This window comes from Nicotiana tomentosiformis, chromosome 6, assembly GCF_000390325.3.
Source record: "Nicotiana tomentosiformis chromosome 6, ASM39032v3, whole genome shotgun sequence".
Lineage (NCBI taxonomy): Eukaryota > Viridiplantae > Streptophyta > Magnoliopsida > Solanales > Solanaceae > Nicotiana > Nicotiana tomentosiformis.
The window spans coordinates 66,997,628-67,069,716 of record NC_090817.1 but is presented as its reverse complement, the minus strand read 5'-3'; the positions used below and the strand labels follow the sequence as shown (position 1 = coordinate 67,069,716).

The window sequence follows — 72,089 nt, the reverse complement described above, 5'->3', positions numbered from 1 at the left end:
ACTTGGTCAACCTGTCGACGATGACCCAAACTGCATCAAACTTCCGCAAGGTCCGCAGCAACCCAACTACAAAGTCCATAGTAATGCGTTCCTATTTCCACTCTGGTATAGTCATCTACTTAAGTAGGCCATCTGTCCTCTAGTGCTCATATTTAACTTGCTGGAAATTTAGGCACCTAGCTACATATTCCACTATGTCCTTTTTCATCCGCTGCCAACAATAATGCTGCCTCACGTCATGATACATCTTTGTAGCACCTGGATGAGTAGAATACCGAGAACTCTGTGCCTCCTCTAGAATCTTTTTCCTCAGTCGATCCACATTAGGAACACATAAATGATTCTGGAGTCACAGAATACCATACGTGCCAATAGTAACGTCCTTGGAACCACCCGTAGTAGTGTTTCTCGAAGAACCAATAAGTGTGGATCATCAAACTGGCAAACCTTGATATGCTCAAAAAGTGAAGACTGGGCCACAACACATGAAAGAACTCGGCTGGGCTCTGAAATATCCAGCCTCACAAGTCTGTTAGCGAGGGACTAAAAAAGCTAATGGCCTCTCCTCTGCTAAAATGAAAGACAAACTACACATACTGTTCGTCTTTCTACTCAAGTGTTACAACCCAAATTCGCATACCATAGATCACGTCGTAAGTTAGTCGATGTAAATCCAAGAAGAGATTATCTTTGAGATGATAAGAAGTTAATCCTATTGGTCTTAAACGATACAAGGGTGTATAAGAGTGGTTAACAAATATTAGAAGTTAAACGAATCAAGGATGTTGTAACCCGTATTTTCGGGTAACACTAGAGGTGATTTACTATCCCAAGAGGTCTTGTTTTAATGTATTTGAATCATATAATATCCGCATCATAAGTCTTGAAGTCAAGCGAGTTATGAAACAAAAGTTGATAAAAGTTGTCACAACTTAGGTTTATAATTTTACTTAAACTTTAGGTCAAATGTTACTGCATTTTTCTCCCAATGTGCTGGGAATTATGGGGTGATCTACCTATAAAATTGAAGATCTATGAGTCTAGTTTCCAACGCATTAAACCGTTCGTTGATACGATCTCGGAATAGAGAGATATTCGCGTTTTCGCGAGAGTGCGCCAAGCTGCTCTCTATGGGGCCCACAAAGGCGGTTTAAGGCATATGGACATATATAAGATACCTCAACCCCGTTTTAAGTCATTATTTTTCAGTATATTCAGACCTTATAACCCTAAAAACAGTCTCTCAAGGTTCTCTCATGATCCAAGACCCAAACAAAGGGCAAACAACACAAATCAAATGTCGGGAATCCCGTGGCGCTAGTAAGTTTCTTGTTCTTCTTGTTGTTGCTGATTTTTGTGTTGTTCCAGCTCGTGTGGGAGGTTGTTTTAAGTGTTTTATGTCCTGTAAATACACCTTCAAGTTTTTAATATCAACCCTAGGTGATTTCAAGTCTTCTAAAGTAATTCTAGTGCCGAAAAACCCGAATTAATTGCTAGTTTCGCTTCCTTGTTCTTGTGGCAGAATTGAAGGGATATTTCGTGGAAAATTAAGGTCAAATTGGAGTTGTTCTTTCTGTTTAAAGGTAAGGAACCTCTTACTCTATATATATTTAAGATTATCCAAGTTGCAGCTAAGTCGTTGAAGCTAGAACTTGTGAAATATATATCGAAAAGCTTGGTAGTAATGTTGTTGGTTGGTGGACTATTTTGGAGGCTCAATATGATTATTAATGATGTTGTTTGGGCTGTTTGGTGATTGTATTGACTTGTGGGAAGTCATATAAATAGGGGAGGTGCTGTCCGTTTCATCGTAAAATAGGTTGTGGTCGATACATAATAGTTACGACGCTTAAACGATAATGATAGTGTCATTTGTCTTATTGTAGACTAAGGAGTCATGATATTTGCATAGCTTGAGGTTGGGCAGTATATACAAGGTATGTGAGGCTATCCCCTTCATTCTTTTGCACGACTCCAATTGTACATAATGTAATGAACGAGCTCCCAAAGATACTCTACTCTTAGAAGCTAGCAGTACTTACATTGCTGCCCTTCTTATGAAACGATTGATATTGATGTTACTTCTCTTATTCTTATATTATCAATGTTGTTGGTAGTTCCTGATTCTTATAAGATTCTTGATGAAGAGTTAATCCTAATAACGTGTACGAAGGATACCGACCTTACGTCACTCCGAAAGGTTCAAAATGTGATTCCAATGAGTCCAGCATGCATCATATATATGTATCTATTTTACTCTACCGAGCCACGCTATAGTTGGCCGGGTATGGCACCTATTGTGCAACCACTGATCAGTTGGGTTTTACCGAGCTCCACGTGGCCGGGTACGATTCTACCGAGCCCTATGATGGCCGGGTACGTTTTACCGAGCCTATTATGGCCGGGTACGATATGATGATGGTGATGCCCACAAAGGCGTATCTTTTAAAAGTTTATGTATATATATGTATGTATCATGTATTTCATGTCAGTAGCCCTCAGAGGTACCCAGATGTCACAGGTTGTATATTCTCTATCCATGTTTACATTACTGTTCTTACTTATGCTTTCTTGCCTCACATACTCAGTACTTTATTCGTACTGACGTCCTTTTTATTTGTGGACGCTGCATGTCGTGCTGCAGGTCCTGATAGACAGGTAGACGTAGCTCCCCCACCACAGTAGGCTGTCCAGTTCAGCAGTTATTGGCGAGATCCCTTCTCCGGACTTGCCGTGGTCTTGGTATGCATTTTTGTTATAGACCTTATGGGTATGTCGGGGCCCTGTTCCGGCAATGTTGTAGCACTTATGTTCTTTTAGAGGCTCATAGATAGGTGTCGACTTATGTATGGTTTAGAATGCCTTTTCGGCTGATTTTTGTTGTATAGTCTTTCATGGCATCATGATAGCTCGTACCTTATATATAGTTTCTTGACAGTCTTGTCGTCCCATGTTATGTATGTTCATGAAATTATCTTTCATTGTTGGATGTTCATGATCCATGTCTACTATTTATATTGATCTTGTCGGCCCTTAAAGATAATAAGGAAGGTTAGATAAAATGTACGTTGGTGCTCGGCAAGTATGGCCCGGGTGCTAGTCATGACCCTCCAGTTGGGTCGTGACAAACTTGGTATCAGAGCAAGTCTGTCCTAGGGGTTGTCTATGAGCCGTGTCTAGTAGAGTTTTGATTATGGATGTGTAGCGCGCCACATTTATAATCAGGAGGCTACGTGACATCTAGGGTTGTTACCTTCTTCCTGAATCTAGATCGTGCGTAGAGTTGAGTAGTAAGTGTTCATATCTAATATTCACCTTGTTTTCTTTCAGCGATGCCTTCGACTAGGAAGCAAGTGATTAGTAAACGGCTTGATACAGCTGTGGGAGAGGGTAACATTCAGGTGCCTCCAGCCAGAGCAGGCCAAAGTGAGGCTCAGAGTGAGATGCCGTCTCATACCTCTCTGTCTCCTCCCGAGGATATTAGGAGGCACCCAGTACATCCAGTTCCTCCGTCTGGCACTACAGACCATGATATGCGCAGTGCGGTGCAATTGTTGACTAGCTTGGTAGCTGCTCAGGCTCAGAGGCAGAATACCGGTGCTGCTGATAAACCGGTTAGTGCGAGAGTTCGTGATTTTATTAATCTAGACCCTCCAGTGTTTACCGGATCAGACCCCAAGGAGGACCCACAAATATTTATTGATCAGATTCATCGTACATTGCGGGTTATGCATGCTAGTGATACGGAGGCAGTAGAGTTGGCTTCTTATCGGTTACGGGATTTAGCGGTTTTCTGGTGTGATAGTTGGGAGAGATCTAGGGGTCCGAACGCTCCTCCAGCCGTGTGGAAGGAATTTTCTGAGGCCTTTCTTCGTCACTACTTGCCAGTTGAGATACGACGAGCTAGAGCTGATAAGTTCTTGAACCTTCGACAGGGTAATATGAGTGTACGAGAGTATAGTATACAGTTTGATTCTTTAGCAAGGTATGCTCCCCATATGGTGTCAGAGATGAGTGATAGGGTGCATCTATTCGTGAACGGGTTGGGACCACATCTGATAAATGAGTGCACAACAGCCTCCTTGGTAGAGGGCATGGATATTTCCCGTATTCAGGCTTATGCCCAGACCCTAGAGGATCGTAAGCGCCAGCAAAGGGCAGATAGAGAGCAGGATAGGGGCCAGCATAAGAGGGCAAGATTTGCATGGTATTCTGATGAGTTCAGAGGCAGTATCAGGCCCCAATCTTCGAGGAGTTCGGCGCCACCTGTAGCTAGTGCTCCTCCACAGTTTCAGAGGCCTCGGTATGATCGATTTACCTATTCTGGTTCAGGTCAGAGTTCGAGGGCATCAGGCTCCCAATTTCATAGAGATACTAGTCAGACGAGACCCCCAACACCTCGTTGTGATCAGTGCGGCAAGGCCCACTTTGGACTGTGCCGTCGAGGTTCCGATGCGTGCTATTCTTGCGGACAGCATGGCCATATGATGCGGGATTGTCCTAACAGAGGAGGTGGTGGTATGGCTCAACCGAGTGGATCTGTGTCTGGTTCTTCCTCATCAGTTCGACCTCCAGCACAAGGTTTTCAACAGTCGACAGGTCGTGGTAGAGGTAGAGGTTCAGTGCCGAGTTCGAGTGGTGCTCAAAATCGAACCTATGCTCTAATAGGTCGACAAGATCTCGAGTCATCTCCGGATGTTGTTACAGGTATATTGTCTGTGTTTTCTTATGATGTATATGCGCTAATTGATCCAGGATCTACCTTATCATATGTTACACCCTTTGTGGCTAATAAGTTTGGCATTGAACCTGAATTGATAAGTAAACCACTTGAGGTATCCACTCCGATAGGAGATTCTGTGATTGCTAGAAGGGTTTATAAAGGTTGCACTGTGATGATTTGTAGTCGTCAAACCTCGGCAAATTTATTTGAGTTAGAAATGGTTGATTTCGATGTGATAATGGGAATGGACTGGTTGGCCTCATGCTATGCAAGTGTTGACTGTCATACGAAGATGGTTAGGTTTCAGTTTCCTTGTGAACCCGCCATTGAATGGAAGGGGAACATTGCTACGCCGAAAGGTAGGTTTATTTCCTATCTTAAAGCAAGGAAGATGATCTCAAAAGGTTACATTTATCATCTTGTTCGCGTTAGGGATGCGGAGGCGAAGCCGCCTACTCTACAATTAATCCCCGTGGTTAATGAATTTCCAGATGTTTTCCCAGATGAACTCCCAGGCCTTCCTCCTGAAAGGGAGATTGAGTTTAGCATTGATGCATTGCCTGACACTCAACCGATCTCTATCCCTCCATACAGGATGGCCCCGGCAGAGTTGCGAGAGTTGAAGGCACAGTTGAAGGACTTGCTGGATAAGGGTTTCATTAGGCCTAGCACTTCACCTTGGGGTGCGCCAGTCTTGTTCGTGCGGAAGAAAGATGGGTCGTTAAGGATGTGTATCGATTATCGACAGTTGAATAAGTTTACAATAAAGAACAAGTATCCACTTCCAAGAATTGATGACCTGTTTGACCAACTCCAGGGTGCCAAGTATTTCTCCAAGATTGACTTGCGTTCAGGGTATCATCAGGTGAGGGTTAAGGAGAAGGATATTCCAAAGACGGCCTTCCGGACAAGATATGGGCATTTTGAGTTCTTGGTGATGTCGTTCGGGCTAACAAATGCCCCAGCAGCTTTTATGGATCTCATGAATAGTGTATTCAGGCCCTATCTTGATGTGTTCGTGATCGTATTCATTGATGACATTCTGGTGTATTCTCGTTCGGAGGCGGAACATGCGGGCCACTTGCGGATAGTATTACAGACCCTTCAGGATCATAAGTTATATGCTAAGCTCTCTAAATGTGAATTCTGGCTGAACTCAGTAGCATTCCTTGGCCATGTGATATCTGATGCGGGTATTAGTGTCGACACTCAGAAGATCGATGCAGTGAAGAATTGGCCGAGACCTACAACACCGTCAGAAGTCCGCAGCTTCCTGGGGCTAGCAGGATATTATAGGCGGTTTGTAGAAGGGTTTTCCTCTATATCAGCACCATTGACTAAGTTAACACAGAAAGCTACCAAGTTCCAGTGGTCTGATGCTTGTGAACATAGTTTTCAGGAGCTAAAGAATCGATTGACATCCGCGCTAGTGCTCACTCTCCCAGAAGGAACAGAAGGTTATGTGGTATATTGTGATGCCTCAGGTATAGGTTTGGGGTGCGTATTGATGCAACGTGGGAAGGTGATTGCTTATGCATCAAGACAATTGAAGAAGCATGAAAAGAATTACTCGACTCATGATTTGGAATTGGCTGCAGTAATATATGCTTTGAAGATATGGCGGCACTACTTATACGGCGTCCATGTTGACATCTACACAGATCACAAGAGTTTACAATACATCTTCAAGCAGAAGGAGTTGAATTTGAGGCAGCGTAGGTGGCTTGAATTACTGAAAGACTACGATGTCGAGATATTGTACCATCCCGGTAAAGCTAATGTTGTGGCAGATGCTCTCAGCCGTAAGTCAATGGGAAGCTTAATACATATTGAGGCAGGTAGACAAGGGTTGACCAAAGAGCTTCACCAGCTGGCCAATATGAGAATCAGATTGTTGGACTCTGATGACGGAGGTGTTACTGTACAGAATACAGCAGAATCATCTTTGGTAGCCGAGGTAAAAGCACGGCAATATGAAGATCCTACCTTAGTAAGATTGAGAGAGGGAATTCAGCAGTGTAAGATTACAGCTTTCAAGATCGGAGGAGATGGGACACTGAGATACCAGGGTCGATTATGTGTACCTAGTGTGGCAGGGTTGCGAGAGAAGATTATGATTGAGATTCACCAGTCCCGATATTCTATCCATCCTGGCTCGACAAAGATGTATCATGACGTTAAGGAGCAATATTGGTGGGATAACATGAAGAAGTCTATTGCAGAATTTGTAGCCCAGTGTCCTAATTGTCAACAAGTAAAGATCGAGCATCAGAAACCTAGTGGATTGATTCAGAATATAGAGATTCCGACCTGGAAATGGGAGGTGATTAATATGGACTTCATTATTGGATTACCTCGCTCTTATCATAAGTTTGACTCCATCTGGGTGATAGTTGATCGACTTACAAAATCTGCCCATTTTCTGCCAGTTAAGACAACTTACACGGCTGAAGATTATGCGAAGTTGTATATCAAGGAGATTGTTAGGCTTCATGGTGTGCCGGTATCTATTATATCAGACCGAGGAGCTCAATTTACGGCTAACTTTTGGAGGTCTTTTCAGAAGGGTTTAGGCACACAAGTAAATCTCAGCACTGCATTCCATCCGCAGACTGATGGACAGGCTGAACGTACCATCCAGACGCTTGAAGATATGCTACGAGCATGTGTTCTAGATTTCAAGGGAATTGGGATGACCATCTGGCACTTATAGAATTTGCCTACAATAATAGCTACCATTCCAGTATTAAAATGGCCCCGTATGAGGCACTGTACGGGAGGAGATGTAGATCACCAGTTGGATGGTTCGAAGTCGGTGAGACAGAATTATATGGGCCAGATTTGATTCACCAAGCCATTGAGAAGGTGAAAGTGATACAAGAACGACTGAGGATGGCACAAAGTAGGCAAAAGTCTTATTCCGACGTCCGACGTCGTGATCTGGAATTTGAGGTTGGTGATTGGGTTTTCCTGAAGATCTCGCCGATGAAGGGTGTTATGCGTTTTGGGAAGAAGGGTAAGTTGAGTCCGCGGTATATTGGGCCGTACAAAATTATTCGACGAATTGGACAGGTTGCTTACGAGTTAGAATTGCCATCTGAATTGGAATTTGTCCACCCGGTATTCCATGTATCTATGTTGAGGAAATGTATTGGAGACCCTTCTCGGGTCGTCCCTATCAAAGATGTACAAGTTACAAAGGATCTATCATATGATGAAGTGCCAGTGGCTATATTAGATCGACAAGTCCGCAAGCTGAGAACAAAGGATGTAGCTTCCGTGAAAGTATTATGGAGGAACAAGTATATAGAAGAAATGACATGGGAAGCAGAAAAGGAGATGAAGTCTAAATACCCTTACCTATTCCAGAGTGAAGATAACGAGGATGTCGGGGGAAAGAAGGACGCATTATAAGGTGAAACGACTCTATGAGATAAGCAATAGCTTGTGAATACTCTTTTTTTTAATACAAAATGGTGATATGCAGATAATGTACATATCCATAATGCTTTGTATAGTCTTGTAAGGCCATAGGTTGGGTTTAACTGCTTGCAAGTTTGGCTAGTGTCCATTTTATGGGGGAAACTCAGCCGGAAATCTCCGTCGGAATCCACGATGAGTTAGACACCCCATAAACCCTTACATTCGAGGACGAATGTTCCTAAGGGGGAGAGGGTGTTACAACCCAAATTCGCATACCATAGATCACGTCGTAAGTTAGTCGATGTAAATCCAAGAAGAGATTATCTTTGAGATGATAAGAAGTTAATCCTATTGGTCTTAAACGATACAAGGGTGTATAAGAGTGGTTAACAAATATTAGAAGTTAAACGAATCAAGGATGTTGTAACCCGTATTTTCGGGTAACACTAGAGGTGATTTACTATCCCAAGAGGTCTTGTTTTAATGTATTTGAATCATATAATATCCGCATCATAAGTCTTGAAGTCAAGCGAGTTATGAAACAAAAGTTGATAAAAGTTGTCGCAACTTAGGTTTATAATTTTACTTAAACTTTAGGTCAAATGTTACTGCATTTTTCTCCCAATGTGCTTGGAATTATGGGGTGATCTACCTATAAAATTGAAGATCTATGAGTCTAGTTTCCAACGCATTAAACCGTTCGTTGATACGATCTCGGAATAGAGAGATATTCACGTTTTCGCGAGAGTGCGCCAAGCTGCTCTCTATGGGGCCCACAAAGGCGGTTTAAGGCATATGGACATATATAAGATACCTCAACCCCGTTTTAAGTCATTATTTTTCAGTATATTCAGACCTTATAACCCTAAAAACAGTCTCTCAAGGTTCTCTCATGATCCAAGACCCAAACAAAGGGCAAACAACACAAATCAAATGTCGGGAATCCCGTGGCGCTAGTAAGTTTCTTGTTCTTCTTGTTGTTGCTGATTTTTGTGTTGTTCCAGCTCGTGTGGGAGGTTGTTTTAAGTGTTTTATGTCCTGTAAATACACCTTCAAGTTTTTAATATCAACCCTAGGTGATTTCAAGTCTTCTAAAGTAATTCTAGTGCCGAAAAACCCGAATTAATTGCTAGTTTCGCTTCCTTGTTCTTGTGGCAGAATTGAAGGGATATTTCGTGGAAAATTAAGGTCAAATTGGAGTTGTTCTTTCTGTTTAAAGGTAAGGAACCTCTTACTCTATATATATTTAAGATTATCCAAGTTGCAGCTAAGTCGTTGAAGCTAGAACTTGTGAAATATATATCGAAAAGCTTGGTAGTAATGTTGTTGGTTGGTGGACTATTTTGGAGGCTCAATATAATTATTAATGATGTTGTTTGGGCTGTTTGGTGATTGTATTGACTTGTGGGAAGTCATATAAATAGGGGAGGTGCTGTCCGTTTCATCGTAAAATAGGTTGTGGTCGATACATAATAGTTACGACGCTTAAACGATAATGATAGTGTCATTTGTCTTATTGTAGACTAAGGAGTCGTGATATTTGCATAGCTTGAGGTTGGGCAGTATATACAAGGTATGTGAGGCTATCCCCTTCATTCTTTTGCACGACTCCAATTGTACATAATGTAATGAACGAGCTCCCAAAGATACTCTACTCTTAGAAGCTAGCAGTACTTACATTGCTGCCCTTCTTATGAAACGATTGATATTGATGTTACTTCTCTTATTCTTATATTATCAATGTTGTTGGTAGTTCCTGATTCTTATAAGATTCTTGATGAAGAGTTAATCCTAATAACGTGTACGAAGGATACCGACCTTACGTCACTCCGAAAGGTTCAAAATGTGATTCCAATGAGTCCAGCATGCATCATATATATGTATCTATTTTACTCTACCGAGCCGCGCTATAGTTGGCCGGGTATGGCACCTATTGTGCAACCACTGATCAGTTGGGTTTTACCGAGCTCCACGTGGCCGGGTACGATTCTACCGAGCCCTATGATGGCCGGGTACGTTTTACCGAGCCTATTATGGCCGGGTACGATATGATGATGGTGATGCCCACAAAGGCGTATCTTTTAAAAGTTTATGTATATATATGTATGTATCATGTATTTCATGTCAGTAGCCCTCAGAGGTACCCAGATGTCACAGGTTGTATATTCTCTATCCATGTTTACATTACTGTTCTTACTTATGCTTTCTTGCCTCACATACTCAGTACTTTATTCGTACTGATGTCCTTTTTATTTGTGGACGCTGCATGTCGTGCTGCAGGTCCTGATAGACAGGTAGACGTAGCTCCCCCACCACAGTAGGCTGTCCAGTTCAGCAGTTATTGGCGAGATCCCTTCTCCGGACTTGCCGTGGTCTTGGTATGCATTTTTGTTATAGACCTTATGGGTATGTCGGGGCCCTGTTCCGGCAATGTTGTAGCACTTATGTTCTTTTAGAGGCTCATAGACAGGTGTCGACTTATGTATGGTTTAGAATGCCTTTTCGGCTGATTTTTGTTGTATAGTCTTTCATGGCATCATGATAGCTCGTACCTTATATATAGTTTCTTGACAGTCTTGTCGTCCCATGTTATGTATGTTCATGAAATTATCTTTCATTGTTGGATGTTCATGATCCATGTCTACTATTTATATTGATCTTGTCGGCCCTTAAAGATAATAAGGAAGGTTAGATAAAATGTACGTTGGTGCTCGGCAAGTATGGCCCGGGTGCTAGTCATGACCCTCCAGTTGGGTCGTGACATCAAGGCGTCTGCAACTATATTTGCTTTGCCCGAATGATACAGGATAGTAATATCATAATCTTTTAGTAACTCAAACCATCTGCGCTGCCTCAAATTTAGGTCCCTCTGCTTGAACAAATGCTGTAAACTGCGATGATCAGTGTAAACTTTACAAGACACCCCATAAAGATAATGCATCCAAATCTTAAGGGTGTGAACAATTGCAGCTAACTCTAGATCATGTACCGGGTAATTATTCTCATGGGGTTTCAGCTGACGTGAGGGATATGCAATAACTCGCCCCTCATGCATTAATACACAACCTAAACCAATGCGTGAAGCATCACAATACATTGTATACATCCCCAAACCGAAAGGCAATACTAACACTGGTGTTGTAGTCAATGTTGTCTTGAGCTTCTGAAAGTTTACCTCACAATCATCGGACCATTGGAATGGAGCACCCTTCTCGGTTAATTTGGTCAAAGGTGCTGCAATAGATGAAAAGCCCTCCATGAACTGACAATAATAACCTGCTAAACCTAGAAAACTCCTGATCTCAGTGGCCGAAGTGGGATGATGCCAATTCTGAACTGCCTCAATCTTTTTGGGATCAACTTTAATGCCCTTACCCGATACAATATGCCCCAAGAATGCTACAGAATTTAGCCAAAACTCACATTTGGAGAACTTAGCATATATCTTTTGTTCCCGCAGTGTCTGAAGCACCACTCTCATATGCTGCTCGTGCTCCTCCTTACTGCGCGAGTAGATCAGAATGCCATCAATAAAGACAATAACAAACGAATCAATATATGGACTGAATACCCTATTCATCAAATCCATAAATGTCGTCGGAGCATTAGTTAAACCGAAAGACATCACCAGAAACTCATAATGACCATATCTAATCCGTAAAGCAGTCTTCGGGACATCTGAATCCCGAATCTTCAACTGATGGTACCACGATCTCAAGTCGATCTTAGAAAACACCCTAGCACCCTGTAACTGGTCAAATAGATCATCAATACGAGCCGACATGTACTTGTTCTTAATAGTAACTTTGTTCAATTGGCGATAATCAATACACATTCACATAGTTCCATCCGTTTTCTTCACAAATAATACCGGTGCACCCCAAGGCGATACACTTGATCTGACAAACCCTTTGGATAGTAACTCCTCAAGATGTTCTTTCAACTCCTTCAATTCTTTCGGAGCCATGCGATACAATGGGATAGATATAGGCTGGGTATCTGGAGTCAAGTCAATACAGAAATCAATATCACGATCTGGTGGCATGCCTGGAAGATCTGAAGGAAATACATTGGAGAAATCCTGGACTACAGGCACTGAATCAATCGTCGGAGTCTCTACAGTAGTGTCTCGAACATAGGCTAGATAAGCCAAATAACCCTTCTCGACCATGTGTCGAGCCTTCAGAAAGGAAATAACTTTATTAGATACGCTGACAGATAACCCTTCCACTCCAACCTAGGTAATTCCGACATTGCCAAAGTAACAGTCTTAGCATGGCAATCTAGGACGACATGATATGGGGATAGCCAGTCCATGCCCAGGATGATCTCAAAGTCGGTCATATCAAACAACAAAAGATCTACTCTAGTTTCATAACCACATAGTGTAACAATACATGACCGATAGATCTGATCCACAACATAAACATGAGTACTTAAGGACTAACGAGAAACAACCAGGAAATGAGCAAATAGAGATGACACATAGGAATATGTAGACCCTGGATCAAATAATACGGAGGCATCTTTGCTGCAAACAGAAATAATACCTGTGATCACGACATCTGAGGCCTCTGCATATGGTCTGGCCGAAAAAGCATAGAACCGAGCTGGAGCACCAGCTGGCTGGCCTCCGCCTGGATGGCCTCCACCTCTAGGAAGGCCCCAACCCACCTGCCCTCCACCTCTGGGTGGCCGGACGGCTGGTGGAGCAACTGGTGCGGTAATCATGGGCTGCTGACCGTGCTGCACTGGTCTACCCCTAAGCCTGGGGCAGAATCTCCGCACGTGACTGAAATCCCCGCACTCAAAACAACCTCTCAGTGCGATGGGTTGCAGACTAGAAGTCTGGCCCTGGTGACCTGAATACCCACTGGAAAAACCCTGAATAAACAATGGACGATAAGAACTCTCTGGCATAACACTGAAATAAGGCTGCACTGGAGCACCCCGAGGAGGTGGTGGTGCTGGATATGGGGGCCTGCTTGACTGCCCTCTCACGAACTGACCTCTACCCCCATACGGAGCACCTTTGAACTCTCCAGAATATCTAAACTGCTTATCTATCATAACCTGCTCTCGGCTACGCTGACGCACACCCTCAATCCTCCAGGGTATCTCTACAACCAGCTCATAAGAAGTCTCCATCTCAACATCTCGGGCCATAGTGGCCTGAATGCCAGTGTGCAAACCCGCAACAAATCTTCGTACTCTCTCCGCTTCGGTAGGGAGTATCATAAGTGCATAGCGAGACAACTCACAGAACCTCGCCTCATAATCGATCACTGACATCTGACCCTGCTGGAGCTGATCAAACTGAAACCACAACTCTTCCCTATGGGAGGGTGGAATATACCTATCCAGGAAAATACGGGTGAACCTATCCCAAGTAATGGGAGGAGAATCTGCTGGTATGCCAAGAATATATGACTGCCACCACCTACGGGCCTTGTCCTCCAGCTGAAAGGTAGCAAAGTCTACCCCATGGGACTCCAATATCCTCATGTTGTGCAGTCTGTTCCTGCACCGATCAACAAAGTCATGGGGATCTTCATGTCGCTCATCCCTAAAGACAGGAAGATGTAGCCTAGTCCATCTATCCAATCACTTTTGCGGCTCGCCGACCGCAACTGGTCTGGGCTCAGGTCTAGCCGCTGCCACTGGTTGGGCTCCACCCACGGGTAGTGCAACCTAAGTATGATATACAACAGCTGCCTGCCCATGAGTCTGTGCGGTAGGGGTCAGTGCTCCCCCGCCCGCCTGAGATGTGGATGGGTCTGCCGGAAATAAACCGAAATGAGTCATAGTGTCTATGAACCGCAACATACGGCCCATGACTTCCTGAAATCCCGGTGTGGATGTGAAATCCACCAGAGCTGGCTTAGCTGCGGGCACTTCGCCCTGTTCCTCGATAATAGGATCCTCCACTGGATCCACTGGTGGCATAACTGGAACAACCCTAGGACGTCCTCGTCCCCTACCACGGGCTGGAGCCCTCCCTCGGCCTATAACAACTGGGGGAGTAGCTCTTCCTTGGTTTGGAACCTCGTTTGAGCACGTTCTCACCATCTGTAAGAGAATAAGAGAAAGATATTTAGTACTACATCAACTGCACGATGGGAGATGAAGAAAGGTAGTTTCCTAACACCCTATAGCCTCCCAAAGAAAAGTACAGACATCTCCATATCGATCTGCAAGACTCTATTAGGCCTGCTCATAACTTGTGAGACCTACGTAAACCTAGTACTCTGATACCATGTTGTCACAACTCAATTTCACCTATAGGTCATGATGGCGCCAAACATCACAGCTAGGCCAACCAACTAGTGAATTAAACATACATTTATTATTTTTTAAAAAAACTTTCCAAGTAATTAAATCTTCGTACTTGCAATAATTAAAAAAATATGAAAGATCCGATTAAATAAAAACTAAGAAAATAATAAAATTCACAATTCTACTAGTGTGTGTGCCAAGACCTAGTGTCACAAGTGTATGAGTATCTAGTAGATTATACAAAAATTCTAAATACTGTCTAAAATAAAATAGACAGAATGCAAATACAAGAAGAGGCACTAGTTCCTGCAGAACGGCTCAAAAGGGCAGCTCACCACTAAGCCTCTGGATAACGTGGGTACGCATCGGTAGGTCCACCTATAGCACCTATTTCAGGTCCTGCACAAAAAAGTGCAGCAAGCATAGCATGAGTACATAAACAACGTGTACCCAGTAAGTATCAAGCCTAATCTCGAGAAGTGATGACGATATGTCCACTTTGACACTCACTATGAGTCAATAATATTAAAATAAAAATATTTAATTAAACATGATTTATATGAACAACAATAATTTCCTTAACGAGTAGAATTAATTATTCTCAAATTTCAATAATTTTTAATTTATCAATTTGCTTCGCAAGCTGTAATAAAATATCAAGTTATCGTGTAATTATTATTATTAGGCACGATTCCTGCCGAGGTCGTTCGACCCGATCCTTGAGTATCGTGTACACTGCCGAGGGACGTGCGGCACGATCCATAGATACATCTATACTGCCGAGGCATTCGGCCCGCTCCACAAGAAAGGATGTCATTTTCTTATGAACCTCCGGAATGAGAAGTTATTATAAAACTAACATATAAGGATGTACAAATTATTTTAACAAATAAATAGTTTACACAAAAATTCAAGTATATGAAATTTCAATCTTTTGCTATTTTTCCTAACAATTTACAATATAATCGCAATATTTTAATTAAATAGAGGATGCAATTATCACAAGTATTTCATGATTTGAGTCCTAAACTATCCGAACATAGCATAATTAGTAGCTAAGCATGAACTCTCGTCACCTTGTGCGTACGTAGATCCCACAATTAACAATAATTATTAATTAAAATCACCTCTAGGGTAAATTCCCTCTTACAAGGTTAGACAAGAGACTAACCTTGTCTCAAAGTCCACTTTCCGATCAAAATGTCGCATTAAAATCTTAATTCGAACCCGAAAAATCCGAAACTATCCAAAAGTTATATAAAACAATTAATACATGTTCAATAATTTGAAATTAGGCTGTTAAATTAATTATCCGACCCAAAATGATAAAATTACTAAAAGTCACCCCGGGCCCACGCGCCCGAATTCCGAAAATATTTAGAGAAATTTTTTTCCATAATCTCAAGAACTCAAATATGTAATTTCCATCCAATTCCATAATCATTTTCGTGGTTAAAATCCCATTTTTATAAAAATCTAGGTTTTTCATCTAAACCCTTAATTTCCACGATTTACAGGTTATAATCTACCCATAATCTATGTATTTAACTCAAAGTGTATAGAATTAACTTACCTTCAAGTTGCTAGTTGAAATACTCTCTCAAAAAGCTCCAAGATCGCCCAAAAATGGAGGAATTACAGGCTAAAATGGTAGAGTCTAGCCCCTTTAAAACGTTCTGCCCAGCAGTGTTCTCGCACCCGCGGACAAAGGAACCACTTCTGCGCAACCGCAGGTGCGCCCAAGCCTTCGCACCTGTGCATTTCTCGCTTCTGCGTGCTCGCAGGTGCGCCCCAAAATTCCGCATCTGTGGTTGATGGCCTGCCCTCCCCTTTCCGCTTCTGCAAGCACAATGTCGCATCTGCGACTGTCCAAGCGCAGGTGCGATTGCAGCAGAAGCTGGAAGCTTCAGCTGCTGTTCCAAATTTCAAAATTGGTCAGAGCCACGTCCGAGTGACACCCGAACATACCAACAAGTTTAAAATTATAAAACGGACTCACTCGAACCCTCGGAACATGTAAAACAACATAAAATTAAGAATCATACCTCAAACCAAATTGATTCAACTTAGAATTTTCAAACTTACTTCGAACGCGCCAAAACATATTTAAACTACTCGAAATGACACCAAATTTTGCGTGCAAGTCTTAAATCACCATACGGAACTATTCCTAGACTCGGAATTTCAAATGGACCTCGATTACTCCAAAACCTACTCCAAACCAAATTTAAAGAACCTTGAACCTTTAAATAGCTGATTTTCACTATTAAGCGCTGAAACGCTCCCGGGTTGTCCAAAGCCCGATTCGAATATATGCCCAAATCCAAAATCATCATACGAACCTATTGGAACTGTCAAATCTCGATTCCGGGGCAGTTTTCTAAAAATATTGACCAAAGTCAAACTTGGCCTTTTAAAGCCAAAATAAGGAACTAAGTGTTCCAATTTTAACCCGAACACTTTCAAATCCCGAACCAACCATCCCCCTAAGTCATAAATTATTAAAAGCACATACGGGGAGTTTTATTTTAGGGAATGGGGTTCTAAAAGTCTAAATGACTGGGTGGGTCATTACATTAGATGAATTGCTAAATTAAGTCAAATAAAATAATGCAAAGATAATCACCAAAATATTCATCTTCCAATTAAATAAATTGATGATTAATTTTGCAAGTATTTCAAAACTCCATTAATAAATTCACGCAATTAGACAACAGTTAAATCCACAAATAATGCTTAAAATATCTATCCGTCAAAACTCTAAAGTAAACTACTCCATAAAAGTGGAGAAAACTATTAAAAACAAGTTTAAAGACGTAAAAAACATCAAACATAATGTTACCATACAAACTCCCATTTTGTACGATTGTTGGTTGAAAATCCGGTGAAATTTTGTGTTCTCCAAAACTCTCCTATGTCAAATTCCCTATCAAAAACATTTTTCTAATATATTTACACTGCAAGTAATAGTCTTTACCAAACTAGCCTTAATGAGACGGACTAAAGTTACGTAAGACCAAAAATTGCTTGGCATGACAGTTCTACATGGCGTTGGACATATTTTGCTAGCGGAACTCTTCTGCTGCCTCACTTTTTGGCGCCTGACAACAAAATTAATTAGCTCCTCATTGATCATGTTGTCTTGCATGACGTGCTAAGACAACATTTCAGAGGATTGACCTTTTTTGTTGTCTCCCAATTTTATTTGCCATGCACCTTGTAACATGGCAGATAACTGATGGTAGGCTATAATTATCATGTTTTAGTCGCTTATCGTACTTTAATTGAGTTAGAGCTTTAATCGCTAGTGTTTTACATTAATTGTGTGTTTTATACTTTGTAGGAATGATTCCGATCTATGTAGATGTTATGGAATGAATTCAAGCTGGTGGGGAGCTTTAAAATCTGAGTAAAATCCCAAGTATCAAGTCGGGATCGTGTTCGGGGATCAACGGATGATAGTGGAACGAAACGAAGAATCGAACAGGCATATTGCGCAGTGTCCAGTAAAATGCACATAACGTTTTTCTCGGAACTCTGTTTGGGCTCCACAATATATCATTGGCAAGATATTTAAAAGGACTACAACTTTCATGTTTTACGTTTTTCACAATTCCTAACAGAACGCCACCCATTTGTGCGACCGCTCACTGGCCGCACATTGGGCGCGCATATGAGGCAGAACAGGGTGAAAAGTGCGCGACCAAGTGCGCGAGCACACTTCTAGGTGTGCGTACATGCACGTCCTGTCCGGAAATAATGTCCTATTTCGCATAGGAGAAGGTGTATTTATTTAGGCCCGACCCTACTTGGTATATATACATGGAAAAATGGTATTTTGAGGACTTTTGACATAACTTAAACCTAAGGAAGCTAAGGAAAAGAGGGAGAAGCAAGAGCACAAGGATTTCACCATTCATCCTCACTCAAGACAAAGGTTTGGATATTTTTTATTTTTATTTGACTTAAACTTAATTGTGATGAATTTCTCCATATCCATGGAGTAATTCTTCCTTAGGGATTGACGGATCTGGTATTTTGAGAATTGTTTGTGGATATTAACTCTAGTTTTATGTATTGAAGTGTTTTAAGTATTTTTATTGTTGCATATATATTCACTTATTTATGTAATAGAAAGAGACATAATTTGTGATATTTTGCATTATCTTATTGGTTGAATTCATTGATTCTTGTTAGTAATCGAAAGATGCTAGTTGAAGTTTAGATCTAGTTAGGAGGATAATCGAAAGAGGTTCTCCTAAGGATCAATCCACTACGAATTCTTGCATATCTTCACCAAGCTTAACTTTCGTAAAGTTGAGACTTAATCGATAGAGGAGTTTCTACTGAATGTTTGAACATAATAGAGTGAATTCGAGAGACTCACTTGAACCATAGAAGTGAAGTAACTAGAATTAATTCCCAAACAAGTATCTTACACCTATCCAATCAACCTCTATTTTCTCCCTTTGATATCTTCTTGCTTACTCTTGTTGCGATTGTCAGTAGCCAATAGTTTAGACTTCTAGTAGTTTTAGTTTTAAATCACATAACTCTAAATTGTTGATCATTTTGGATAGCAATTAAAATTAGAATCTACGAAAATACTATTTAAATCTAATCCCTGTGGATACGATATTTTCTATACTATATTCGACTAGCGAGCATAATTTATGTTGTGTTTTTAGCTCGTCAGTAACATGCCGTGATAGGCCGTTATCTTATTGTTTATGCATTGTTTTTCATTTTTTCATATGCGCACTCGGTCCTCGACCTCCAAATTCGATACTGACTTAATTCCTTAAACTTTTACTCCGACTATTACATTTATTTTATCCATTATAGTTCTAAAAATATATTTTAGCTCGGAATCAAGACGTATAAAATAAAAATTATGTAATAAGTATTAATATTTTTATATTTTAGCTCAAATACAATTAAGTGTAGTCAATAATAGGTGAAATATGGCCAAATTATTGTATCTCTAGCCTACCATCAATACCCTCACTTAGACCAATGCTCGTCCTCGAGCAAAATAAACTACACTTCAAGGAAACACGACCGTTTCAAGCAACTCTCTCAACTCATCATGCCAAGAATATTTAAAACACATAAAGTACCACATTGTAATATCTTAGCCTCAGGAATCGACTCAAAAGCACCAATTGTTTTAGTGTCACATGGGAGAGTTGTTGGGCCCTTCTAGATAGCATGGTGGCAAGTTGCCCTGATTGTTTTTTTAGGTTTCAGATGGCAACATCATGATTTTCAAATCTCTCCTTTATCTTACCGATGAAATTTCTCATCAAATCCTCTAAACTTGATTGATTAAGCTATTGCGGTTGATATTGGGGCCTCAGCTGATTCTGGAAGCCTGGAGGTCATTGACCTTGAGGTCTAGGATTAACCTACTGATGCTTTTAAACTACCGTCAGGTGAACTCTACCAAAATATAGGGTGCCTCTGATCCAATGGAATTGAATTTGTTTCCATTTTGATAATTGCATATGTCAAAATTCTCCACAATATGTACCTATTCTTTAGTAATTGAGGCCTGACACTCATGAGTTAGATGACCAGTCCACAAAAATCTCATATCGGTAGTACTGGACTAAGGTCAACTTTCTAACTTCTTTGGTCATAATATCAATCTGTGCTTGCTTAAAAGTGGTAGAATCCACTCGATGTACACCAACTAATTTTCTCCTCTCATTTCCAACCACTGGCCATTGATTTGCATCTTCAAATAACTTATCCAAAATAGAAACGATGTCCTCAGAAGTTTTCTTCTTTAGAGGTCCTCCAACTACATTACTGTGTATCCTCTTACAAAAAACAAGTGTCATGACCCCAATATCCCACTTAAGGTAATCGTGATGGCATCTAGTCTCTAAGACTAGGTAAGCCTAACATTAATGAACAACTTAATAGAAATAACGAACTAAGATAATAAGATAAACCGATAAAGCTCATATTAACTCCAAAGCGAAACATTAATAACAAGATCCCCAAAATTGGTGGAACTGAGTAATAAGCTCTACAGAAACAAACTAAGAATCTCTAATACAACACTGTCTGGGCAGGCACTGTAGGATATATTGCTAACTGAAGAACCACGAGGAACATGGCGAGCTGTCTGAACAGGTCTAGAAGAACAGCCCATGTTGTAATGGGACTGGCCTCCAGATGAGGCACCGTTGAAACCACCTGAACTACGAGGCCTCTTGGCCTCCCGCTCCTACCTTCGAACCAGCTCTAAGCATTTAGCAATATTAACTACATTGTCAAAACTCACACCAGTCGCAACCTCCCGAGCCATAATGAAGCGTAACCCATAGTTGAGGCCATCAATGAACCTCATAATCTTCTCCCTCTCAGTGGGAACCAACCATACCGCCCGACAAGCCAACTCTGAAAACCTCATCTCATACTGAGTCATTGTCATACCCTCCTAGCATAGCTGCTCAAACTGCCTACGCAACTCCTCTTTAGGAGTGCGTAGGACAAACTTCTCTAAGAAGAGAACTAAGAACGCATGCCATATAAGTGGTGTTGTATCGGCTGGACTGCTCAACTCATAAGCATGCCACCATCGGTTGGCTGCCCCTGTCAGCTGAAAAGTAGTGAATGAAACCCCACTAGTGTCCAAAATACCCGTTGTGCAAAGAATCCGCCGACACCAATCAATAAAATCCTGAGCATCCTCCGACTCCGCTCCACTGAAATCTGGAGGCTTAAGCCTCCCAAACCGCTCCAGTATCTTCTGCTCCTCATCACTCATACCCCCAGTGTCTGGAGTCCCTGAGCTACCTGCTCTGGGGTACGGGCGATGGGAGTCTGAGCACCTTTCCCGGCCTAAGAAGTGGATGGTACAGCTAGAACTGAGACTGCCTGAGCAAGGCTAGATTTGAGCCAAAGACTCATTAAGGCATGGAACCACAATGGGCATATCTGGTGCCTAAGATGGTCATACCGGCTCGACTACATTTGATACCTGCTCCTGAGCTGGAGCAACTGGTGACTCCACAGGTGCTGCTCTAGTTGCAGTACGAGCCGCACTTCGGCCTCTACCACAGCCTCGCCCTCTCGCAGACCTAACTGTTGCACGTGTATTCACCATCTGTGAGAGAATAGAAGAGTCAAGTTCAAATTCCGAAAATAACAAATCCGCACGACAAGAATACAAGTGAAGTTTCCTAACAGTTTGGTAGCCTCTTGAAGATATGTACAGATGTCTCCATACCGATCCGCATGACTCTACTAAACTTTCTCATGACCCATAATACTTATGAACCTAGGGCTCTGATACCAGCTTGTCACAACCGAAAATCCTAATCCGCCATAATGACGCCTAACACACCGGTTAGGCAAGCCGAAACATGATAATAAAGGAGACAGAACAACGGAACTTATAGAAATAGCATAAGTCTGAAATCTCAATACAAGAAATACTGCTAATACAAAGTAAATCCCCCAGAAACTGGTAAATATGGATTCGTGAGCTCTACAATAGAATACAAGTCTAAAACTAAATAATAATAACACTGTCTGAACTATAACAACAATATGTAAGGCAAAGACAAGTCAAAACTGCGACCAAGGATGCAGCTCTACATCGCCTCCCGTAGATAGTCCAACAAGCAAGCCTACTGCTGATAACTAGTCCCCACACCTGGATCTGCACAATTAAGTGCAGAGTGTAGTATGAGTACAACCAATCCAATGTACTCAATAAGTATCGTAACTAACCACAACGAGGTAAAAGAAACAAGAATTATAAATAATACATGCTATAACCTGTACAGTTTCATATAATCCAAGAAGTACAGAACAGTAATGTGAACATGTATAAGATACTAAGATGACTATCTCTGTGTGTGTGTGTGTGTGTGTGTGTGTGTGTGTGTGTACAATTACTCAAACTTATATAGCATATAATATGATATAAGCAAATAATCAGATAATAAACCATGGAAATTGCGAGTAGAGATGAAATGCAATTCCAAAATAACACTTGCTAGAGTTTCCTCAACTTTTCCATATCCATACCAACTCATTGTTCAGTTTTTCGCAATAACCGCGTGTACACCATCAGGAGAGAAACATGAGAAGTTGACCCTAGGGGGATGGATCCGTATCCACACGCTGCACGGACAACTCACGTGCTGTACGGACAACTCTCGTGATAATAGAATCAACCGCACGGAAAACTCACGTGCTAATAATCGCAATCCGCCCCGCTTGTTCACGGGCTACCACTCCAACTCATAACACAAAGGAAAACAATATGAGGGAACACATGTACATGATCAATAATTATCAAGTTCATACTTCTGGGCTGGTTTAAATAACATGCTAAAGTGTAGGCATGTGCAATGTGTGCTATCACAGCTATAACAGACAGTTTCCATCAAGCAATAGTTGTTATCAGGTTCAACCGGAAGAATAACCTCAACGAAATCTCAAATATGGTACAAATAGCTCACATAGGGGTACAAATAGGAGAAACATCTCAACTTGAACCTTATCAGTCATTTCGAGGCATGTCATAGCCTAAACACTACCCGAGCATGGAAATAGTACCCCGGTGCAAGCATATGGGCCCAACCCCGCACATGTGCTCCACCTAGAGCACGTAGCTATCACAAATAATTCAGGCAACTAATGCCTCAACCAACTTTAGACAAGATACTTACCTCGAGCATGCCAAATTACTCCCTTAACAAGCCCTTCCCGCGCGTATAACCTCCGGAATGCTCGAATCTAATCAAAACAACGCAATACTATCAATAAAAGCTATAACAATTGATTCCAAATGATAAAGCTAAGATCTTTAACCAAAATCCAAAAGTCAACCCCGGGAATGCACCTCGGGACCCAACATAAATCCAACATAAATCCAAACACCCATTCAATTACAAGTCCAACTATACCACACTCATCAAATTTCGATCTCAAATCGACATTCAAACCTCCACTTTTTATTTTCCCAACGTTTCCACAAAGTCCCCAATTTATTCACATTAATTCACTAATTAAATGCTAAAATAAAGATGGAATCATGGAATAATGATGAATCGGAGTACAAAAACACTTACCCCGGTCCAAGACGTGAAAATCCCCTCCCCAGTCGTCCAAATCTGAGCTCTCCTACTCAAAATGTGAAAATAATACTCTAACCCTCGATTTGCAATTTTAAACTTGCTGCCCAGTGATTAGACATTGCCATCGCAGAAAATCCTCTGCGATTGCAAATAAATAATATCATCAGTAACAAAAACCTTCAACGCGAACGCGCTCACAAGGCCGCAAACTCGGTGACAAATCTTCCAAACCTACGCGATAGCGATAGCCTCACATGATCGCGAAGAACAACCGTCCGAAAATCCCAGGCCTCTCCTACCTTCTTCCCGAACGCGTCCATACACCCGCGTTCACATTTCATAAAAACTCATAACTCCGCGATCACGTCCACAACCTCACAAACACATAGAACAAATCCCCAGCTGCCAGAATAGACATTTTGAAATCGCGTCCCTCTTCTCGCGATCGCGAAAGAGGAAACCAGAAGCACATATATCAACAATCCAACAATGTCCAAAATGAGTCCGAACTTGATCCGGAACACACCCGAAGGCCCCCAGACCCCATTCAAACATACCAACAAGTCGTAAAACATGATATGAACTTAGTTGAAGCCTCAAATCACATCAAACAACATCAAAATTACGAATCGCACCCCAATTCAAGCCTAATGAACTATTGAATTTCCAACTTCTAAAATTAATGCCGAAATATATCAAACCAACTCCGATTGACCTAAACATTTTGCACACAAGTCATAAATGACACAACAGAGCTATTCCAACTTCCAAAACCAAAATCCGAACCCGGTATAAACAAAGTCAAGTCTCAGTCAAACTTCTCATTCTTCCAATCCTTCAACATTGCAAATTTTGCCAATTCAAGCTAAAATGACCTACGAACCTCCGAATCCAAATCCAAATCCGGACTTATGCCCAAGTCCAAATCACAATACGAAGCTATAAAAAGTCCATTTCGGAGTCGTTTACACACAAGTCAATATCCGGTCAACTCTTTCAACTTAAGCTTCCAACCTTAGAACTAAGTGTCCCAATTCACTCTGAAACATCCCCAGAACCAAACCAACCACCCCGACAAGTCACGTAACCTTAAGTGAACATAAAATAAGCAATAAACAGGTGAACGAGCCTACAATACACAAGGCGACCGACTGGGTCGTCACATTATCCCCCTCATAAGCAAACGTTTGTCCTCGAAAGGTTTTAGAATCATACTTGGAGTCTCAAATAGGTGTGGATAGCTGATCTGCATCTCCCGATTGTCCTCCCAAGTAGCCTCCTCTGCTGACTGACCTCTCTAATGAACTTTCACCAATGAAATATTCTTTAACCTCAACTTTCGAATATGCCGATCCAAAATAGCCACCGGCTCTACATTATAAGTCTAATCTCCATCTAGCTATACCGTGCCGAATTCCAACACATGGGACAGGTCACCATAATATTTCTAGAGCATAGAAATATGAGACACTAGGTGAACACCCGATAAACTAGGTGGCAATATAAGCTTGTAAGCCACCTTTCCAATCCTGTAAAGCACCTCAAAAGGTCCAATATACTGCGGGATCAACTTGCACTTCTTTCTGAACCTTATCATACCCTTCATGGGCGAAACCCTGAGAAAAAACTTCTCACCCACCATATAAGCAACATTAGAAACCTTCCTATCAGCCTAACTCTTTTGCCTGTACTGAGCTGCCCGAAGTCGATCCTAAATCAACTTGACTTTATCCAAGGCATCCTGAACCAAATCAGTACCCAACAACCTAGCCTCTCCCGGCTCAAACTAACCAACCAGATAACGGCACCGCCTCCCATATAGGGCCTCATAAGGAGCCATTTGAATACTCGATTGGTAGTTATTATTGTAAGCAAACTCAGCAAGCGGTAGAAACTTATCTCGAGCTCCCCTAAAATCAATAACACAAGATAGCATATCCTCCAAAATCTAAATGGTACGCTCGAACTATCTGTCTGTTTGGGGGTGGAATGCTGTACTCAACTCAACCAATGTGCCCAACTCTTGCTGCGCCGCCCTCCAATACTATGATGTGAACTGTGTGCCCCAATAAAAAATAATGGACACTGGCACACCGTGAAGACAAACAATCTCGCGGATATAGATCTGAGCTGGCCGCTCTAATAAATAGGTGGTCACAACCGGAATGAAATATGCAAACATAGTCAACCGGTCCACAATCACCCAAACTACATCAAATTTCTTCAAAGTCTGCGGGAGCCCAACAACAAAATCTATGGCAACACGCTCCCATTTCCACTCGGGAATCTCAAATCTCTAAAGCAATCCTCCCCGCCTCTGATGCTTGTACTTCACCCGCTGATAGTTCAATCACCAAGCAATATACTATACTTTATCTTTCCTTATTCTCCTCCACCAATAATGTTGCCTCAATTGCTGATACACTCGGATGAATGGAATACCGCGAATTGTGGGCCTCATCAAGAATCAACTCACGTAACTCATCCACATTGGGCACACAAATCTGACCTTGCATCCGCAACACCCCATCATCTCCAATAGATACCTCCTTGGCATCACCATGCTGCACCATGTCCTTAAGGACAACCAAATAGGGGTCATCATACTGATGCTCTCTGATATGCTCATACAAAGAAGACCGAGACACCACGCAAGCAAGAACCCGACTAGGCTCCTAAAAATTTAACCTCATGAACTGATTGGCCAAAGCTTGAATATCCAATGCTAGTAGTCTCTCACCAACTGGAATATATTCAAGGCTACCCATACTCTCCGTCTTTCTATTCAAGGCATCATCCACCATATTGGCCTTCCCGAAATGATACAAAATAGTGATATCATAGTCTTTTAACAACTCCAACCACCTCCGATACCTCAAATTTTGACCCTTCCACTTAAACAAGTGTTGTAGACTCCGATGATCTGTAAATACCTCATAAGACATGCTGTAGAGATAATGCCTCCAGATCTTCAATGCATGAACGTTGGCTGCCAACTCTAAATCATGAACATGCTAGTTTTTCTTATGGGGCTTCAACTGGCACGAAGCATAAGCAATCACCCTACCCTCCTGCATCAAGACACATCCAATACCAATCAGAGAGGCATCATAATAAACTGTATATGAACCCGATGTTAAAGGCAAAACTAGAACTGGAGCTGTGGTCAAGGCAGTCTTGAGCTTCTGGAAGCTCTCCTCACACTTATCAGATCACCTGAATGGAGCACCCTTCATGGGTCAATCTGGTCAAAGGTGCAGCAATGGACGAGAAACCCTCCATAAAATAGCGATAATATCCGGCCAAACCAAGAAAACTTTGAATCTCAGTAGATGAAGATGGTCTGGACCAACTCTGAACTGCTTCAATCTTCTTCGGATCAACCTTGATTCCCTCACTGGACACCACGTGCCCCAAGAATGCCACAGAATCAAGCAAAAACTCACACTTGGAGAATTTAGCATAAAGCTTCTTCTCCCTCAAGGTATGTAGTACAATCGCCAGATGCTGGTCATGCTCCTCCTGGCTATGTGAGTACACTAGTATATCATCAATTAATACTATGACAAAAGAATCAAGATATGGCTGGAATACACTGTTCATTAGATGCATAAATGATGTTGGGGCATTTTTCAACCCAAAAGACATCACAAGAAACTCGTAGTGACCTTAGCGGGTCATGAATGCCGTCTTCAGAATATTAGAATCCCGAATCTTCAACAGGTGATGCCCAGACCTCAAATCAATCTTAGAGAACACTCTAGCACCATGTAATTAGTCAAATAAGGTATCAATGCGTGGTAAAAGGTACTTGTTCTTAATTGTAACTTTGTTCAACTGTCTGTAGTCAATGAACATCCGCATAGTACCATCATTCTTCTCACAAATAGAACCGGTGCACCCCAAGGCGACACATTAGGCCTGATGAATCCCTTATCAAGTAGCTCCTGAAGCTGTTCTTTCAATTCTTTCAACTCTGCTAATGCCATACGATATGATGGAATAGAGATAGGTTGAGTGCCTGGCACAAATCAATATCACAATCAATGTCCCTATCGGGTGGCATGCCCGGAAGGTCTGCAGGAAACATATCCGAAAAATCTCTCACTATCGGAACTGACTCCATGGCAGGAGTATCAACACCAACATCCCTCACAAAGGTCAAATATACCAGACATTCCTTCCCAACCATGCGTTGGGCCTTCAAATATGAAATCACTAAACTGGGAACATAGTCCAGATAACCCCTTTACTCAACCCTAGGAAAACTTGGCATCGCCAATGTCACGGTCTTAGCGTGACAATCCAGAATAGCGTGACATGGTGACAACCAATCCATGCCTAATATTACGTCAAAATCAACCATGCTAAGGAGTAAAAGATCAACTCTTGTCTCTAATCCTCCAATAGTCACCACACAAGACCGATACAAACGGTCCATAATAATAGAATCATCCACTGGTTTAGATACACGAACATGCATAACTAAAGAATCACGGGGCATATTCAAATAACGAGCAAAGTATGATGACACATATGAATAAGTAGAACCAGGATCAAATAATACCGAATCATCCCTATGGCATACAGAAACAATACCTATGATCACGGCCTCAGAGGTAACTGCCTCTAACGAGCATGACCACCACCTGATTGACCTCCCCCTCTAGGGGGCCTCAAACTGACTGGGCCCTACATCGAGCTGGCTTTACGGGTGGTGTAGCTGCTGGTGCTGGAATCATAGGGTGAGAACTCTGCTGTGGAACCCTACCCAATAGTCTGGGGCAATTACTCTTGAGATGACTCAATTCCCCACACTCGACACAACCTCTCCTCTGATGGAGCTGCTGCCTCTGATAGTCTGAATAGTTGCCCGAGGAATCCTGTGAAATGAAGCATTATAAGAACTCTGTGCTGGCAATGCACTAAATGATGACTGAACTCGGCATGCACTGTAGGATCTGTGCCTAACTGAAGAACCACTAGGAACATGGCGAGCTTCTAGAACGGGTCTAGAAGAACGACCCCTGCTGTAATGGGACTGGCCTCCAGATAAGGCACTACTGAAACCACTTGAACTATGAGGCCTCTTGGCCTCCTGATCCTCACGCTCCACTAAACTCTAGTGGTTGTGGGAAAAACTTCTCTAAGAAGAGAACTGAGAACTCATGCCATGTAAGTGGTGCTGCATCGGCTGGCCTGCTCAACTCATAAGCCTGTGACCATCGGTAGGCTGCCCCAGTCACCTAAAAAGTAGTGAATGAAACCCCACTAGTGTCGAAAATACTCGTTGTGTGAAGAATCCGCTGACACCGGTCAATAAAATCATGAGCATCCTCCGACTCCGCTCCACTAAACTCTGGACGATTAAGCCTCTCAAACCGCTCCAGTCTCTTCTGCTTCTCATCACTCATATATGGGCTAACCTGGGCCCGAGCAGCAATAACCAACTAGGCTGGTAGTACCCCCGATGTCTGAAGTCCCTGAGCTACTTGCTCTGGTGTACGGGCTACGGGAGTCTGAGGACCTCCCCCAGCCTAAGAAGTGGCTGGTGCAGCTGGAACTGAGACTGCGGCAGCAAGGCTCGTGCATACAGTCAAAATATGGGCCAAAGCCTCCTGAAGGCTTGGAATCACAATGGGCACATCTGGTGTCCCACCGGCTCAACCACATCTGGTACTTGGTCCTGAGCTGGAGCAACTGGTGGCTCCACGGGTGTTGCTCTAGCTGCAGCACGAGCCGCACCTCAGCCTCTATCGGGCCCCCAACCTCTTGCGGCCCTAGCTGGTGGTACTAGTGGCCGTCCGCCTGATTTGGTCGTACGTGTCCTCGCCATCTGTGAGAGAATATAAGAGTCAAGTTCAAATTCCGAAAATAACAAATCTGCACGACTAGAATACAAGAAAGGGAAGTTTCCTAACAGCTCGGTAAACTCTCGAAGATAAGTACATGCGTCTCCATACTGATCCGCAAAACTCTACTAAACTTGCTCATGACTCGTAATACCTATGAACCTAAGGCTTTGATACCAACTTGTCACGATCCAAAATTCCAACCAGTTGTGATGGCGCCTAACAGACCGGATAAGCAAGCCGAAACATTATAATAAAGGAGACAGAATAATGGAACTTATAGAAATAGCATAAGTCTGAAATCTCAACAACAAATACTACTAATACAAAGTAAATCCCCCAGAAAATGGTAAATAAAGAGTCATGAGCTCTACAACAGAATACAAGTCTAAAACTGAACAATAATAATACTGTTTGAACTATAACAACAGTATGCAAGGAAAAGACAAGTCAAAACTGCAACCAAGGATAGCGCTCTACCTCATCTTCCGTAGATAGTCCAACAAGCAAGCACGCTGCTGATAACTAGTCCCCACACCTGGATCTGCACAATTAAGTGCAGAGTGTAGTATGAGTAGTACTCAATAAGTATCGTAACTAACCACAACAAGGTTAAAGAAACAAGAATTATAAATAATACCTGCTATAACATGTACAGTTTCATATAATCCAACAAGTACATAACAATAATGTGAACATGTATAAGATACTGAGAGGACTATCTGTGTGTGTGTGTGTGTGTACAATTACTCAAAATCTCTACTCAGTCACGAATACAACATACAATATGACATGCAAATAATTAGATAATAAACAATGGAAATTGCAAGTAGAGTTGAAATGCAATTCCAAAATAACACTGGCCAGACTTTCCTCAACTTTTCCATATCCATACCAACTCCCTGATCAATTTTCCTCAATAACAGTGTGTACACTATCAAGAGAGAAATATGAGAGGGTGACTTTAGGGGGATGGATCCATATCCACATACTGCACGGACAACTCACGTCCTGCATGGATAACTCACATGCTAATAATAGGAATAACTGGATCCACACGGACAACTCGCGTGCTAATAATCGCAATCCGCCCAGCGTGGTCACACGCTACCAGTCCAGCTCATAACACAGAGGAAACAAACTGCGGGAATACCTATACATGATCAATAATTATCAAGTTTATACTCTTTGACTGGTTTAAATAACATGCTAAAGTGTAGGCATGTGCAATATGTGCTATCACAGCTATAACAGATAGTTTCCATTAACAAATAGCAGTTATCAGGTTCAACCAGAAGATTAACCTCAGCGAAATCTCAAATATGGTACAAATAGCTCACAGAGGGGTACAAATAGGAGAAACATCTCAACTTGAAGCTTATCAATCATTTCGAGGCATGTCATAGCCTAAACACTACCCGAGAATGGAAATAGTACCCTTGGTGCATGCATATGGGCTCAACCCCGCACATGTGCGCCACTCATAACACGTAGCTATCACAAATAATTCAGGCAACTAATGCCTCAACCTACTTTAGATAAGATATTTACCTTAAGCAAGCCAAATTACTCACTTAACATGCCCTTCCAGCGCGTATCAACCTTCGAAAATTTCAAATCTAGTCAAAATAACGTAATACTATCAATAAAAGTTATAGCAATTGATTTCAAATGATAAAGCTAAGATCTTTAACCAAAATTAAAAAGTCAACCCAGGCTCACACTTTGGAATCCGACAAAATTCATAAATTTCAAACACCCATTCCATTACGAGTCCAACCATACCACAATCATCCAATTCCTATATCAAATCGACCTTCAAACCTCCACTTAACATTTTTCCAAAGTTTCCACAAAATCCCCCATTTCCTCACTTTATTTACTAATAAAATGCTAAAACAAAGATGGAATCATGGAATAATGATGAATCTGAGTCAAAAATACTTACCCCGATCCAAGTCGTGAAAATCCGCTCTGAAATTGTCCAAAATCGAGCTCTCCAACTCAAAGTGTGAAAATAATACTCTGACCCTCGTTTTGGAAATTTAAACATGTTGTCCAGTGATTATACATTGCGATCTCGGAAAATCCTCCGTGATTACGAAGAACAAATATCATCAGTAACAAAAACCTTCAATGCGAACGCGCTTACAAGGTCGCAAACACAGTGATAACTCATCCAAACCTAGGCGATCGCGGACAGCCTCACGCGATCACGAAGAACAACCATTTGAAAATCCCAGGCCTCTCCTACTTTCTTTGCGAGCGCGTCCACACACCCGTGTTCGCGTCAACTTAGAACTCCGTGATCACGTCCACAACCTCGCGAACGCATAGAACAAATGCCCAGCTGCCGAAAATACTCTTCGCGATCGCGTCCCTCTTTTCGCGATCGCGAAAGAGGAAACCAGAAGCCTAGATATCATCAATCCAACTAAGTCTAAAATGAGTCCTAACTTGATCCGAAACACACTCGAGGCCCCCGGGGCCCTATCCAAACATACAAAAAATTCCTAAAACACGATTCGAGCTTCGCCGAAGCCTCAAATCACATCAAACAATATCGAAATCACGAATCGTACCCCAATTCAAGTCTAATGAACTATTGAACTTCCAATTTCTAAAACTAATGCCGAAACATATCAAACCAACTTTGATTGACCTCAAATTTTGCACATAAGTCATTAATGACATAACAGAGCTATTCCAACTTTCGAAACCAAAATTCAAGCCTGATATCAACAAAGTCAACTCTCGGTCAACCTTCTAAACCTTCAACTTTTCAACTTTCGCCAATTCAATCCAAAACGACCTACGGACCTCCGAATCCAAATCTAGACATACGCCTAAGTCCAAAATCACTATATGAAACTATCAGAACCATCAAAACTCTATTCCTGAGTTATTTACACAAAAGTCAACATTCAGTCAACTCTTTCAACTTAAGCTTCCAACCTTGGGACTAAGTGTCCCAATTCACTCCGAAACATCCCCAAAACCAAACCAACCACCCCGGCAAGTCATGTAACCACAAGTGAACATAAAATAAGCAATAAACAGGAGAACGTGGCTACAATACACAAGACGACCAGTCGGGTCGTCACATATACCTTGAAGTCTCCGGAAATAACTGTACGATCACTAGCGTCCGTGACAAGCTTATGTACCTGAATCTGCACAAAAATACGTAGAAACGTACTATGAGTACACCACAACGGTACCTAGTCAGTATCAAACTTAACCTCAGTAGAGTAGTGATGAGGCCAGGTCAAGACACCTATTAGGATAAGAAAAATTGAACAGAGTACAGTATTGTCTAATAATTGAAAAGAGAGGAGATAAATGGCAACATCATAGTACAATAATGAAAGCTAACAGCTGAGTTTAAAGAAGTAAAGACAACAAGAAGTGATCACATGATGAGAACTAAAAGTAATCAAACACAAATAAATACAAGTAAGACAAAGAAGGAAACAACATGAACTGTTCAATCAACAAGCATTTTAACATAGAATTTACAACAAGAATCACAACCGAGGTACCACACCTCATAACCTCATTTCATAAGTTACAATCACAATCTTTTTTATATCACCGCATGAACCTTGCATTTATTTTGAAAATATGTTTTTCAAAATAGCTACATATGTTTAGCCCCTTTATCTCACAGTGTGGCTTCAAGTAATTTTCTTACTAGCAACACGCATATAAATCCCATCTTATCTCACCGCATGCATATCACTCCTATCCTTATACCACCGCATGCATATCAATATCACAACACAATAATCAACTAGGACCATACATGCCCATATGCCACAACACTTGCCAAAATCAACAATACAAATATTACCACAATGTATATAGCCCATGACACAACCACAATGTGCACAAAAATCTGAATAATAATAAGAATGAGTGAGAATTACTCAACAAGGAATGGTATCTTAATAAGTGATAGATTCAACCTCAATGTGATAATAGTTTCCATAACTTCAACTTCAATAACTAAAAATGAAGGTGTTTCCACAAAATGACAACTTTCAATCCAAGTGTATAACATAAGCTTAACAACGAAAAGATAGTATGAAATAACAATTACGTCTAAATGCATAAGAATAATTCAACAAAAAAGAGGTGCATGACAATAAGAGAGGTAACGACGTCAATTAAGGCATATAAGAGCAAATTTGACGATAAAAGATAGAATATGTATTAACAACGTCAAGTAAATCATGTAAGAGTAATTTAACAATGAAAGATATAACATGATATGACAAATTTCAATTAAAAGCATGAAAGAGCCTAAGAGTCTAAACAGATCAAAATACAACATATAATCCCGTGTACATACTCATCACCTCGTGTACATGGCTTTCACATAAATCAAATAATACAATTAACCCAAATCCTAAGGGGTAGTTCCCCCACATAAAGTTAGACAATATATTTACCTTAACTAGGCCAAATAAACGCTCAAAAATAGTTTTTTCCCTAAAATCCGCCCTTGCACGACTCAAATCTAATAAAAATGACTTAATAACATCAAACAGTGCAAGGGAAACCAAATACAATTAATAAATCTATGATCTTTACACAGTTTCCCAAAAGTTAACAAAAGTCAATCCCGATCCCGCCCTGTCAAAGACCGGGTCCAAGAGTACATCTCGACTACCCATAACACTACGAGTCCATATACATGTTTTATTTTTAAATCCGAGTCCAAATTGACTCTCAAATCCCAAATTTTTATATTTCAAAACTTAGACAAAATTTTTTCAAAATTCCTCTTTGATTCTCATAAATTTGATGTTAAATCTCATATATAATCACGAAATATAGTTGAAAATAGATTAAAACTACTTACCTAATGATTGTAGATGAAAATTCCCTCTCCAAATCGCCTCCTACCGAGTCTAGGATTCTAAAATGAGAGAAAATGAGATGAAATCCCGACTCCCAACCCTTTTGTTTAGTTGCAGATGGCGCAATTGCGACACTGGGTTTGCAATTGCGAACCCTCGTAATTGCAAAGAAATTCTCGCAAATGCGGCTACTGACTGCCTAAGGGAGAAGTCCCAAATGTGACAATGGATTCGCAATTGTGAACCCTGTTCTCTTCGCAAATGCGACTAAATATGTCGCAATTGTGGTCCTACCCAGACTAGCCTATAATCGCAATTGTGATACCTGACCCTCACTTGTTCACTTCGCAATTGCGAGGCTGGTGCACGCAATTGCGACATTAGAGACACCAGCACACCAGCAACATAGTTCAGTCCAAAACTATTCCGAAACACATCCAAAACATACCTGAGCCCTCACCAAACATCCATATAAATCAAAAAATATCATACGAACTCGCTCGCATGATAAAACAAAACTAGAATGATATCTAGAACTACGAATTAGACATCAAAACCATTGAATTTCAAAAAAAAGTTCATGAATCTTTAGAATTGCAACCAAACATTTGAATCTAATCAAAACAATTCCAATTGACACTAAATTTTACTGACAAGCTCCAAATAGAAATACAAACCTATTTCAAGTCCCTAAATCAAATTCTGAACCCGATAGCCAAAAAATCAACATACGGTCAAACTTCTAAACCTCAAATTGCCAACTTTCGAAAAAATAAGCCAAATCAATATAGGGATATCCAAATTCGATTCCGGGCATACGCCCAAGTCTAAAATCATGATACGAACCTATCGGAGCCATCAAAATACTATTTTGAGATCGTTTTCATAAAAGTCAAGCATTGGTCAATATTTCTAACTTAGGCTTCAAAAATCAAGAACCAAAGGGTCCAAATCAATCTAAAATATTTTCAGAACAAAACTAACCAATCCCGCAATTCACAAAATCACAAATACATATGTGTAAAGTATCCAAAAGAAAATGAGGCTCACATACACAAAACGACCGATCGGATCGTCACAACAAGTGTCAAACCATCCTAGAAATCTTGAAGTTGCATCAACTGATCCATTCCATTGTGTTGGCATCGTCTCAACATCTCCTTAAAAGCCTCACATGCTTAGAAAATCACTTTCACTTCTTCTCATCGAAATTGTGGATTTTTCTCCAAAATTTCTCTATTTTTACGATAGAGAACTATTTGTCAAGGAATTTTCTTCCATGTCCGGATTGACCGGTCGGTAGAATTCACAACCGGTGCTTAACATAATCTTTCAGTGAAAATGAAAATTTCTTTAAATAGATAGCATCAGTTGATGCCATATTATACTGGAAGGTACTCATGATCTCATCGATGTCCAACAAGTAGTATCTGGATCTTCGTTGAGTTTACCTCGGAAGATGCAATTATTTTGAATGATCTGAAGCAGTCCCTGCTTTATTTCAAAGTTTTTCGCTGCAATGGGTGAAGGTCTCACACTAGATAGTCCTTGGTTGTAAACTGACCCAGCATAGTCTCCCAGTGATCGTCCAGGCCTTGGTCCAGTATTATCAAACTGATCTTCAATCAGTCGTTGGTTCTGATTAAGCCCCCGATTTCCATCTCCATCTATAGTTTCTTCATGCTAAGCCAACATTTTAGAGGATTGACTTATTTTGTTGTCTACCAACTTTGTTTGCGAAGCACCTTGTGTGGCATGGTAGGTAACACGCCGTGATAGGCCACTTTCTTGGCCTTGATCATTTTTCTTTCATTTTTCATGTGTCCACTCGGTCTTTGACCATCCAACTTGATCTCAGGTCAATTCCTTTAACTTTTACTTAAACTTCAAAGTTTTATCTTATCCATTTTAGCTTTAAAAATGTATCTTAGCTTAGAATCAAGATTTACAAAATAAAAATCACGTACTATGTATAAATTCTTCATATTTTAGCTCAACTACAATTAAAGTGTAGTGAATAATAGGTAAAATATAGCTAAAATTCCATAACTCTAGCCTACTATCAGACATTCAAATATATGATATACTCCCTCCATCTTATTTTATATTATTGTTTGTCTGGGCACGAAATTGAAGAAAAAATTTAAAATTATATATGGTCTAAAATTCAACATAAATATTAATTTAATTATAGATCATCTCACTAAAAATAAAATGAGAATTTTATATTAAATTATTTTTAAAATTTAAAATAGTATTTTTAACATAGATTAAAAGAAAAATGTGTCAAACAAGTTGGAACAAAAGTACATGAAATACTGATGAGCTAAGTATTACTTGGCACTGTTAGGTCGTTTTGATGTTTACTGAAGTTAATTTAATAGAGATTGTTCTTAGATAACGCTCGTGTACGTTGCATCTTGCTGTAGGTCAAGAGAAGCTTATCTAACGCTCATGTTCTTAGATAACGCTCATGTACGTTGCATCTCTAAGGAAATTATTTGCACGAAAATTTTCTCTACACGGAATTATTGACGTTTTCTGAGCATGCATTTATATGTTTGCATATCATCCTATCTAATAGAACAAATTTATTCGAAAGAAGAATAGCACTTTAATTAGATTCTTGATAAAATGATTGAACTCGAAAGACTCAATTATATTTTGAAAGTGAATGTTGAATAAAAGGTTAACTCAATAAGGTCTGTAATCACATATCTATCGAGTGTCATTCTCCCTCGCTTATCTCATTATATTTCAGCATTTTTAAGCTTTTTCAATTTGTGTAATTTTATTTCTAAGATTGTTATCCGTGCACTCGTGGTTCACAACCACTCTCAATTGAAGTGTCGATTTTTCCTGAATAGTACTCAACAAGAGTTACTTGAACGTTATTTAATCCAATTCTTGTGGATACTATATTTTCTATACTATATTTGACTAGCGAGCTTTTGTTTTTACACATCAATTTTTATGCTCGTCAAATTTTGGCACCATTACCGTGGTTTGGCGATCAATAGTGTTCAAAATAGTTTTTAGTGCTAATACAAGAACCGATCTTTATTTGTTTTTCTACTCACATGTTATTTCGTATTTGTAGGTGACAGGCTTGACTACTCTGGTTTATGATTCGAACTTCATCTAGAGAACCGGTTCCATACGATCTATAGTTAGAGAAACATATGTAACAATTGACAAAAAAAGAAAGTCCACACCGAAATATTCTTGGGGAATTTTCAACCCAAGATAAAATGGCAAACAACGGGGAAGACCAAGTTGACTTGGCTGCAAGAGAAGCAACCCAAAGACTCACAATTGCACGTGCAACAGTAGAAGCAACTCTAAGTGCTGATGAGACTGTCGATGGGGACGGAGATCAAAGAATCAATCTTAATCGAGCTTTGATACAAGATCTTTTAGAATGTTGGACCAAGGCCTGAAAGATCACTAGAAGACTATGCCAGGCCAGTCAACATCGACGACAGTCCAGTGTGATACCCCCACCCATTGATGCAAATAACTTTGAACTCAAGCATGTGGTTATCCAAACTATTTAAAATAACTATATCTTCATAGGTAAACGTAACGAAGATATTAACAACTATCTGATGAAATTTAATGAAATCATGAATACCTTCCATTATAAAGGAGCATTATACGATGAAATTTACCTAAGGGCATTCCCCTTTTGCTAAAGTATGTTGAAAAATATTGGTTACGGAGTCTAGCTTCATGTCTATCCGTACACGAGAAGATATAACATGAAAATTTCTTGACGAGTCCTTATCTAATGCTAAGATGAGGAATATGAGGAAGGAGATTCATAACTTCAACCAAAGTAAGTTAGAAACTGAGTCTGAAACATGAGAAAGGTTCAAGGAGTTGTTGAGACAATGCCCACACAATTGAATGGAATAATGAATACTAGGCCAAGATTTCTGGGATGATTTTACACATGCCTCCAGGAGAATACTAAATAATGTATGTGGAGTCCTCTTATGATCTTATGAAGAAAACTCCAAAGAAGACTATTAACATTGTGAACGAGTTGTCTGAAGATAAATGCAGGAAAATGTAACCTACACACAGGCTGCTACTGGCAGCTCAAGGTTTATCCTTTGATTAAGAAGAAACGCTACTTCTCTACGTTCATTGACATAGGAAGGAGACTATTCTCATATTGTATTATGATGTTCAGAGTATGGATGTTTTCATATGCATACTGCTTGGATGCTTGGTCAGCCCCAGAATTTGATGGTGTTGCTTGGAGATTCACATTTGCCTTGTCCTGTGGAATGCAAAACTTGGCGCATGGTGAGAGCTTTGGAGGTGTTACATTGAGGTTTTTTACTTGGCTTGTGGATTCACTCATCACCATATGTTGGGAGTTGTCTACCTTACCACTTTGTAATAGTTAGGTTTCATAGTGTAGCTAGCTTTAGCTTTACATCCTTTAGTTTTGTTTTGGGACAAATTGTAAACATTGGATTCCAGTTTTGGATTATTATTATATATTAGCCACTAGGGATCTAGCCTAGTAGTATATTTGCTAAAAGAATAGATTAAAACAAGTTAAAGTTGCTTACCTATGAATTTGGGAAGAAATTATTCTCCAAAAATAGCCTCTATGGAGTAGGGTTCAAAATGGTATAAAACGAGCTTCGTCCTGAAATTTTGAACCTTTACCCAACTACAGATATCGCAATTGCAACCATCGCAAAAGCGAACCACTAATTCGCAAATGAGATCAATGCCTGAGCCTGCCTATTATTGCAATTATGACTATTACCTCGCATATGCGAAGCCCCTAGCCATCACAAATGCGGTGAAAGCTTCGCAATTGCAAAACTGCACATGAACTTCCTAGTATTGCAAATGCGACACAGTTGTCGCAAATGCGAAAACCCTTGGTCGCAAATGTGATTGTTGTTTCGCAAAAGCGAAGGTCACAGTCCCCAACCCATATTGCAAATGCGAGCCTAAAATCACAATTGGGAGGCTCGCAATTGCGGGAAGGTCTTCACAAATGCGAGACCTACATGCAACTCAAACCAGCAGTGCATCAGCAGTTCCAAAACCGTTCCCAACCCATCCGAAACTCATCCGAGCCCCTCGGGCTCCAATCCGAATATTCACACAAGTCTAATAACATATACAAACTTGCTCGCTAGCTCAAATCACCAAAATAATATCAAATATCAATAATCGATCTTTAAAACTCAAAATTTTCAACTTCAAAACTCATTTTTCCAACGTTTCCCATAATACACCGAAATGGCCTCGGTTCACCCAAGACCCCAATCAAACATGCCTACATATCCAAAAATATTATACGAACCTATCGGATTTGTCAAAATACCAATCTGAGGTCATTTACCTAGAACGTTGGTCGTGGTCAACTCTGGAAATATTCAAATTCATAAATTATATTTTCATTAAAATTTCACATATAATTTTTCCGAAAAATACGGACTATGCACACATGTAATAAATCATTAAATCAAGCTATAAGAAGTCTTGGAACACAGAAAATGAAGATAGAACTCAAAATATCCTATCGGGTTGTTACACGCTAGAAGACACTACACGGTTGTAGTAGTGCCCACACGATCGCAAAGAATAAACTGCCCCTGCCCCAATCCTCTTACTCGATCGTGAGACAAGCTCCACGATCGCGAAGCACTGTGAACCAACATGCAATTCCATAACATCTCCAGAATAGGAATGTTAACATGCCAATACCATTGAAACTGTCATTACAGTACACATATACACAATAGCAGACCACAGAGCTTTTAGAACCATTGGATACCAGCTTAAGTTCCCATCTGAGGCTTCAGTAATAACTGATAAGTTAGAGAGCTATGAACCAACTGAATACATATCCTGTAGTGAATACATACCCCGTAGACAATGCATAGGTCATGCAATGACCTAAAGCTAGACATGAAGGCATGTTATGCCCTTATATGATGAGATATTTACTGCCTGCTTGCACAAATACTTCCATATACCTTTATAACACCACCAGAATGAGCATGATAACATGCTAATAGCACTGGAAACTACCCTAACAATATACAAAATTCCTCTATAACAAAACAACTAGCAAGAACATGCATTAGGAAAATTAACATACTCATCAATCCGGAGCTCTTCTATTAGCAATCCTAACACTAAGATTAGGAGTCTATGACTTGTTAAGATTAATTAGTCTCCTCCCTGCACTTTGCAGTTCAGAGAAAGAGTAAAACTGGGTTATACCTGCAAAAGAAAATACAAGGTTAGCTAAAACATTTGCCACTATATTGCCCTCCCTTAGTACATGCTGGAATAGCACATTGAAGTGCTCCTTCATCTCCTGTATTCTCCTCACTTCGGCTATAATACACCATGGTGGATTCCATTCTCCTTCAATAATCTTCTTCAATCCTAGTGGATCAGTTTACAATATGAGAGGGTGTAGTTTATGAGCTACACAATATGCTAAGCCTTCTTCAATTGCCTTAGCCTCAGCAATAATATTTGTTGTGTCCTCCTGTTGCTTTGCTCGTGCATATATCAATTCACCTTCTTTATCCCTCACACAGAAGCCTATAGAACTAGGCCCTAGATTAACTCTTGAAGCTCCACCAGTATTGCACTGATACCATCCACTATGAGGCAGTTGCCAATTCACCCTTGTAGTCATCAACACTGTCTTGTATCCCTCAAAGAACTTGACCATGTTTGGCCAAAGATAAGGAATACCAGGAAGACAATTATACCTTGTCTTTGCTAAGAAGTGTAAGGTCTTGTTGATCTCATGAATCACTCTATTAACAGATACTGAACCACCATTTCTATTTGTGTTTCTCATCTTCCTAAGCTCCCAAGTGACAATAGCTGGCACAACTTGATATAGTGGCTTAGGTTTTAGGCAGTATGCAGCATTCCACCACTCTCTATTAACTTGATTCACCTGCACTAGCTGAAAATTAAGCCCTACAACATTCATAAATATCCTCCAAACTCTAGTAGCAGTATGGACAGACAGGAATAAATGATCAAATGATTCCTCTTGTGGAGCTTGAAAACACCAACACCATATATATATATATATATATATATATATATATATATATATATATATATATATATACACACACCTTAGTCTTCTCCACATATCATCAGTAGCCAATTTGAATCTCCATAGCCTCCAAAGAAAGAAATAAATTTTGAAGGGCAAACCTTTAATCCACATCTGCTTGAATTCCTGTTTAATGTTTGCCCTATGTCTCACTAACTGCTATGCACTACTGTTGTGAACTTGCCTGAGGCTATAGGTCTCCGTCAAGGCTTGTCCCAGTAACCTCCATTGTCTTCAAATTCACCTGCTATATAATATGTTTTGCAATATCCTCAGGAAAAGATTGTTCAACTAGCTGCTCATTCTAGTCATCTCCTCGCCTCAAATCTGCCACTTCTTGTAAGTCCTTATTGATGTGAAAATCATGTGGCACTACATGATATAAAGTTCCTAACCCAGTCCAGTTTTCATGCCATATATTTGTAGTACCACACTTCATCTCACCAAATCTCATGCTCCACCTATTGCCTAGCATTTAACATTTGCCTCCAAATATGAGAACCTTGCCTAAATTGTACCACTGTTGGTATCTCCTTCTTGCAATATTTGTTTCACATAAAGTTTGACCACAATGACTTTGTAGTCCTAAATCTCCACCACAGCTTTGCAAACAGTGCCCTAGATACATCAAACAAGGATATGAAGCCTAACCCTCCTTCCTCATTTGGGAGACAAAGCTTCTTCCATGAGGACTAATGTCTACTCCTCCCTTCTTCCTTATTGCTCCAGAAGAACCTTGAAAATAACTTATGCAAGTGTTCCAATATGTTTTTGGGAGGATCCAGAACTAAGAGTAAGTGAACTGGCATGCATTGAAGCATACTACTGATCAGTGTAACCTTGCCTCCATAAGATAACAACTTTCCTTTCCATGAATGTAGCTTGGACTTTACCTTCTTTACAAGATCATCATAGTTGTCTTTCCTTCTCTTGGTATAGAATATTGGACACCCTAAGTATATGAAAGGGAATGCACCCTTAGAAAAGCCAGTAATATCACCAACTATTTGAATTGCCACATTAGATTGCATATAATAGGAACTCTTTGCCTTGTTGATGAGCTAGCCTGAGAACTTCTCATATCCACACAACACTGCCATGATCTTCTTCAATGAATCAGGATGAGCTGAGGCAAAGAGAATTGTGTCATCAGCATGTGCAAGATAGTTCAGTAGATTAGTCCACTTTGGCATTCCAAAACCCCTAAAAGAATTGTCATCAAACAATTTGTTCAATGATCTATACAACACTTCTGCTGACAATATGAATAATGATGGAGATAATAGATCTCCTTGCTTCACCCCTCTAGTAGACTGAAAGAAGCCTGAAGATTGGCCATTCACCAAGATTGAGTACCAGTTATTTGACAACAAATTCAATATCATGATGATAAAATGTTCAACAAATCCCATCTTCCTTAACACATGAAGCAAGTACTTCAAGACACCTTTCATATTCTTTAACCATGTCCAATTTAATCACTACATTGGCAGGCTTTCCCCTTAGCCTAATGTTAGTAACAATCTCCTGAGTGAGGAGTGTGTTTTCAAATATACTTCTTCCTATCACAAAGCCTGGTTGGAGGATATCAAAGATGGCAAGAACTTTTCCAGTCTACCATGTAGAACTCTAGACATCACCTTGTTGATGAAATTGCTCAAGCTTATGGGCCTAAAATCTGAGAAAGTCTAAACCATTGGCATTTTTGGAAGTAACACAAGGTTAGTATGTGTGATAGATTTAGGCAGTGGTGCTCCCCCAAAGAAGTGCAATACCATATTATGAATATCAATACCAATGATGTCCTAACATTCTTGATAGAAAGTGCCAGTGAATCCATCAGGACCACTAGTACTCTCCCCACTAAGTTCAAACACAATAGCCTTGACTTCTTCAAGAGTAGGATATCTACATAATTCCAGATTCTGCTCCATAGTCACTATATCAGGCACATTGTCTAGTAGAGTGAAGTCAGTAGGATCAACTTCTTTAGTGAATTGCCTCTGGTAGAATTTTATAGCAACATCAGACATATCATGTTGGCTTTCAACCCAGACTCCATCCCCTTTTTGTATTCTTTTCAATTGCAGCTTTTTTCTCTTGCCATTAACATGATTATGGAAGAATCTTGTATTCCTATCTCCTTTATCAAACCATGTCATCCTAGCCTTCTGCTTCCAGTATTGCTCTTTTATGCTTAAGTATCTCTTCAATTCAGCTTGTGCTTTTGGAAGCACTATTCTATTATCAACTATAGGTTCTTGATCAAAAAGCATCACCTTCACCTTCACAATGTCTTTCCTAATAGCAAGTTGTTTAAATATGTCTCCATATGTCTCCTTGATCCATTTTTATAGACCGATCTTCAACCTCATTAGCGTTTGCTTGAACATGAGATATGGATCTCCAATAAAGTCAGCAGTCCAGTTCTGCCTAACTACTTCCTTAAATGTTTCATGTTTGGTCCAGAAGTTCAGGAACTTAAAAGGCTTGATGTAGTTAATATCTTATTCACCACAACTCATGAATAGAGGGGCATGATCTGATCCAGTCCTAATAAGATGTTCAACATAAATTGTAGGGAATAGATTCTGGAATGGTAAGTTCATAAAAACTCTATCCAGCCTCTTAAAGATACACTCAATATTTGGTTTACCATTCCACTAGGTGAATGGACTTCCTTTGTTGCCTAAATCAAACAGTCCACAAGAGTTCACACAAAAGGCAATGTCTTCATATTCATGAGGGTGAACTAGCCTTCCCCAATATTTTCATATTCATGTAGCACAACATTGAAATCACCACCAACGACTCAAGGCAACTCCATATCACTTGCAAGATAATACAGATTATCCCATAATTCAAGCCTCTCAAGTGAAGAACATTTAGCATATACAAATGTAAGCACGATGTATTGGCCAATATCGTGATGATACAATTTGATAGTCACCTGCTGTTCAATATCCATCACTAATTCCCACACTACAGTAGTATCAAAGAAAATCCAAATCTTCCCATTAATGTTAGACATAACAACATCCATATTAAGTCTTCTTCTGTATCTTTGAATGTCTTGAGTTCTAAAAAGGATCCATCAAAGCAACCGCAAAGAATCCATGTTCTTTATGCATATTGATCCCTCTTTGAAAAGCCTGTTAAGTTTTAACAGACCTTATGTTCCATATCAAGGTCTTGATCATCATTTGATTACTGATACTGCCCTCTTGTGTATAATTCTTGTAGGTTGAGGTACTTCTTTAACTTGACCTTGCTTCTTGCCCTTCTTACAACTTCTTCCAGCAACTCTTGGAGATAAGTTTGCATCTCTAGCAACTGCCTTGAAATTGCCTGCAATAGATTCATCTTCCCCCTCTTCTTCAATCTCACCTTGTTCTACCTCTACATTCTGAAGGTCCAAAGATGCCACATTGTGAGTGATAATTTCATGTAGTATTTGGTTAGGTGACTTCAATGGGACTGCACCGGTTGCCAAATTCCTAAGGCACGGGCCACTGGCAATGCCTCAATTGCATTGAAGCCTTAGGAATAATGGCCTGCTCCTGTGACACCCTAGTCTTCTTCAACCCCTGGTTATGTTGTTCCATTGCTCCTAAAGTTTCCTGCATCACCTTGAATTGCAATTCATAGACTGAACCCATATTAGGGTTTATTGTAGCAGTAGACACTGGAATTACTATTCCATTAGATTCCTTAGGCTTGCCATCAGCTGTTTTGGTGTTTGACCTCACTATATCATCTAATACCATTGTAGGAGCCTTGTTAACATGTCCTACATCACTACCATCCATCGCATGAGCTGCAGTTGTAGAGAAACCCTTGGCAGTATTGCTAGGGTTTACTATTCTATTGCCTTTCTCCTTCCCTGTAGCTTCTTCACCTGCACCCACATTAATTTTAGCTTCTACTAGTGATCTTGCACCTAAACCAATTGATTTTGCTGTATTCTGCATTATGGTTTGATCCAGAACTTCAACCATAGTTTCCTACATCTTAGGGTTTATTGTAGCTTGTGAATCTACTGTTCCAGGATGCTTTGCATGATCATTGCTGTGAATATTAGTAGCTTTGTTTAACTCCATCTCCTCAATTTCTTCACCTCATCATATGCATCTATTTCTTGTTGCATTGGTTGGTCCAATTCCCTTTGTGCTACCATCGTTTGTTGTTCCTATGGTATTAACTGCCCTTGAAGAGACTCCCATCGTGTGTGAAGGAACTTCTTGAAAAGAATGGTTAGTTATCACATTAAGTACCTCTTTAGGAGTTCCAAACCTTCTTTTAACCCAATCCAAAGTTCTTTCCTTTCGCGTGTCCACCCTAATTCCATTAGCATTAGGATTAGAGTCAGGGTTGATTTCTTTAGCCACTACAGTAGAACTCCCTTTTCCTTTAGGATTTGGACTGGAATGTGGTACATTCTCCTTTTTCTTCTTCTCATTTTCCTTGTTGGATAAATTTACCAGTTGTTGCTTTTCATTTTCCTTAACAGTGTCATCTCCTTTGCCATCCGTAATTTGTAAGATTGGTTGCTCAATCTCTTCAACCTTAAGAGCATCAAACTTGTTCTTTGTAGTAATTGTTTCAACATTGTTCTTCCTGTTGACATTGCCAACTCCTTGTTCTTTTGCAGCTTCAATTATATGGCCCCTATAATCCCTTTGATACTTATTCTTTCTTGTTTGCATCCACTCCTGCTTGGCAGGATTTGCAATTGGTTTCCCCACTACTTTTCCACTTGTGAGGACCTTGGTTGATGCAGCTGCAATACCAACTATCTCCTTCCCAATACTTTGATCTTCAACAGCTTTTTCATACTTCTTATGCAAATTAGAATGAATCAACCAACAATCAACTTCGTTGTGACCTTGTTTCTTACAGGTCTTACAATATTTTGGAAGATAATCATACTTGATTTTAATCCATTTAGATTCCTATGGCCCAGTTTCATCCTCTTCTTCAACTATTTCAATATTTTTGAGGGAATTTAGCAAGAAAATTCACCTCCACTTTCACCTTTGCACAACTAGGTCTAGTACCATTTTGTGTCACTAAATCAACATATAAAGGATTGCCTAATACTCTTGCTAATGAAAATACAAATTCCTTACCAAAGGAGTTAGGTGAAAACTATGGGAAACTAATCCAAGAAATTGCAATAGGAGTCTCCTCTTCAGGCCTCCACCAAGGGTTCCACTTCGTATATCTCATCTACCATATCTCTCCTTGGGCTTTCATATAGAAAGCAATTTTTGAAAGTAGATGAACATAATCTTCTATCAATGATAGTCTTATCAACACATGATTATCTTCAATAAGGCCAATTGAGCACGCTCTTTTAAGTTCACATTGAATTGGATTCACCTTACATAGCTCTTGTATCACTGGCTTCCCATACGAAAATTTTTCCAAGACTTCCAGTTGCAAACCTTGTTTCACGATTGATTGCTACACTTTTGACTTCTTTCATTTAATTATAGTCTCCCCATAAATATATTCTACTAGTTTTATGGGCACGTGGGGTAGGGTTTGCATGGGGGCATTTAATGAACTTGGTTGTAGTAATTTTACGTAGTTTGTGGGTGGATTAGGGTTTGTAAAGGTTGTGTGTGGCTGTGGGGATGGTAGGTACGACTGACCAACCTCAAGAGGAGGCTGGCCAGTGGCCGGAGCTGCCATTAAAGGCTTCGTGAGGGCTTCAATTACTTTTTCGTGAATTTCATCATCACATCTATGAATTTCAAAGTAGAAATTGGGGATTTTGAGTAGAATTTAGAAATTTTGTAAAATTGAGATTTAGACCTCGAATTAAGATTGGATTTTAAAATAAATCACATATCCGGGCTCGGGGGTGAATGGATAATCGGGATTTGGTCTTAATCTCGAATTTTGACCACGTTGGCCCGGGTTGACTTTTTCAATTATGTTGAAGTTTGAACCTTTATTGTACATGAGTAGTTTCTGACGCTTGTATTGACTTGTTTGAACAATATTTGACTATATTCGATTGGGTTGGAGGCTTTTTCTAAAAAAAAAAGCCATGTTGGATTATTGACTTTGTGCCGGAAAGAGGTAAGTATCGGGGTTAACCTTGACTTGAGGGAATTAGGACTTGATTGGTCTATTTACTACGTAATTTATGCGTGGGAACGGTGCATATGCAAGGTGACGAGTGTATATGCTATGTCATGAGTTCATGCATACATGATGGACTACTTAATTGCATGTCTTAAATAATATTATGCCTTTTTAATTCATGTTATTATTTGTTACATGCTTTACTTGCTACATGTCCTTAACTTTTAAACACATGCTTTCCCTGGTTACATGCTTCTATTTGCTACATGTTTCCATGTATTCATGCCTTTACTTTTTGTCCGCCTTTATTTTTTCTATGCTCTTGCATATTATTGGGTAGATACTTTAACTTGTCTCATGCCATTATTTGTTTATTCGCCTTACTTGCTTTCTATTTCACTTTACTATGTCATATTGGATTGTCTTAGAGAATTTATACGTTTTGGCTCCCTTTTTATGCTACGTTGTGTGAACACCGTGGTTGGTAGTTATCATTATTATATATGTGGATCGGGTTGCACGCCGCAATATTATTATTATTATATATGTGGATCGGATTGTACCCCGCAACAGTATTATATATATATATATATATATATATATATATATATATATATATATATAGAGAGAGAGAGAGAGAGATCACAAATTAAATAAACGAAACAGTAATATATATATATATATATATATATATATATATATATATATATATATATATATATATGTGTGTGTGTGTGTGTGTGTGTGGAGATCGGGTTGCACGCTGCACAGTATTTTATATATGTGTGGATCGGGTTGTATGCTACAACAGTAGTATGTATACATATATGGATCGGGCTGCATGCTCCAACAGTATTAGTATTATATATGTGGATCCGCTTGCGCGCCGCAACAAAGAGGTTGTATTTTGGTTATTCTTGATTGTTGGTGTCTATTACCGTGTTGTGTGATGAGACTAAGAAGTGATGATATTATGGGGCCCTCTGTTATTTATTTCTTATTTCGGTTATCATCTTAGTTAGTCGTTACTCTATTTCGTTATTTTATTTCTGTTTATACTTGTACAGGTTTATAGTGTGTGTCTTATCATAGCCTCGTCACTACTTTGTCGAGGTTAGGCTCCGTACTTACGAAATATTTGTGGTCGGTTATACTCATACTACATTTCTGAACTTCTTATGCAGATCCCGATTTTGGTCCGAACGACGTACAATAGTGATTGCTCGGACCCTTCCTTTCAGGAGACTTGAGGTAGAGCTGCACAGTATTCACAGACCCTGAAGTCCCCTTCCTATCTATATTACTATTTACTTTATCCCAGACATTTTATATTTCATTTCAGACTCTATTTGTAGCAATCTAATAGCGTATGTATTTGCGACACTAGTTTCAGGGATTAGTCTAGACAACAATGGTTTTGGATTTTTATATACTTCAAAGCGTTTCAGTCCTAATTTCTTTTATTTTGCTTTTAAATTGTTAAACTGATTAATTATTTAGCTAATGTTGGCTTGCCTAGAAAGCAGATGTCAGGCGCCATCACGGCTCCTTGGTTGGAATTTTGGACCGTGACAAGTTAGTATTAGAGCACTACGTTGCATAGGCCTCAGAAGTCATGAGCATGCTTAGTAGTGTCTTGAGGATCATTACAGAGACATATGTACTTATCTTCTAGAGGCTATAAGGCTTTAGGAAACTTCATTTCATTCTTTCTCTATCGTGCGACTTTGTTCTATCGCTAAGTTTGAATCATTATTCTCTTATTCTCTCACATATGGTGAGGATGCATACGTCATCCATAGCTGATCAGGAGCCTGAGCCCCAGATTGCAGCCACTACCAGGGGTCGAGGCCGGGGCCTAGGTAGAGGTAGAGCTCAGCCTAGAGCACGTACAACGACACTTGTTATTGAGCCTTAGATAGAGAATGATAATGAGATCCCTGTCCTGATCGAGCCAGTAGGACCTGCTTAGGTGCCAAAAGGGTTCATTGTTACCCAGTGCGTCAAGACACCCTAGTCTGCATGGTTGGCTTGATGGAAAGTATGCTTAGGCCGGTGTGTTTCCTGTGGCACCAACCGTTTCTCAGGCCGGGGGAGAGCCTAGACTCCCGCTGCTCACACTCCAAAGTAGATGGCTCACAGGTATCATATCCCAGCAGTTTTACCAGTTAGGGCGGTTTAGACTATGGTTTCTACACATTCCGAGGAGAGATCCGCAATGTCAGCAGATGCGCTGAAGAGGTTGGACAAGTTCACCAAGTTGTTTTCCCCTCACTTTAGTGGTGCAACTTCTGAGGACCCCAGGACGTCTTGGACTGTTGCCATGAGATTTTGCGCAACATAGGATAATGGAGTCGAATGGAGTTGATTTCACAGTGTTTCAGATTCATGGTTCTGCCAAGAGGTGGTAGCAGGTGTATGTGCAGGGCAGGCTAGCGGGATCACCTCCTCTCACATAGGCTCAGTTCTCGCAATTGTTCTTAGAGAAGTTCATTCCCTTCACTAAGAGAGATGAGTTCCGCAATCAATTTGAGCACCTTCAACAGTTTAGCATAACCGTTACTCAATATGGGACTAGATTTATGGATCTATCACGCCATGCAGCTATCATGATCCCTAATAATAGGGAGAATGTGCGATGATTCAAAGATGGCCTTACATATGGCATCAGGCTACAGATGGCCAGAGAGACCGATGATGAGATTTCTTTTACTCAGGTAGTGGAGATGTAGGGGTGGATGAGATGGAGGCTAGCTTTAGGGGTTTTATGTGATAAGAATGTTCCGCCTATACTTAAGGACAAATTCTACAGGGTGGTGGTTAGACCGGCTATGTTGTATGGAGCTGAGTGTTGGCCCATCAAGAAGTCTCATGTACAGAAGATGAAAGTAGCTGAAATAAGAATGTTGAGATGGATGTGTGGGCATACCAGGAAAGACAAGATTAGGAGTGAAGTTATTAGGGACAAGATGGGAGTGGCATCTGTGGAAGACAAGTTACGGGAATCGAGACTGCGATGGTTTGGGTATGTGAAGAAGAGAGATATAGATGCCTCGGTCAGGAGGTGTGAGAGGTTGACCATGGCGGGCTTGAGAAAAGGTAGGGGTAGGCCAAAGAAGTATTGGGGAGAGGTGATTAGGCAGGACATATCATTGCTTCACCTAACCGAGGACATGACTAGCGATAGGAAGGTGTGGAGGTCGGGAATTAAGGTGGTGGGTTGACAGGCTGTTGTGAGTTTCTCCTAGGTTTACTAGTAGTACTAGTCTTTTATTCTCTTATTCTTAGTTCTTTATTACTTGTTATGTCACTCGCTTCCATTACTTATTATATTACTACTGTTATTGCTTGTTGCTTTATTTTTACCGTTCCTAAAGTCGAGGATCTAGTAGAAACAACCTCTCTACCTTCATAGGGTAGGGGTAAGGCTGCGTACACACTATCCTCCCTAGACCTTACGTATGGGATTAAGCTGGGTATGTTGTTGTTGTTGGGTAGTGGAGATCGCCAGGAGGATCGAGTGCATGAGAGGCCAAGCTAGGGAGGCGATCTCTGATAAGAGGCCCCATCATTTCAGAGGATTCAGTGGTGCCTCGTCTAGAGGCAGGGGTTCCTTTGGTAGAGCCGTCCTATCGGGCCAGTTCAGTCAGCTCTACAAGTCATGCATGTTACTTCAGGCGGTCGTAGTGCTCATGGACCTCAATTCGAGCAGCAAGCATTCAGTGCACCTTCATCTCCCATTAGTGCACAACCAATTAAGAGTTATTACAGTGGTTATTTGGGTCATCAGGGTTAGTTTCAGATTCAGCAACCACGCCAGCCGAGAGTATACTTTGAGTACGGGGATACGGGCCACATAAAAAGTATTGTCCTAGATTTCTGAGCAGTATGCCTCAACATGGTGCTTTTGCCATGATTCTGGCACCAGTGGCTCCAGCACTTAATCAGCCAGCTGGAGGCAGGGGTCAGGTAGCCTGAGGTGGTAGTTAGAGAGGTATAGGTGGAGGTCAGTCGGTAAGAGGCCGTCCGAGAGGTGGAGTTCAGGTTTGTGGGGCTTAGCGTCGTTGTTATGCATATTCGACTAGACCTGAGGGAGAGTCGTTTGATGCAGTTGTTATGGGTATTATCTCAGTTTGTCATAGAGATGCTTCCATGTTATTTGATCTGGGTCCTACATATTGTTATGTGTCTTTATATTTTGCTTCGCATTTAAGTCTGCCTTGTGATCCTCTTGATGTTCCTTCTTCTATGTCTATACCGGTTGAAGATTTTATAGCAGTTGATTGGGTGTATCGGTCTTGTATTTTTACTATTAATGATTTTGATACTGTAGTTGATTTTTTGTTGCTGGATATGGTGGATTTTGAGGTTATTCTTGGTATGAATTGGTTTTCCCCATATCACGTTCGAAGACTGTGACTTTAGCCATGCCAGAATTGCCTAGATTAGAGTGAAGAGGGACCCGAGGTCACTCTACTAGCAGGGTGGTTTCATACTTGAAGGCTCGGCGTATGGTGGAGAAGGATTGTTTGGCGTATTTGTCTTATATCTGTGATTCTAGTGAGAAGGTGCCTTATATGGATTTGGTACCGATGGTGAGTGAGTTGCCTGAGGTGTTTCCTATAGATTTTCTGGGCATGCCACCCTACAAGGATATCGATTTTTGCATTGATTTGGTTTTGGGAGCTTAGCCCATTTCTATTCCACCGTACCATATGCCTCTAGCTGAGTTGAAAGAATTGAAGCATCAGTTGCAATATTTTCTTAACATGGGATTCATTAGATGGAGTGTTTCACCTTGGGGTGTGCTGGTGTTGTTTGTTAAGAAAAAGGATGGATCAATGAGGATGTGTATTGATTATCGGTAATTGAATAAGGACAATTTGAGATCTGGCTACCATCAGGTGAAGATTGCCTAAGATTGATGATTTATTTGACCAGTTTCAGGGTACCAAGGAGTTTTCCAAGATTAATTTGAGATTTGGATACCATCAGGTGAAGATTAGGGCATCGGATGTCCCTAAGATAGCTTTTAGGACTCAATATGGTCATTACGAGTTCTTGGTGATGTCATTTGGCTTGACTAAGGCTCCAACATCATTCATGGATTTGATGAACCGAGTGTTCAAGCCTTATTTGGATTCCATCATGATTGTCTTCATTAACGATATTCTAGTTTACTCTTGCAGTAGAGAGGAGCATGAGTAGAACCTATGGATTGTGCTTCAGACATTGAAGGATCATCTTCTATATGCCAAGTTTTCAAAGTGTGAGTTATGGTTAGACTAGATTGCATTTTTGGGTCATGTTGTGCCTTCCGAGGGTATCAAGGTAAATCCTAATAAGATTGAGATAGTTTAGAACTAGCCTAGGCTGACTTTAGCTACAGAGATTCGGAGCTTCTTGGGTTTGGCGTGTTACTATTGCCGGTTCGTGGAGGGGTTTTAATCTATCTCAGCCCTATTGACTAAGTTGACCTAGAAGGGTGCTCTTTTAAGATGGCCAAACGAGTGCAAGGCGAACTTTCAGAAGCTCAAGACTGCCTTGACTATATACCTAATATTGTTATTGCCCACAAGTTCAGGATCTTACACTGTGTATTGTGATGTATCATGTATTGAACTTGGCGCGGTATTGATGGAGGATGGTAGGGTGATTTCCTACGCGTCTCATCAGTTGAAGTTTTATGAGAAGCATTACCTAATGCATGATTTGGAGTTGCCAGCTATTGTTCACGTGCTCAAGATATGGATGCACTATCTATATGACGTTCCCTGTGAGGTCTATACCGACCATTAGAGTCTCCAACATTTGTCCAAGCAGAATGACCTTAATATGAGGCAGTAGAGATGGTTACAGTTATTGAAAGACTAAGATACCACCATATTATATCATCCAGAGAAGGCTAACGTAGTGGCCGATGCCTTGAGTAAGAAGGCGGAGAGCATGGGAAATTTGGCATTTTTACCATTTATCTAGGTGTCACGAAGATGTACAGTGACTTGAAGCAGCACTATTGGTGGCAGAAGATGAAGAAAGACATTGTTGGACATGTCTCTCGGTGTTTGAATTGTCAACAGGTGAAGTATGAACATCAAAAACTGGGTTGGTTGACTCAGAGATTTGTGATACCGAGTGAAAGTGGGAGCGCATCAGTATGGACTTTGTGGTAGGCTTACCACGAACCTTGAGGAAATATGACACTGTTTGGGTTATCGTGAATTGGTTGACTAAGTCCGCACACTTCATTCCGGTGATGATTTCCTATTTTGCAGAGCGATTGGCTCGGATTTACATCTGGGAGATTATCCGCCTGCACGGTGTGCCCATTCTAGTATTTCTGACCGTGGCACACAATTTACTTCACAATTTTGGAGTGCAACGTGAGTTGAGCACGTGGGGCTAGCTGAGTACCGCGTTTCATCCTCAAATGGATAGACAGTCTGAGCGTACTATTCAGATTTTGGAGGACATGTTGGGGGCATGCTCTATGGATTTCGGGGGTTAGTGGGACTAGTTTCTACCTCTAGCGAAGTTCTCCTACAACAACAATTATCGGTCGAGCATCCAAATGGCTCCGTACGAGGCCTTATATGGGAGGCGATGTCTTTCGCCGGTTGGTTGGTTTTGAGCCCCATGAGGCTAGATTGTTGGGTACAGACTTGGTTCATGATGATTTTGAGAAGGTGAAAGTGATTCAGGAGCAGCTTCGTATAGCTTAGTCTAGGAAAAAGAGTTATGCGGACCAGAAGGTTCGAGATGTAGCTTACATGGAAGGTGAGAAGGTTCTTCTCCGAGTGTCGCCTAGGAAGCGCGTGATGTGATTTGCGAAGAAGGGAAAGTTGAGTCCGAGGTTTATTAGCCCGTTTGAGATCTTGGGTTGGGGAGGTTGCTTATAGGCTTGCATTGCCTCTTAGCCTAGAAGGGGAGCATCCGATATTTCATATCTTTATGCTTTGGAAGTACCATGAAGATAAGACACGTGTATTAGACTTTAGCACGGTGCAAGTAGATGAGAATTTGACCTATGAGGAAGAGCCAGTGGCTATTCTAGACCTGGAGGTTCGAAAGTTGAGATTTAAGAGTTTTCCTTTTGTGAAAATGCATTGGAGAGGTCAGCCGATTAAGGAGGCTATGTGGTAGTGTGAGTCTGATATAAGGAGTAGATATTCATACCTTTTTACTAGTCTAGGTACATTTCTATGTCTGTTCGAGGATGAACCTTTCTTTTAGAGGTGGAGAATGTAACGACCCGATAGGCCATTTTGAGTACTAGCTTCCTTTTTTATGTTATGAGACTTCTTATAGCTAGATTTAATGATTTATGACTTGCATGCATAGTCTGTGTCATTTTTGGTTAGATTATACGTGATATTATGAAGAAAATGTGATTTTTGACTTCAAATGTGGCTAGAGTTGACCACGGCTAACGTTCTTGGTAAGCAACCTTGGATCGGTATTTTGACGATTCTGATAGGTTTGTATGATGTTTTTGGACTTGTACGCACGTTTGGTTGAGGTCCCAAGTGACCCGAGGCCATTTCGACGCATTATTTGAAAAGTTGGAAAATGAATTTTGAAGTTGAAAATCTTGCGTTTTAATGACCGATTCTTAATATTTGATGTTATTTTGATTATTTGATCTAGAGAGAAAATTTGTGTGATATTTCTACACTTGTGTGAATGTTTGGATTGGATCTTAAGAGGCTCGGGTGAGTTTCAGATAGGTTGCACATGGTTTTGGAACTACTGATGCACCATTGGTGTGAATTGCCTGTAGGTCTCGCATTTGCAAAGATCTGTCCACATTTGTGAGCCTTGCATTTGCGATGTAAGGCTCGCATTTTCGATGTGGGGTTGGGGTCTATGACCTTTGATTTTGTGAAGCAATAGTCGCATTTGCGACCAAAGGATTTTCGCATTTGCGACGACTGTATCGCATTTGAGACACTCGGAAGTTCATGGGCAGCTTCGCAATTGTGAAGCTTTCATCACATTTGCAATGGTTGGGGGCTTCGCAAATGCGAGGTAGTAGTCACATTTGCGATAATAGACAGGTTCAGACAGTGGTCACATTTGCGATGAGTGGTTCTCTTTTGCGATGGTCGCAATTGCGACATCTGCAGCTGGGTAAAGGTTGGAATTTCCGGATTTAGCTTATTTTACACTATTTTGAACCCTAAACTCCATAGAGGGGATTTTGGAGAACAATTTCTTCCCAAATTCATAGGTAAGCGACTTTAACTTGTTTTTAATCAATATCAATTACTTTTTCATTACTTTCATTATCAAATCTATGAATTTCAAATTAGAAATTGGGGTTTTAGGTAGAACTTAGGGATTTTGTAAAGTTGAGATTTAGACCTCAAATTGTGATAAGATTTTGAAACAAATCATATATCCGGACTCGGAGGTGAATGGGTAATCCGGATTTGGTCGTAATCATGGATTTCGACCACGTCAGCACATGTTGAATTTTTGTTGACTTTTTCAATTATGTTGAAGATTGAACCATTATCATATGGGGGTAGTTTCTAATGCTTGTATTGACTTGTTTGAACAATATTTGACTATATTCAATTGAGTTTGTCACGACTCAAAATCCCATCGTAAAGATCGTGATGACACCTAATCTCTCAGAGAAGGTAAGCCTAATACACGACAACATCAGACAGAATATAATGACTTAATATTAAATAAAAGTGAGAAGATGGCCGAAAACATAGCCAATATAGTAATACAACAATCACTATCCCAAAACCAGTAAAACGGAGTCATAAGCTCTACGAGAAGTACATGATAAGTTTTAAAGCATACATCGTTGTTTAAACTATTGTAACAATCTGACCGATCGTTTTGAATTCTAGCGTGTTGTTCGGCGGTTTAAGACCTTGAGTAGCTTCACTATATGTATTATGACTTGCACGTGCAATTGGTTTTGATTTTCGAGAAGTTCGGAGTTGATTTGAAAGAATAATTCTCAATTCGGAAGCTTTAAGTTGGAAGAGTTGACCAAGGTTTGACTTTTGAGTAAATGACCTCAGAATTAGGATTTAAAGGATCCTAAATGTTCATAAGGTTATTTCGAACTTGTTCGTATGTTCGGATTGCGTATCGGATGGTCCGAAAGCATTTCAATGCATATTATCAAAAATTTGCATTTTAGAGGTTTCGAAATTTGCTAAGTTTGATTTGGAATGTGCTTTGGTATTTCGGACTACCGGCGGTGTTTTGGGACCTTGGATAGGTTCATTTCATTTACTGAAACTTGTGTGTGAAGTTTGGTAGTGATCTAGAAAGTCTAAGTGTGATTCGGACGTGTTCGGCGAAGTTTGAAGGTTCAAAAGTTAAAAGAAGGATTTTGATCGTCAATTCATGGTTTTGAAGTTTTTCGTGACGTTTCGAGCCTCTGGATAAGTTTGGATAAGGTTTTGGGACTTAATGGTGTGATTGGACGGGGTCCAGGGGGGCCTCGGGTGTGTTTCGGGATGATTTTAGACTATTTACCTTTGTTTTACAACTGCTAGTTTATGGTGTCCTTGGTATGCTTTACGATCGCCAATAGGAATTCACGATCGCAGAATGTGATCTGGAACTGGGGGTCTTTTTTTCTTCGCATTCTCGGGTGATCCTCCGCGATCCTGTCGTGTCCTGGGCTGGGTATTTTCTTTCGCAACTTGAGGTACGCGTTTGCGTAGTGTTGAAGCGGGGTTGGAGGAGCCAGTCTCCGCGAACGCGAAGAGGCCGCGTTCACGATAAGGAGGTTGTTCGTGCTTTACGATCGCGGAATGTCATACACGATCGCATAGGTCATTTTGGTCAGCTTGGGTATTTCTTCTTTGCAATCGCGAGGCTTTGGATCGCGATCATGATGGGCAATGCCTGGGCAGTGTATAAGTTTGCAAAATTGGGATTTGGCTCATTTCATCTCAATTCTTCCATTGGAGCCGGTTTTGGGGCGATTTGAAGGGTTTTTTTTTAATCATCCATCACAAGGTAAGTGATCTCTACTCATTCTGAGCTAAATACATGGATTATAGATGGATTTTAACATGTAAATTGGTTGAAATTGTGGAATTTCGGAAGAAAACCTAGAAATGATATTTTTGAATTTTGACCACGAAATTGGACATGGAATTGGGAATAAATTATATATTTAAGTTCATCGTGCTATGGATAATGTTTATCTTTTAAGATTTTCAAAATCCGGGCAGGTGGGCCCGGGGGTTGACTTTGTTGATTTTTCGTGTAGAGATGGGAATTATTTCTAATTGATTAAATTACGAGTTTTTGAGTATATTTTGATTGGGTTGCACGTTCTTTGGCTAGTTTTGGATCGTTTGGAATTGGTTTGAGGTGTTAGAGAGGCATTGGAGCCGGTTAACGAATTTCAGAGCGAGTTAAGTCTCCTGTCTAACCTTGTGAAGGGAAATTTATCCAGTAGGTGTTATATTTGTTATGTGCTAGTTGTTGTGGGAGCTACGTACGTATTAGGTGATGAGTGTCTGTGCGTATGCTAAAATTCTTGATTAGGTTCGAGTAGACTTAGACTCACGCCATGCTTTAATTGTAATATTTGAAGTTATTCTTGCCTGTTTAAATGTTTTAATTTACAATTTTGCCTAAGAATAGGCTTGCGTAAAGTATCGGACTTGCTATTTGGATATTTGGTGAGCTACTTGATTAGCAGTAGAAAATGTACTTCCTTTTACGAATTTCTCCTGCATTGTACGAAATTATCCGAAAAGTTTCTTAAATTTCATAACTCACACATATATTCATGAGTGGGGCCAGTGACCCGTCAAGTATCACTATTCCTATGGGATCAGGTCGAATGCCTCAGCAGTACTATTATGGATCGGGACGTACGACCTCTGTAGTATTATGAGATGCATCTATGGTTCGGGTCGTTCGACCTCGGCAATATACACGATTATTATGGGATTGGGTCGTACGCCACTGCAAGAAAATCATGCCATTACTCTTATGAGATCGGGCCGCTCGGCTCCGCAGAATCGTGCAAAATAATTGATAAGGAGTCAGTATACATATAAGTCTTCGCGACTTGAGGCATGATATTTTATCTGGTGTTGACCATTATGTATTCCATTCGAGGTAGCATCCGGTTATTGAGGACTTCATATTATTTCTTTTGTTGAGGATTGTGTTATGTACTTATATTTGATCTCACTGTTTTACTTGTCATGCTTCGTACCTATCTACTTTTATTATATTTGATTTATTGGACCACTAGTAAGTGTCGATGTCGACCCCTTGTCACTACTTCTTCGGGATTAGGCTAGATACTTGCTGGGTACGCGTTGATTTACATATTCATACTACACTTCTGCACTGATTGTGCAGGTACTGAGACAAGTAGTTTTGGTGGTCATTTGGGCGTGTACGGCACAGTTGCTGAGGAGACTTTGTGGTGAGTTTCTCTCTATGTTACCATCTGCAACACACGCAGTCTCCGATCTATCCATTTATTGTATTCTGTCTATTTCCTATTATAGACATCTATTGTAGTAGTATTGTATATTTTGGTAGAGGCTCGTGCACTTGTGACACCGAATTTTGGGAGTTTCTAGTGGATGTTCACAGTTGTACTTATTACTATCATCACTTCGTTTTATGTATTATTTGTACTCGGTATTTTCATAAAGAAATACGTATGTTCCATATCTTCTCGATTTAAATTCTAATTATTTAATGAAATTTTTTATTTTAAAAACTAAAGAGGACAATTAAGTTTGAGGTATATTCGTTAGCTTTTCTAGCAGCATTGTTGGGCGCCATCACGACCTATTATGGGATTTGGGTCGTGACAATTACATAAACATTAATAAAGAACAACAGAAGGTGACTCTAAGGCATGCGAGCAGAATGGCAGGTACACCTTGAAGTCTCCGCAACTCTAGCTCAACTCTCTACCGTCCGGCATGATCCAAAGTACCTAGATCTGTACAAAAATGTGCAGAAGCATAGTATGAGTATACCTCAATCAGTACCCAGTAAGTATCAATACTAACCTCGGTGGAGTGGTGACGAGGTTCAAGTTAAGACACTCACTGGACATAAAACCTGTGCAAAATATCAATATAAAGCTAACAACGAAAAGCAAAATCAATAAATGGCAACAAAGAGTAAACATGTGATAACACAGCAAATTAACCAAAATACAGTTAAAATATAAGTGAAATCAATTAAGGAAAAACAACGACAGTTCCAATTATCAAGCCATTCCAACACAAGATTTACAATAAAAATCACCCCGATGTACCACACATCATAATCATGAATCACAAGTCACCCTTATGACGTCGCGTGAGCTTCACATTTAAAAATATTTTTTCCGAAATAGCTTCATGTGCATAAGCTCCCTTATCTCGATGTGTGTGCTTCACAATGAAGTATTTCCTCTTACTAGAAACATGCACATAACTCCCCTATCTCGCTGCATGCGCATCAATATACACACCATCCTTATGTCGCCGCATGCGCATCTCATACACAACACAAAAATCAACCGAACCACACGTGCTTATAAGCCACCACATCACCCAATCAACAATACCAATGCCATAACAATACATAGCCCACATCTTAACAACAATAAATACAAGAAGCATAACAATAGTATAAGGGTGCGGGGAGTGAACAACAAAATAGAAGCATGTTTCATATAACAAACAACTCCTAATCGAGGCACATTAATAACTTAGGATCTAATCCGGTCACAACCAACATATACGCCCGTATACACACTTGTCACCTTATGTAAACGTAGTTTCACATAGCACAAATATTGCAAATTAGACCAAATCATAAGGGGTCCTCACACAAATTAGGCAAGATACTTATCTCAAATAAGCTAAATCAATATTCTAAGAAGCTCTTCCCACGCAAATAAACCTCCGAACGACTCAAATCTAGCCAAAATAACTTAATATTACTAATAAAAGCCATAGGAAACGATTCTGAATAATAAAGCTTCAACCCAAAAACTATACCTCGGGCCCGCACCTCGAAACCCGACAAAACTCACAAACTCCAAATACCCATTCAAATATGAGTCCAACCATATAAATTTCATCTAATTCCGACCTTAAATCGACTTTAAAATCATCACATTTTATTTAGAAACGTTTTTACTAAAATCCCCAATTTTTCTCACTTAGAATCATTAATTAAATGCCAAAACAAGGATGGAATCATGAAATATAAATAAATCCGAGTCTAAAATACTGACCCAAATCCAAATCATGAAAATCCTCTCCAAAATCGCCAAAATCCGAGCTCTATAACTCAAAATGTTATACAATACCCAAACCCCTCGAAATGAACTGTTAAATAGTTTGCCCAGGGATACACATCGCGATCGCAGAACAACCTTTGCGATCGCGAAGACCAACTCACCCAGATGCCGCCCCCTTCTTCACGAACAATACATGCTAGCTGCGAACGAGATGCCTAACCCCGTTGTGCCTACACGAACACGCCCAATCTCCCGCGAACGCGAAGGCCAAAAGCCTGATGCAACCTAGCCAGCCTTTGTTTTTACGCTAACGCAGCTCCAGGCTCGCGATCGCGAAGGCCAGTGCCTCCCCAAGCTACACGAACGCAGTCTTTCCTTCGCGAATGTGAAGAACAAAAATGCATGACACCAAATTACCTTCCACGATCTCGACAGGCTAGTCGCGATCGCGATCATCAAAACCAGGCACCAGCAAAACAACAGTCCAAAACAAGAGGAAATAGTCTGAAACCTATCCGAAACACACTCGAGGCCCCTGAGACCCCCTCCAATCACACCAACCAATCCCAAAATATAACAGGGACCTACTCGAGGCCTCAAATCATACCAAATAATATCAAAACTACGACTGCACCTCAATTCAAACCTAATGAACTAATGAATTTTCAACTTCCAAAACTCATGTCGAACCATATCAAATCAACTCGGAATGACCTCAAATTTTGCATGCAAGTCCCAAATTAAAGAATGGACCTATTCTAACTCTCGGAACCAAAATCTGAACCCGATATCAATAAGGTCAACTCTCAGTCAAACCTATCAACCTTCCAAACCTTCAACTTTCTAATTTTTTGCCAATTCAAGGCAAAACAACCTTGGAACCTCCAAATCCATATCCGTACATACTCCTAAGTCCAAAATCACTATACGAAGCTATTGGAACTATCAACACACCATTCCTGATTCATTTACACAAAATTCAAACTCTAGTCAACTCTTACAACTTAAGCCTCCAACCAAGGGACTAAGTGTCCCAAATCAATCCAAAACTCTCCCGAAAAATACCAACCACCCCGACAAGTCCCAAAATCACAAATACACATGTATAAAGCATCAAATAGGGGAAACATGGCTAAAATACTCAAAATAACCGATCGGGTCATTACATTCTCCCCCTCTTAAACAAGCATTCATCATCGAACGAGTATAGAGGCATACCTGAAGTGCCAAAAAGGTGAGGTTATCGGCTCTGCATAACATGCTCGGTATCCCAAGTCGCCTTCTCAACCGGTTGACCTCTCCACTGAACCTTCACTGATGCAATGTTCTTCGACCTCAACTTCCGGACTTGACTGTCAAAAATAGACACCGGCTCCTCAACATAGGTCAAATCCTTGTACAGTTGCACAGAGATGAAATATAACACATGCGACGGATCACCATAATACTTCCAGAGCATGAAAACATGAAACACCGGATGAACTCCCGATAAGCTGGATGGTAATGCAAGCATGTAGGTCACCTAACCAATATACCGAGGGATCAACTTGCCCTTCTTCCTAAACCTCATCATACCCTTCATGGGCAAAACCCTAAGCAGAACCATCTCACCCACCATGAATTCCACATCACGAGCCCTCCTACCAGCATAAATATTTTTCCAGGACTGCGCAATATGAAGCCGCTCCTGAATCAAATTCACCTTCTCCAAAGCATCACGGACCAAATCAGTGCCCAACAGCCTAGCCTCCATAGGCTCAAACCAAACAACTGGAGAATGACATCGCCTCCCATATAAGGCCTCATAAAGAGCCATCTAGATGCTCGACTGATAGCTATTATTGTGGGTGAACTCTCACAGAGGTAGAAACTGATCCCATGAGCCCCGAAATAAATAACACAGGCATGTAACATGTCCCCCAAGATCTGCATAGTGCGAATGGACTGTTCGTCCATTTGTGGATAAAATGCCATGCTCATCTCGACCTTTGTGCCCAACTCACACTGCACGGCTCTGCCAAAATGTGATGGGACTGCGTGCCTCTATCCGAGATAATAGACACCGGCACACCATGAAGGAAAATAATCTTGCGGATATAAATTTGAGCTAGCTGCTTTGAAGAGTAAGTAGTCATGACTGGAATGAAGTGTGCAGACGGTGTCAATCTGTCCACAATGACCCACACAACATCGAATCTCCTCAAGGTTTGTGGAAGTCAAACTACAAAATCCATAGTGATAAGCTCCCACTTCCACTCTGGAATATCAAGCCTCTGAAGTAAACCACTTGTTCTCTAGTGCTCGTACTTAACCTGCTGACAGTTTAAACACCGAGCCACGTATCCATAATATATTTCTTCATTCTTTTCCACCAGTAGTGTTGCTTCAAATCATGGTACATCTTCGCGGCGCCAAGATGAAATGAATACTGCAAACAATGGGCCTCCTCAAGAATCAGCTCCCGTAACCCATCAATATTGGGCACATAAATTCGGTCCTGAAGCAACAACACCCCATCATCAACAATAGTAACCTCCTTGGCATCGCCATGATGCACCATGTCCTTAAATACAAGCAAGTGGGGATCATCATACTGACGTGCCTTGATGCAATCACACAAAGAAGATCGTGGAACTATGCAAGCAAGAACCCTAGCTAGGCTTCGAAATATTCAACCTCATGAACCTGTTGGCCAAGGCATAAACATCCAAAGCTAACGGTCTCTTCCCAACTGGAATAAAAGCAAGACTGCCCATGCTCTTAGCCTTCCTACTCAACTCATCGACCACCACATTGGCCTTCCCAGGATGATAAAGAATGGTGATATCATATTCCTTTAGTAGCTCTAACCACCTCTATTACCTCAAGTTCAGATCCATTTGTTTGAATAGGTGATGTAGACTCCTGTGATTCATGAACACGTCACATGACTTGCCGTAATTATAGTGCCTCCAAATTTTTAGCGTATGAACAATGGCGGCCAATATCAAATCGTAGCTCTTCTCAGAGGTTTTGAACTGACGTGAAGCATAATAAATCACTCTACCCTCCTGTATCGACATACACCCAATGCTAATTCGTGAAACATCAAAATAGATTGTATAAGAAACCAATGTTGAAGGCCAAACCAGAACTAGGGTTGTAGTCAAGGCCGTTTTGAGCTTCTGAAATCTCTCCTCGCACTCTTTAGACCACCTGAATGGGGCACCCTTCTGGGTCAATCTAGTCAAGACAGCTGCGATGGAAGAAAAAGCCTCCACGAAATGGAGATAAGACCTAGCCAACGCAAGGAAACTATGGATCTCAATAGCGGTTAAAGGTCGAGGCCAACTCTAAACTGCCTCAATCTTTTTCAGATCCACCTTAATCCCCTCACCGGACACCACCTAGCTCAAGAATGCCACCCAATTAAGACAAAACTCACTCTTGGAGAATTTAGTATTTAACTTCTTCTCCCTCAAAGTCTAGAGCATGATCCTCCCCCCTACGAGAGTACATCAATATATCATCAATGAACACGATGACAAAGGAATCAAGATATGCTAGAACATATTGTTCATCAAGTGCATAAAGGCTGTTGAGGTATTGATCAGCCCAAAAGACATCATCAGAAACTTATTGTGATCATAGCGAGTCCTGAAAACCGTCTTCGGAATATCTGAAGCTCAAATCTTCAGCTGATGGTACCCCGATTTCAAATCAATCTTCGAGAATACCTTAGAACCCTAAAGTTGATCAAACAAATCATCAATACGCGGTAGTGGGTACTTGTGATTGACGGTAACCTTGTTCAACTGCCTGTAGTCAATACACATCCTCATAGACCCATCTTTCTTCATCACAAATAGAACTGGAGCACCCCAAGGCGAGACACTCGGTCTGATGAAACCCTTATTAAGAAAATCCTGAAGTTATTCCTTAAGTTCCTTCAACTCCATTAGTGTCGTGTGATATGGTGGAATAGAGATGGGCTAAGTGCCCGGCACTAAGTCAATACCAAAATCGACATCCCTATTGGGCGGCATACGTGGTAGGTCTGCTGGAAACACATCTGGAAACTCTCTCACTACCGGATGGTAGGAATATCAACACTAACATCCCTAACAAAGGCTAAGTAAACCAAGCACCCCTTCTCAACCATTTGCTGGGCCTTCAGGAATGAAATCACCCTACTAGGAACATGACCCAATTAACCTCTCCACTCCAACCTCGGTAACCACGGCATAGCCAACGTCACGGTCTTAACGTAACAATCTAGAATAGCGTGATATGGTGACAACCAATCTATGCCCAAGATCATATAAAAGTCCGCCATATTGATTACCTGGAGGTCGACCTAGTCTCATAACCCCTGATGGTGACTAAACACGATCGATACACATGGTCTACTACAATAGAATCCCCAACAAGCGTAGACACATAAACAAGAATAGTTAAAGAATCACGAGAAATATCCAAATATGAAGCAAAATTGGAGGACATATACGAATAAGTGGAACCCGAATCAAATAAAACTAATACATCCCTATGACATATCAAAACTATACCTGTGATGACACCATCTGATGCAACAACCTTAGTCCTACTAGGAAAAGCATAACAATGGGCCTGACCTCCCCCTCCAGGACGTCCTCTACCCGCCTGTCCTCCATCCCTAGCTGGCTGCGCAGGTGGAGTAGCAATTGGGGCAGCAACCATAGCTTGCGTACCCTATGGAGGTCCACCCCTCCTAAGCCTGGGACAATCTCTCACCATGTACCTAGTATCACCACACTCAAAGCAACCTCTCTACGGGCGTAGCTGCTGGTAGTAAGTCTGACCTGGTCGGCTAGAATAAACACTTGAGGCACCCTGTGCAGGAGGTGCACTGGAAGATGGCTATCCAAAATGGGTACTCTAAGGTCCCTGAATAGTTGGAGCACTGCGAGTAGCCTAAAGTGCAGAATAAACTGGTCGACTGATAAAACCTCTGCTGTGACGAGCTGAAGCTACAGAGTAGGAACCACTAAACCCTCCAATATCTCGAGGCCTCTTGGCCTCCCTATCCCCTCTCTCCTGATCACGAATATGCTCCAGTCTCATAGAGAACTCCACTACCTACTGAAATGGAGTATCAGTCTCAAACTCCCGTGCCATCCCAAACCTGAGACCATAACTAAGTCCCTTAATAAATCTGCGGAACCTCACTCTAATACTAGAAACCATGGTAGGTCCATGACGAGAACTCACTAAACCTCATAACATACTCAGACACGGTCATAGTCCCCTGGCGCAACTGCTCAAACTCGATGCGCAACGCATCCCTGAGAGTCTTTGGAACGAACTCCCTCAAACAATGATCAGTGAACAGAGCCCAAATAAGTGGCACTGCATCAGCTAGCCTACTCTTCTCATAAGCCTACTGCCATCTATATGCCAACCCCGCCAACTGGAAAGTAGTAAGGTCGACCCCGCTCACCTCCACTATGCCCATAGTGCGCAGAATACGGTGACACTAGTCTGAAAACCCTGTACATCCTCTAAAGCTGCACCGGTAAAAGTAGGAGGAAAATACTTCTTGAACCTCTCAAGCCTCTTCTACTCCTCATTTGATGCCACTAGCCTGACCTCAGGCTAAACCGCGATTACGGGTTGTACCGGCAAAACACTTAGAGCCCGATCAACATGAGCTCACTGCTTTGGAGCACAGGTGACGGGAGTCTGAGCTCCTTTCCCAGCCTAAGAAGTAGCTAGTGCAACTGCGATCATTCCCGCCTGAGCCAAGATTCTGAACATGCTCAGGAAATGTGCCAAGGTCTCCTGAAGTCCAGAAGTAAATAAAGGCACCACAGGTGCCTGCTCCCCAACCCGAGCTACTCGTGGCCCCTCATCTGCTACTCTGCCAGGTGCTCTAACTGTAGTATGCTCCCCTTCTCGGCCTCTGCCTCGGCCCCGACCTCTCAAGGTTTTAGCAGGGATTGTGGGTGTCTGCTCAGCTGATCTGATAGTGTGTGTCCTCACTATCTATGAGAGAGTAGAAAGAGTAAAGCTCAAACTCCGAAATCATTCAATCCGCACAATAAGGAATGAAAAAAGTGAAAGTTCCTAATAGTTCCATAGCTTCTCGAAGATAAGTAAAGAACTCTCCGTTCCAATTCACAAGACTCTACTAAATGTGCTTATGACTTATAGAATCTATGAACCTAGAGCTCTGATACCAACTTATCACAACCCAAAATCCCACCTAAAGATCATGATGGAACCTAGTCTCTGAGACTAGGTAAGCCTATTACACAACAACATCATACATAATATAACGACGTAATATTAAATAAAACTGAGAAGATGGCCCAAACATAGCCAATATAGTAATACAATAATCACTATCCCAAAACTCGGTAATACGGAGTCACAAGCTCAACAAGAAGTACATGATAAGTTTTAAAGCATATATCACTGTTTGAACTATATAAGCAGTAATAAAGAACAATAGAAGGTGACTCTGAGGCCTGCGAGTGGAATGGCAGGTATACCTTGAAGTCTCCGCAACTCTAGCGCAACTCTCTACCGTCCGACATGATCCGAGGTACCTGGATCTGCACAAAAATGTGCAGAAGTGTAGTATGAGTACACCCCAATTTGTACCTAGTAAGTATCAAGACTAACATCGGTGGAGTAGAGACGAGGTTCAAGTCAAGACACTCACTAGACATAAAACATGTGCAGAATATCAATATAAAGCTAATAATTGAAAGCAAAATCAATAAATGGCAACAATGAGTAAACATGTTATAACACAACAAATTAACCAAAACACAGTTAAAATACAAGTGAAATCAACTAAGGAAAAACAACGACAGTTCCAATTATCAAGTTGTTCCAACACAAGATTTACAACAAGAATCACCCCGATGCACCACACATCACAATCACAAATCACAAGTCACCCTTATGACCCCGTGTGAGCTTCACATTTAAAAGTATTTTTTTCCGAAATAGCTTCACGCGTATAAGCCCTCTTATCTCGCCGCGTGTGCTTCACAATGAAGTATTTCCCCTTACTAGCAATACGCGCATATACCCCCATATCTCGCCGCATGCGCATCAATATATGCACCACTCTTATGTCACCGCGTGTGCATCTCATTCACAATACAACAATCAACCGCACCACATGTTCTCATAAGCCACCACATCACCCAATCAACAATACCAATGCCACAACAATACATAGCCCATGGCTCAACAACAATAAATACAAGAAGCATAACAATAGTATAAGGGTGCGGGGAGTGAACAACAAAATAAAAGCATGTTTCATATAATAAACAACTCCTAATCGAGGCATATTAACAACCTAAGGTCTAATCATGTCACAACCAACACATACGCCCCTGTAAACACTCGTCACTTTATGTACACGTCATTTCACATTGCACAAATATTGCAAATTACATTAAATCCTAATTGGAATTTCCCTCACACAAAGTTAGGCAAGATACTTACCTCAAATAAGCTAAATCAATACTCTAAAAGCCCTGCCTGCGCAAATCAACCTCTGGAAGGCTCGATTCTCGCCAAAATAACTTAATATCAAAAATAAAAGCCATAGAAAACGATTCTGAATAAGAAAGTTTCGATCTTTAACTAAAATCAAAAAGTCAACCCCCCGGCTCGCACCCTGAAACTCGACAAAACTCACAAACTCCTAACACCCATTCAAATACGATTCTAACCATACCAATTTCATCCAATTCCTACCTCAATCAACCTTCAAAACATCAAATTTTATTTAGAAAGGTTTTTACTAAAATTCCTAATTTTCCTCACTTAGAATCATCAATTAAATGCTAAAACAAGGATGGAATCATGAAAAATAAACAAATCCGAGTCTAAAATTCTTAACCCAATCAAAATTGTGATAATCCCCTCCAAAATCGCCCAAATCCGAGCTCTATAACTCAAAATGTGAAAAAATACCCAAAACCCTCAAAATGAAATGTTAAATAGTCTGCTCAGGGGTACACATCGCGATAGCGGAACAACCTTCGCGATCGCGAAGAACGAACTCACCCAGCTGATGCACCCCTCTTCGTGAACGCGGGGCCCAACCCTATTGTGCCTACGTGAACGCGCCTAATCTCCTAAAAATGCGAAGGCCAAAAGCCTGATGCCTAGTTGGCCTTCCCTTCTACGCGAACGCATCTCCAGGATCGCGATCTCGAAGGGCACTGCCTCCCCAAGCTACGTGAACGCAGTATTCCCTTCGCGAACACGAAGAACAAAAATGCTTGCCACCAAATTACCTTCCGCGAACGCGACACACTGGTCGCAGTCGTGATGAACAAAACCAGGCACCGGCAAAACAATAGTCCAAAATAAGAGGAAATAGTCTGAAACCTATCTGAAATACTCCCGAGGCCCCCAGGACACCGTCCAATTACACCAACCAATCCCAAAATATATTGCGGACCTACTCGAAGCCTCAAATCACAAAAACAATATCAAAACTACGACTCGTACCTCAATTCAATCCTAGTGAACTAAGGAACATTCAACTTCCAAAACCTATGCCGAACTATATCAAATTTACTCGAAATGACCTCAAATTTTGCATGCAAGTCCCAAATGACACGATGGACCTATTCCAATTTCCAACTCCCGGAACCAAAATCTGAACCTCATATCAATAAGATCAACTCTTGGTCAAACCTATCAACCTTCCAAAACTTTAACATTCCAATTTTCTCCAATTCAAGCCAAAACAAACTAGGAACCTCCAAATCCATATCCGCACATACGCCTAATTCCATAATCACCATACGAAACTATTGGAACCATCAACACACCATTTCAGAGTCATCTATACTAAATTCAAACTTCGGTCAACTCTTACAACTTAAGCCTTTAACCAAGGGATGAAATGTTTCAAATCAAACCAAAACCCTCCCGAAACCAAACCAACCACCCCAGAAAGTCCCAAAATCACAAATACACCTGTGTAAAGCATCAAATAGGGGAAAAGGGACTAAAATACTCAAAATGACCGGCCGGGTCATTACATTCTCCCACTCTTAAAGAAGCATTCGTCATCAAATGAGTATAGAGACATGCCTAAAGTGTCAAAAAGGTAAGGATAGCATATATTTATCAGTCTCCCAAGTTGCCTCCTCGGCCGGTTGACCTCTCTACTGAACCTTCACCGATGCAATGTTCTTAGACCTCAACTTCCGGACTTGCCTATCCTAAATAGACACAGGCTCCTCAACATAGGTCATATTCTTGTGCAGTTTCACAGAGCTAAAATCTAACACATGTGACGGATCACCATAATACTTCCGGAGCGTGAAAACATGCAACACCGTGTGAACGCTCGATAAGCTGGGTGGAAATGCAAGTCTGTAGGTTACCTTATCAATCCTCTCGAGAATCTCAAAAGGACCAATATACCGAGGCTCAACTTCCAAATCTTATCACATCCTTCATGGGCGAAACTCTGAGAAGAACCCTCTCACCAACCATGAATGCCAAATCACGAGCCTTCCTATCATCATAACTCTTTTACATAGACTGCGCTGTAAGAAGCCGCTCCTGAATCAACTTAACCATATCCAAAGCATTACAAACCAAATTACTGCCCAACAACCTAGCCTCCTCAGGCTCAAACCAACCAACCATAGAACGACACCGCCTCCCATATAAGGCCTCATAAGGATCCATCTAGATGCCCGACTGATAGTTGTTGTTGTAGGCGAACTCTGCTAGAGGTAGAAACTAATCCCATGAGCCCACAAAATCAATAACACAAACACGTAGTATGTCCTCCAAGATCTGTATAGTGCGCTCGAACGGTCTGTTCGTTTATGGATGAAATGTCGTACTCAACTCGACCTGTGCGCCCAAATCATGATGCACGGCTCTCCAAATATTCAATGTCAACTACGTGCCTCTATCTGAGATAATAGACACGGGCACACCATAAAGGAGAATAATCTCCCGGATATAAATCTGAGCTAGCTTCTCTAAAGATTAAGTATTCATGACTAGAATGAAGTGTGTAGACTAGGTCAGTCTATCCACAATGACCCACACTACATTGAATCTCCTCAAGGTCCGATGAAGTCCAACTAAAAAATTCATAGTGATATGCTCCCACTTCCACTCCGAAATATCAAGCCTCTAGAGTAAACCACCCGGTCTCTAGTGCTCGTACTTAACCTACTGACAATTTAAACTCCGAGCCACGTACTCCACAATATTTTTCTACATTCTTCTCCACCAGTAGTGCTGCTTCAAATCATGGTACATCTTTGTGGCACCTGAATGAATGGAGCCTTCTCAAGAATCAGCTCTCGTAACGCATCAATATTAGGCACACAAATCCGGCCTTAAAGGCTCAACACCCCATCATCACCAATAGTAACCCCGTTGGCATCACTATGCTACACCGTGTCCTTAAAGACAAGCAAGTGGGGATCATCATACTGATGCACTTTGATACGCTCAAACAAAGAAGACCTTGAAACCATACAAGCAAGAACCCGGCTTGTCTTCGAAACATCCAACCTCACGAATCTGTTGGCCAAGGCATGAACATCCAAAGCTAACAGTCTCTTTCCAACTGGAATAAAAGCAAGACTACCTATGCTCTTAGCCTTCCTAATCAATGCATGTTCCACCACATTGGCCTTCCCGGGATGATAAAGAATGGTGATATCATAGTCCTTTAGTAGCTCTAACCACCGCCGTTACCTGAAGTCAGATCCTTTTGTTTGAATAGGTGTTGTAGAATCCTGTGATTCATGAACACCTCCCATGAAACACCATAGAGATAGTGCCTCCAAATCTATAGCGCATGAACAATGGCTACCAACTCCAGATTGTGCACTGGTAGTTCTTCTCATTGAGTTTTAACTGACGCGAAGCATAAGTAATCACTCTACCCTCTTGCATCAACAGACAACCAATGTCAATTCGTGAAGCATCACAATAGAATGTATAAGAACCCGATGCTGAAGGCAAAACCAAAACTGGGGCTATAGTCAAGGAAGTCTTGAGCTTCTGAAACCACTCCTCACACTCGTCAGACCACCTAAATGGGGCACCCTTCTGGGTCAATCTATTCAAGGGAGCTGTGATGGATGAAAAACCTCCACGAAACAGAGATAATACCCAGCCAACTAAAGGAAATTCTGGGGCCAACTCTAAATTGCCTCAATCTTTTCCTAAGTCAAAGGTCTTTCGAAAACTACCTCTCTGCCTTCTTGAAGGCAGGGGTAAGGTCTGCATACATACTACCCTCCCCAGACCCCACTTGTGGGATTACACTGGATTTGTTGTTGTTATTGTCTTAATCCCCTCGCTGGACACCACGTTTCCCAAGA

General features: G+C 40.9%; 1 protein-coding gene and 1 non-coding gene across 2 annotated transcripts; both read right to left on the bottom strand.

Annotated features, from left to right (window-relative positions):
• Positions 1-38,047: 38,047 nt before the first annotated feature.
• Positions 38,048-38,154, bottom strand: LOC117281748 (small nucleolar RNA R71). The gene has a single exon (XR_004512385.1). It is a non-coding gene; the product is annotated as a small nucleolar RNA R71 (small nucleolar RNA).
• Positions 38,155-43,177: 5,023 nt separating this feature from the next.
• Positions 43,178-44,415, bottom strand: LOC138894139 (uncharacterized). Its single transcript, XM_070178819.1, has 2 exons — positions 44,323-44,415; positions 43,178-43,711 (listed from the first exon to the last, which is right to left on the bottom strand). Exons 1-2 carry the CDS (start codon positions 44,413-44,415, stop codon positions 43,178-43,180), a joined length of 627 nt encoding a protein of 208 aa, XP_070034920.1.
• Positions 44,416-72,089: the final 27,674 nt, after the last annotated feature.

Bases quoted from the DNA above. Each gene is read 5' to 3' on its own strand.
- LOC138894139 (XM_070178819.1), bottom strand. From the start codon at position 44,415: ATGGATGTTGTTATGTCTAACATTAATGGGAAGATTTGGATTTTCTTT. The intron at 43,712-44,322 runs GTGACTATCAAA...AAATGGATCAAG, and splicing joins TGATGGATATTGAACAGCAG to GAGACATATGGAGACATATT.